The sequence below is a fragment of the Lactuca serriola genome, chromosome 8 (genome assembly GCF_051521515.1).
Source record: "Lactuca serriola cultivar US96UC23 chromosome 8, Lser_US96UC23_V15, whole genome shotgun sequence".
Taxonomy (NCBI): Eukaryota; Viridiplantae; Streptophyta; class Magnoliopsida; order Asterales; family Asteraceae; genus Lactuca; species Lactuca serriola.
In genome coordinates, this window is record NC_136415.1 from 170112421 (window position 1) to 170184509 (window position 72089).

Sequence of the window (72089 nt, forward strand, 5' to 3'; positions counted from 1 at the left end):
CCTTTGTGACTCGTTATTGTCATTACGAGTTCGTGGTGATACCATTCGGGCTCACCAATGCACCGGTAGCGTTCATGGATCTCATGAGCTGGGTTTGCAGGCCGATGCTGGATCAGTCAGTGATTATATTCATAGATGATATTCTGGTCTACTCCAAGACAAAGGAGCAATATGAGGAACATTTTTTAGAGGTGTTGGATATCCTGAGGAGCGAGAGGTTGTATGTAAAATTCTCCAAATACGAGTTCTGGTTGCGCGAGGTGTGGTTCGTGGGGAAATTGTCAACCTGAAGGGTATATTGGTCGACTTAACCAAGATCAAGACCACGATGTGATGGGAGGTTCCGAGGACCCCATCTGAGATTCGGATCTTCCTAGGTCTCACGGGTTATTATCAGAGATTTATCCAGGATTTCTCTCTGACTCGCTTGACGAAGAAGAATGTAACTATTAAGTGGGGGCCTAATCAGCAGTTAGATTTTGAGAGTCTGAGGTAGAGATTGTGTAAGGCCCCGATTCACGTGCTTCCCGTGGGTTTAGATGATTTTGTGGTTTATTGTGACGCCTCTATTTCAGGTTTGGGAGTTGTTATTATCCAGAGGGGTCATGTGATTGCTTACGCTTCGAGGTAGTTGAAGCCTCATGAGGCGAATTATCATACACATGATTTCGAGTTAGGGTGGTGGTTTTTGCTCATAAGGTTTGGAGGAACTATCTATATGGGGTTAGTTGTACTATTTATAGTGACCAACTGATTTCTGAGTACATGTCAAAGCTAGTGGGAGCATAAGTGTCATGCTAATAATCATCATGTTAGTGGGAGCATGATAATTATGATAAAGGTTGCAAGTTAGCAATGTTAATTATAGAAAACAAAAGGTTTCAATTGGGAAAATTTTGTTTTGCTATAATTAAGGGAGAGGAAATTATACTTCATCTCAAATCTAAAAGCTTATATTGAGGTTTTAATCGTATTTAGTCAAGGATATATATATATATATATATATATATATATATATATATATATATATATGAATTTCATGTTGGAATGGCTCAACATAAGGAAATTTTGTATATTGGTCCATTATTTGCGTTCTAAAATTCGATTATGATTACGGCATCCCTTTTCAGAATCTGAATTATGAGAACTTGGCAAATTGAAATGGAAACAGTATAGCAAAAGACTGGTTTAGTCTTTATGTGAGACATCATGAATCGTGTCCCATATGCTGCGGATATAGGATCGATTACATGTGATATATATTCATCCTTTCTAAGTTTTTCCAAATGCCTGGGGCATTAAGAAGGGAAAAGCTCTAGAATTGGATGTGACTAAAAAGGATTAAACAATTGTCGAGGACAATCTAAGGTTTACCAAAGATTGGATGCTCAAGGATAGTTGGAAGTATAGTGATAATTCTGGAATGACCATATTGACATAATCTGTAAGGAGGCTCCTCTTGTTCAGAAGTGATAGTCAAAATGGAATCTGGAAATGTTTCAAAGTTAGAAATTATTCAATCTGTGTAAGATTAGGAAACTTAATGCAAGAAGGGTGTTTCCAAGGAGCTGATCTCCTTTGGAATGCTTTGTAATGTTTTTTGTCAAGTCCTTGTGACTTTGTGTATAATCATTACAAGAGGATCAATGCATATAAGTTTAGAATCTAATAGATTTCAGTAAATGACATGAATTTGGAATTCTTGCATTTGCAGTAAGGAATTGGGACTGTAAAAGGAGGATCATTTGGAGTTATGTTCAATTGATATAATTCACAAAGTAAAGATCATAGACAACCATAGTATGCATACTTGGTGTATGGCATGACTAGTGTTTAGAAAACATAGTATACATGCTTGGAGCATGGGACAACTATTGTTTTAAATTCAAGGATAAAGTTGATAGTTGAAACAGTATACAATGAATAATGTGTAATCATATGGTGACAAATAAAAGGTGTTTTATTTATATTCATAAGTTCTGAGACCATATTGGATTCGATTATTATTGTGTTTCATTTTGCATGTTTTGACTTCCAGAATAAACTAGGTTATTCTTCTGGAATGACTAAGTTATTCAAACCATCCACAGTCAGTCATATGTTGAAAGTAGATATGAATCAATACTGTCATGGGTTGGCTTGTAGAGGTCTAAGGTGTTGGACAAAGGGCTACAACACTCATGAGTGCTCATAAGTTCTGAGTATTGGATTCAAACCGTGCTTATTGGAATCACTTCATGGATTTTATCACGAGTGATCATGAGACGATAATATCTTATATTCTTCAAACCTAGAGATATGAGTTGTTACTATGAGTTGGTTGTACATTGATTGCACGAAAACGCATTCGGTAACTCGGTGTTATAAAACATGCCTTTGTGTATGATTCAACAAATAGTAGAACAAGCCATATGAGTCAAAGTTTATCCATTCCTTTTACCTTCGGGATAAAAGCGATATTTGTGGGCCCCTCGATGATTTGATGATGACAAATGGAAGTGCTTGGCCGGGCCAGGACTGATTTGATTTGTTCAATTAGTCAGTCGTCATAAATTGGAAATCGGGAAACAACAAATGGACAGAGAGAATGATTATAATCCATGTCTCATTCCATATGATATCTAGAATGGAGGAATATATGATCCCTTATCTAATGGACAAGTCATTGACAAAGGTCAGAGTTCATCGGCAAGGTCAGAGTTCGACATAAGCTTTTGAGAGCTACGATTCCCAATCGGTTCTTGAAGTCATACACAATAATAGTTTTAGACTTATCCAAGTGGGAGATTGTTGGATTAATGTCTAAGTCCATAACTATAATTGGTAAGACTTGACCCGACCCGACATGGTCCATTTGGGTTGCATGGCATCATGCATTTGGATAGACTATAATGAGAGAAATAAGACACTTATGGTTATTAATATATTATAAGTTCTAGTATATTAATAATAAGAATAATAAGATTATTTAATTAGTATTGATCAAGAATTAATCTAGGATTAATTAAGGGATCAAAAGAAGACTAATTAAATATATGGGTTGATTGTGTAAATCATCCATACTTATATAGTGGGCTAATACTCCATGGATTATCTAGTTGGGCTAAAACCCATATGATGCTTCATGGATGCTCCATGGTGTATTTGTACCCATGGATCATGGAAATGAAAGGTCATGTCAATTAGGGTTTACATGATTTAACCCTAACTATATATGCATCTTATTCTTGACCAAAATTGGCACTAGTGTGTGTAATAGAAGGGCTAGCCGATTTTCAAGAAGTGTAGAATTCTCTCAAGTTATTCCAAATGTATTTGGTGTTGTGTGAACCATTTGAGGTGTCACACTTGGGGCACTAGGCACTCAAGCTTCATGAAGACATTCTACATAAAAGAGGTATGTATTCTGTCTTGTTATATTCATTGTTTTGTATGCTAGATTAGGATAATACCTTGGAAGTTCATATTTGCATGTATAATAGAGAAAACATAGATCCAAGGTATTTAGGGTTGCATGTACACTTAAGAGTGTTAGAATGCTCATAACCCAACAGTTTATTACTTCACCTTTGTTGAAGTTGATAAAAAAAGGTACAAGTTGAGGGATTGAAAAAGGAGAATTTGAAGGTTGAGTGAATCAGGGGGTAGATTCCTTTATTTGTCAGAGACGGTCAGGGTTTGTTGACTCTATGTGGTAGTTTGGGTTCCGACTACTAGTGGGGTGAGACAGAAAGTTATGGATGAGGCACATAAGTCAAAGTTTTCGATCCATCCGAGGGCCACAAAGATGTATAGGGATCTAAAGTTGATTTATTGGTGGCCCTGTATGAAAAGGGAAATAGCATGGTTTGTTGAGCGGTGCCTGACATGCAAAAAAGTCAAGGCCGGACATCAGAGACCTCACGGCAAGATGCAGTCGTTATCCATTCCCACATGGAAGTGGGAAGAGATTACCATGGATTTCATCACAAAGTTGCCAAGGATGGCATGCGGAGTTGATTTTATATGGCTCGTTGTTGATAGGTTGACCAAGAGTGAACATTTCATACCGATTCCCGAGAGTATATTTGCAGAGAAGTTAGCTGACATCTATATTCGAGAGGTGGTGGTTCGGCATGGAGTGCCAGTTTTAGACTAGGATGTTTGTTTCACTTTTAGGTTTTGGAGGAAGTTTCATGTGAAGTTGGGTACTCAGCTGCATTTTAGTACAACATACCACCCCCGGATCGAAGGCCAGAGCGAGTGGACAATTCAGGCACTCGAAGATATGCTCCGTGCATGTTTGTTAGATTTTGGAGAAAGTTGGGATACTTACCTTCCTCTGGCTGAGTTCTCCTACATCAACATTTATCATACCAGTATTGACCGACCACCTTTTGAGATGTTGTATGGAAGGAGGTGCATGACCCCGGTTTGCTGGGGGGGAGGTCGGGCATCAGGTTATGGGAAGTACTGAGGTGGTACTCAAGACCATTGGGTTGATTCAGCATGTATACGACAGGTTGCGAGTCGTGAAAAGCTGGAAGAAGAGTTATGTAGACCAACGACGTTCGGGTCTTGAGTTTCAGGTGGGGGACTTGGTGCTCCAGAAGGTGTCACCTTGGAAAGGTGTCATCCGATTTCGGAAATGGGGCAAATTGGGCCTCATATTTATTGGACCCTTCAGGATTTCCGCCCGAATGGGCAAGGAAGCATACCAATTGGATTTTCCTAACGAGCTCAACCAGATCCATAACACCTTCCATGTTTCTCAACTTCGAAGTGTAAGGCCGATGAGTTTGTGGTTGTCCCTTTGGATGATATTCAAGTTGATGATCTCTTGAATTATACAGAGATACTTGTGGCGATCTTGGATAGAAAGATGAAGGCATTGCATAACAAACTGGTGTCTTTGGTCAAGGTCCAATGGAAACATCGGAGGGGTTCCAAATGGAATTGGGAGCCTAAGACGGAGATACGAGAGCACTACCCTGATTTATTCATAGCAAAAGATTTCGATGATGAAGTCTAGTTCAAGTGGAGGAGAGTTGTACCATCTTGATTTCTAGGTATTCCATGTTTATCCTTTGTTTGTGAATTATTTTGCAAAGTTAGTCCCTAATGGCATTTTCGTAATATTGAGCCATGCAAGCATATGTTGGGCATACGTTGAGTACGCTGGACGTACGTGGCAAGGCTGCAAACCCTAATTTTTAGGGTTTAGACCCTATTTAAACATCATTGTATCTACATACTCTCCCTTAGCTCTAGCCTCCATTCCCCATTGCCCTCATCTTGAAACCCTAAAGTGTGTGAGTGTATTTTGAAGCTTGGAGGGTCATTTAATGCCAGTTTAGTGCTCTTGGTGGTGAAGGAAGAACCTTGAAGATGTGGTGATTCACTCAAGACTTTGGATCCAACAACTACTCTTCCTTGTGCATCTTTTGGAGGTAGAAATCTCTAATCTCGAAGAATGTTTCATTAAGATCTAGTTCTAGCTTAAAGTTGGCACCCTTTTGTCCTAAATCTTGATCCTTGTAAGTATGGAATACTCCAAGACATTTGAATTGTCCTTTCAGAGGTTTTAGGGTGTGTTAAGTGATAAAAATGTGATATTGAGCATTATTTTCTTCCCATGCACGATCTAGCTTGTCTTAATGAGTTAAGAAGTTTAGGTTTTTAGTTTTAAAAGCCATGCAAGATCATAAATTTGGAAAATTTATGATTAAGGACGTCATTTGAGGGTTATATCTGAATTTTAGACGAAAGAGCTTAAGGATGAAACTCTTAATGGAAAGAATGGGTGGCAGCCGCGTACGTTGGGCGTACCAAAGGGCATGTTGTGCATATGTGGTCAGTCCCTTGATATTGGTCAAATGCGTAGTACGCCCCGTGTACATGTTGAGTACGCCCATCGTACTAGTCGAGTTGACCCGGTTGACTTTTGTAGGATTAGGTGTCTAAGCCTATAACTATAATTGGGATGTACTTGACCTAATAGTTGCATGGTCCTTTTGGGTTGCCTTCACCATAGTAACTGGACAGAATGAGTTTTTGAGAAAGAGGTTATTTAAATGGTTTATTAATATATTATAGGAATAATATATTAATTTAGAAATCATATTATTTAATTAGTATTGATCAGATATTAATTTGTAATTAATTGGGTGATCAAAAGAGACTGATTAAAAGAACGGGGACTGATTATGAAAATAGGTAATAGTTATAGTTTGGGCTAATGGATCCTATTGGTATAGGGTGGACGAAAATCTATGGGAAGCCCATGGAGTTTTCATCCATGGCTTTCCATGTGGGGGAGCATGTGTTGCTTAGGGCCTATGCAAGGGAATTAGGGTTTCCAATGGAAAACCATAGCAACCTCAACTATAAATAGAGCCCCTAGCCTTATGAAATCGGCCACTGCTTCCCTAGAAGAAACCCTTTCCATGTGGGGGACCATGTGTTTCTTAGAGGTGAAACGCTTGAGACACTAAGCTCTTGAAGGTCAAGATCAAGGAAAGGATTGCTTGCTACTACTAGCTAACAAGAAAGGTATTTTTCTAACTTAGTTTAACTGTCAAATTTGTAAATTGTATGTTAGATTAGGTTTCTTGCTTTGGATAATGAATTTGCGTGTATAACTTGAGAAAAACCTAGATCCAAAGCAATAGGGTTGCATGTGCACCATAGGAATGCTGTAATGCTCAAAACCCATCATGGTATCAGAGTTTAAGGTGTTTTTCTGTTATATTTGATGCTATTGTATTTTGCCAAATTTGGAACAAAATCGATTTTGGCTGTCTGACAGCAGAACTCGACGTGTTCTAAGATGGACTCAACGAGTTGGACCAACTCGACGATTCCAAGCCCTGACTCGACGAGTTGATTCGTCTGTTGGCAGATTTTTCGGATTTTTGGCTAAAATTGGATTAGGATCATTACCTTAAATTGTTTTAAATGTTTAAATTCAAACTTTCTGTCATCTAATTAAAAGATAATGGTCAAATTTTAAGATAATGTTCAAAATTATATGATTAGTTTGATTATTTAAAATTTGATCTAGAAGTTTTGAAAAGTTTCAAATTTTGCGCTCAAGTTTTGGAATTTAAAATTTGATTAAAAGTTTTAATTTTGAAATATTAAATTCTAAAACCCCTAGTATTTTAAAAGTTTAAAATACAACCCTTATATTATTATATTATTAAAACATTAATAATTATATATATATATATATATATATATATATATATATATATATATATATATATATATATATATAAGACGAGTCAGTCTTACCGTTAGTAGGCCTAATGCACGAAGCCGATCTATAAGGGGGTATAAGGAAACTACCTATAAAATTGCAGTTGAATGGGTATCCACTTTCACCCACCGCTTCCTTGATTGGTGGAAAGTCGTTAGCCGAACAGGTAGGATTGTATATTAATTCCTCATTAATAAGTATAATGAATATTCTAAAGTAACAAAATGTTTTTATAAATTCCTAATCTTAGTTACTTTAGGAAAATGTGAAAATGATGTTATTCCATGAAATTGCACTTTGCACCTTGCCAAGTCATTAGTGGAGCGTGTGTGGTTAACCGACATACTAACTTGGACTAACAAGGGTGGCAAAGGGTAGCTCGAGAATTATCATAGATCAATGGAGCATGTGTGGTTAATCAACACATTGATTAAGTGGTAAATGACTCGAGAGTGCCAAGATAATTTGCTTCGTTATTCATATACTTGTTGTGATCACCAGTATCCCAGTCACAAACTTGAAGGGCATAATCGAGATTAAACATGTCATTAAAAAGTTCAGTGAATCTCAAAAGAATCTAGGAATTTCATTTAATTTAAAACCTAATTCTTCATTTCATTTTTCATGGTGGAATTGGTAGATCGTCATTTACCTACCTTCAAATAATTTGCAATTGGATTACGGCATCCCTCTTTCGAAATGTGAATTATTGTGTTGGGTACTAGCTTTAATATTTCATTTGGGTGTTATATTAAGGATTCGTTGTCTAATCTAAAATTTGTTCTTTTTCTTTTTCAGATGTTTGGCTCAAACAACGCTTCTGGCTCAAACTCTAACTCCTCAAGCTCCTTCTCTCTCATTAACATTTGTGTGAGGATCACTTTCGATGGATCCAACTTCAACGATTGGATTCGCAACATTTGAATAGCCTTGCGTTATGAAGAGAAGGAATATGTTCTCGACAAGCAACTCAACGAGATCAATGAATCTAAATCTACTCCTGAAAAGATAGCTGAGTATAGGGCTCACGAAAAGGACTACTGAGCTGCAGCACTTCTACGAGGACTACTGACCTTACAAGATGTGCCAAGATTTAATGGAAAAGTATCATCAAAGTGCACGTCAATAAAAGTATGAGATTGTTGCCTCACTAATAACAACCAAGATGAAAGATGGAGAGTCCATCACGAGCCACTTACAAAGGATGAAAATGTATGTGGATCGGTTGCTCAAGTTGAATGTCAATTTTGACGAAGAGCTGGCGATTAATATCATTCTCCACTCTTTACCTCCTTGTTATGATCAGTTCAAGATGATTTATCATATGAACAAGGAGGAAGTCACTTTGAGCAAACTTCAAGGTTAGTTAAGAACTGCTGAAAGTGGACTTAAAGGCAAAGCTATGGAGTCCACCCCTATTGTTGTTGCCTCGGTCCTTGCTAAAGGACATGGAAAAGAGAAGAAGAGGAAAGATCCCTCCAAGAACCAAAAGGGAAAGTCCCATGATGAATCTACTTCAAATGGATTAAAGGAAAAGTCGGTTCTGCCACTCCCTCATCCGATCCCAAAGAAGTAACTTGCTTCTATTGTCACAAAAAGGGCATTGGAAAAGAAGCCGCCCTAAATACTTGCAGGACATCAAGGATAGGAAGATAGAGCCCACTTTCACAGGTATTTTCACTATTCAATCTAATAACCCATCACATGCTAGTTCTTGGGTCCTTGATACGAGATGTGGTTTTCACATTTGTTCTTATTTACAGGGGCTAAAAAGAAGTAGGGATGTGGAGAATGGGAAGATGAACCTGATAATGGGGAATAGGAAATCGTTGCCTGTCTCCAAGATCGAGATTTATTCTTTAGTGCCTAGTAGTGGGTTAGGATTAGAATTAAATGATTGTTGCTACTCGTCAGAGATGATGATGAATATTATTTCTTTTCATGGTTTGTATAGACAAGGTTTTAGATTTGCGTTTAACAATGAAATTGGTTCTATTAATGCTTTCTATAATGGTACTTTTTCTTTTTGAAGCATTGCCTTGTAATAGTGTATATGAAACTGTGATGGTTGTAGACAACTTAGGAAATAATGTGTTGCATATCGATTCGTCTAATGGGTTAGACAGGGTGTGCTTGTGGAATTATCGTCTTAGACATGTTAACAAGAAGCGCATAGCCCGACTCCAAAAGGATGGAGTCTTGGAGTCATTTGACCTAAAGTTAGATGACACATGCAAATCTTGTTTACTTGGAAATATGACTAAATCACATTTCCCTAGTACTTGTGAAAGAGGTGAGGGATTGTTGGATCTCATACACACAGATGTGTGTGGGACCTTCAGATCCATCACAAAGATGTTAACCGCTTCTATGTAAATATTACCAATGATTATAGCAGATATGGGTATATCTATTTAATCAAGCACAAGTCGGAAACCTTTGAAAAGTTCTTAGATTTTAAGCAAGAAATGGAGAATCAATGGGGTAGGAAGATAAAGATGTTTAGGTACGATAGGTATGGTGAATATCTTAGTATCGAGTTCCATGACTATCTTAAGGAATGTGGAATTGTTTCACAATTGACACCACCTAGGACACCGCAGCTAAATGATGTGGCTGAGAGGCGCAATCGAACCTTGTTGGACATGGTTCATTCCATGATGAGTTGAGCTTCATTACCTATCTCATTTTGGGGTATGCCTTAGAGACTGTCACCCATATCCTTAATATAGTCCCAACTAAGAAGGTTGCCAAAACGCCTCACGAGATGTGGACAGGGAAAATTCCCTCGTTGGCACATATCAACGTTTGGGGTTGTGAAGCTTTTGTAAGACGAGAGACTCACGACAAGCTTTAACCTCGAAGTGAGTGGTGTATTTTCATCGGCTATCCAAATAAATCTTTTGGATATGTTTTCTACAGACCTAGTGACAAAGTGGTCTTCGTAGCAAGGAGAGATGTTTTCCACGAAAGAGAACTCATATGCCAAGAGGACAGTGGGAGGCAAATTGATCTTGAAGAGCTTCAAGAATCAAGCGATTAAGGAACCTCTAACACTAGCACTCAACCTGAGGAAGAGATTCTTGTTGAATCGGTTTACGAGTCCTTACCTCTGAGACGTTCCAATAGAGTTAGTGTTCCACCTGTGTTGTATGGTTTCCATATAACAACTGAAGGTGATACGTTTATCAGAAATAGTAGAATGATAAATTTGGATGAACCTAACAACTACAAGGAAGCCATGGTGGGCCCAGAGTCTGCAAAGTGGAAGGAGGCAATGGACAACGAGATTCAGTCCATGTATGTCAATCAAGTTTGGAACTTGGTTGAGAATGTACCAGGTTGTAAGACGGTCGGGTGTAAGTGGATCTTCAAGAAGAAAACCAACATCGATGGGGAATGTGCATACGTTCAAGGCACGACCAGTTGTGAAGGGCTTTAATCAAACCCCGGGGGTTGACTATGATGAGACATTCTCACCAGTGGCAAAGATCAAGTCTATAAGGGTTATGTTGGTCATAGCTGCGTTTCATGATTATGAAATATGGCAGATGGATGTGAAAAATGCTTTCCTTCATGGGAAGTTGGATGAAGATGTTTACATGTGTCAGCCAGAGGGTTTTGTAGATGTGAAGTACCCTAATAGAGTGTGCAAGCTTGAGAAATCCATTTATAGATTAAAGCAAGCATCTCGCAGATGGAATCTTTGTTTCGATGAGAAAGTCAAAGAGTTTGGATTTTCAAGAAGCGAGGATGAGTCCTGTGTGTATTTCAAGGCTAGTGGGAGTATAGTTAGCTTTCTAGTTTTGTATGTTGATGACATACTACTCAGAGGAAACGACATTACGACCTTGTAGGAAGTTAAGTCCTGTCTTGAGAAGAGTTTCGCTATGAAAGATCTTTGGGAAGCTACTTATATTATGGGGATAAGGATCTTGAGAAATAGGGGTAGAAGACTAATAGGACTTGGTTAGAGTAGGACAAGGTGCTGAAACGTTTTATCATGGAGAATTCTAAGAAAGGGGAACCGCCAATCCATAGGAAGACCAAGCTGAGTCAGACTCAGAGTCCGAGTACCGATGCCGAGATAGCATAAATGAGTCGGGTGCCATATTCTTCCGTCATTGGCTCGATCATGTATGCTATGACGTGTACTCGTGCTGATGTGGCTTTTATGTTGAACATGGTTAGTCAATATCAAGGGAACCCGGGTAGAGCTCACTAAAAGCAGTGGAGAACATTCTTAAGTACCTACGAAGGACTAAGGATTATACTTGGTGGGAGTGATGACTTGAGAGTGACAGTGAATAGTGACGCCAACTTTTAGATCGACAGAGATAACTTCCGCTCTTAGTCAGGCTGGGTATTTACCCTAAATGGAGGAGCAGTTACTTGGAAAAGTTCCAAGCATGAGACCGTGGCTGATTCAACGTGTGAATCAGAGTACATAGCAGCGAGAGAAGTGTTGAAGGAGGCAATATGGTTGAAGAACTTCATTGGAGACCTTGGAGTTGTACTAGCCATAAATAAGCCTATGGAAATTTTCTGTGATGACGAAGGAGCGGTTGCCTTAACCAAGGAACCAACGAATCATGGTAGATCCAGACATATCGACATAAAATACCACTTCATCAGACATCGGGTAGAAGAAGGACTCATCGTGTTTAAGAGGGTATCGTCAGAAGAGAATCCTGCAGATCCCTTCACAAAGGGTCTGAGTAGGGTTAAGCACTTACAGCATGCGAGGAGCATTGGTCTGGGGGACAATATTGGTTTTAGTGATTAGATAGATGTTTAGAAACTTGTAATAGATAAATGTAATTGATATTTGATGATTAATTAATGGAGAATTATTTATGAGTAAAGTTTACTATCTTGTGTCAGTTGTTTACTATTGTTTCATTTTTGCATGTTTTACATCCAGAATAATTAGATTGTTCAAATTATCCACAGTCGATCATACTTTGGAAGTAAGTTATGAGGTTACACTATCATGAATTTGTTTGTAGATTGTCTAAGTGTTTAGACATAGCAAAGGTTTGATGCAACATTCATGAGTACTCTTGAAATAAGATTTGAGTATTGGATTAAACCCACGATCATGTGAATCACTAAATGGAATTTATCACGAGTGATTGTAAGATGATAATATCATATAATCTTTAAACCGAGATATATGAGTTGTTGTTTACGAGTTGGTTGTACATTGATAATGTGTAAACACATCAGTAACTTGATGTTATAAAACGTGTTGTTGTGTAAGATTTGATGAGTAAATAGTACAAGCATATGAGTCAAAGTTTATCTATTCCTTTTATCCTAAGAGGGTAAAATCGATATCTTGGGACCCTCGATGATATTGTGTTGACTTATGTGTCGGGCCCGGTCAAGACTAAATTGATGTGTTCAATTAAGTTCTATGTCAAAAAAATCAGAAGTCGGGAAACAAACTGTTGGACATTAAGAATGATTATGTTCCATGTCTTTGTCCACACGATATCTTGAAGAATAGAGGATTATATGATCCATTATCTAAAGGACGCATCATTGACATGGTTAGAGTTCGACATCATCTTTTGAGAGCTACGGTTGCTAATTGGATTTTGAAGTTGCATTGGCAGTTATAGTTATTAGACTTATCTAAGTGGGAGACTGTTGGATTAGTTGTCTACGCCCATAACTATAATTGGGATGTACTTGACCCGATAGTAGTATGGTCCTTTTGGGTTGCCTTCACCATAGCAACTGGACATAATGAGTTTTGGAGAAAGATGTTATTTAAATGGTTTATTAATATATTGTAGGAATAATATATTAATTGAGAAATCATATTATTTAATTACTATTGATCAGAAATTAATTTTGAATTAATTTAGTGATCAAAAGAGACTGATTAAAAGAACGGGATTGATTATGTAAATCAGTAATAGTTATAGTTTGGGCTAATTGATCCTATTGGTATAGGGCGGACGAAAATCTATGGGAAGCCCATAGAGTTTTCGTACAAGGCTTTCCATGTGGGGGACCATGTGTTGCTTAGGGCCTAAGCAAGGGAATTAGGGTTTCCAATTGAAAACCCTGGCAGCCTCGACTATAAATAGAGCCCCTAGCCTCATGAAATCGGCCACTGCTTCCCTAGAAGAAACCATAGCCAATTTTTTTCCTCTTCTCCTCTTCAGTATTTGCTTATGGTGTTTGTGACTCCATTAGAGATGCAACGCTTGAGACACTAAGGTCTTGAAGGACAAGATCAAGTTAATGATTGCTTGTTAGTACCAGCTAACAAGAAAGGTATTCTTCTAACTTAGTATAATTGTCAAATTCAAAAATTGTATGCTAGATTAGGTTTCTTGCTTTGGATAATTAATTTGCATGTATAACTTAAGAAAACCTAGATCCAAAGCAATAGGGTTGCATGTGCACTATAGGAATGTTGTAATGTTCAAAACCTATCAACTTTGACTTTGACTTTGACTAGGAGTTTGACTTAGGGGTATTTTGGGTAGATTGAGCTATAATCTGAGTCTGGGTCACTGTTTTCGTGAAGGTGACCGAGAGAGTCATTTTTCAGAGCAGCGTATTGTTTGGCTTTTTCATCCGACTGTAAGGTGAGTCTTCTTAATGTATCCATGGGTCAAAGGCACCAATGTCGGCCCATTATTGTGTTATTTAGGATGATAACTGTTATATGGCTTATATATGATTGTTGGGTTGGAGTAAACCACATGGTGAGGCCTACTACCATATGTTTGGTTTGATATAGACCCCAGGGTGGGGCCCATTATTGTATGATTGGGTTGAAAGATACCCTAGGGTGGGGCCCATATATGTTGATCGGGTAGAAATACACCCTAGGGGAAGCCCCTGGGGCGGGGCTCGTATATGTATATTGGGTTAGATTATACCCCAGGGTTAAGCCCAATTGTTTAATTGGTATGTGGTAATTTGGGGAACTCACTAAACTTTGTGCTTACAGTTTATGTTTGTAGTTTCTGGTACTTCCGGTTTGAATAGGAAGGGCCCAGTGTGATGGCACAACATCTTCCCTCTTGATTTCAGCAAATTTTGGATACTATTACTTTGATGATTTTGATATTATACATTGTGGATGTTTTGAAACACTTTGATGTGAAATTATTAATTTCAAAACGAAAAGTTTAATCACTATTTGGGTTGTTACAAATGTAATGCTTGCAACTCGAAGAAAATATTCCTAGCTCGACGGACATCTTTTTTTATTTTTTACAATTTATTCTTTTGGTTATTAGTTTTTGTTCATTTATGGTATTATGACAGAGCATTCATGAGATCACCTTTTATAACTCAATATTTTTGTAGTCATAACAACTGATATCACCACCACTATATAATACTAAAGTTGGGTGAACATTTGGATCTTCGGGATGGGAACTATACATGGACTGGGACCGGACTTGGATTGGTTTATTAGATTAGTGCTACTTGTCAGTTTAGTCGGTTCCGGTTAGAAAACCAGTTTGGACCGGAATTTTAAAAGATCAAATCTTTCAACATTTCAACAACTTTTTGAAATTTGCTAAAATTTTAAAACATATATATCTCATTCATTTAAAGTCGGATTTACATGAGACATTTTCCAACATTTCATTTAGAGTTTGTACCAGAGTTTAGGCATTAATTTCATTGATTTTAGTTGTATATTCCATGAGTTACAGTCCCCGAAATCGGGATATCAGTTATTTACCATTTTCAACTTTTCTTTTTCCGTGTTGGTAGTTGAAGCTTTGTTATGCATCCAATATTGGGTGAGAAATTCTACAAAATAATAGATAAAATTGATGAAATCTTTAAGGAAAATTAATTAATAGTTGACTTTGTTGGGAAAATTAATTTTGTGACATTTAACAATCTATTTGATCTAGTTCTTGCTCTTCGTGTAAACCATGTGAGCATTGTGACATTTAACAATGTATTAGTTATGCACATACATGTGAAAATTGTATTTTAAATCTAAAACGAACAATCAAACCCAAAAATATATTCATTTTACGCCTCATAATAGATAAACTAACTTTAGCATAAAAAAACTAACTATTGGTATGGCTTCAATGACTTGTACTATATGCAACTAAACTTATGCCGGTCGATCCTGCACAAGAACCAAAAACCCTAGATTCAAACATGGACTCAGCTAGCCTCAACGGTCTACCTACTTCTACCAAACCGATCTAGTCCAAGACGCGATTCCAATCTAGTCCAACCAATTCGATCCAAATGCTCACCCTAGATTGAAATGGCATGCACAAAGTGCAATCAACCTGATTTACACATGTTACAAAAGTTTTCCAACGTATTACCCAAACACCTACCACTTTGTCCAAAGATCTATGAATGAATACATATTTATCAAATGATGACAACTCACTTGAAAGACATGAGTTGTCATCGAAATGAAAAGTAGATACCATTTCCTCCATCTTTGGAATCTTTAAGAGTTAGGATCTTAGATTTCAAGTCTTTCATCTTGTAAGGTCTAGTATTTTTTGGCTAAAATGTTTAACTTTTTAGTGAAATTATTTATAAAATAAATTAAGTATCTAAAATTCAATAAAATAAAATAATATATTTTAAATTTCAAAGTTAGTTATGTAAAATAATTAAATTAAAATTTTAATTAATTGATTAAGTTAAAGTTGAATTCAATAGATTTAGGATTTTGAATTAAATAATGACACTTAATTTAAAAAAAAAAATTAACTAGAATATAGACTTTATTTTTATTTGTTAAGAATTTTAACATTTAAGGATAAATAGATATCGAGCGACTTGAAATGTTACATAGAAGGTCAACTTAAGCTAAATAGAAAGTTTGAATGTTGAGAAACCAATCTTACAAATTAAGGAAATTAATGTATAACTTTAATATGATTTGATTAATTGTAAATTAGACTAATTATATTAAAATAGTAACCATCTTTGTAATAATGGTAGTTATAGAACTTGTTGTTAAGTCTGAGTCATTTAGGGGCAAATTTGAATGAATAGGAATCTAGGTCCCATTCTTATCAATTTCGAATTAGATTAAATATATGTTTCACGTAATAGTTAAAAAACTAACTGATTAAAAATATCGTTTGGTAAAACTGACTGAAATGCTAGCTGAAAAATATAAAATAATATAGAAGGACATTTAAAATAATATTTTTCTATAATTAATTAATGATTATATTTGGAATTTATTCACTTCTGGCATACACGATTTTTCTTCATGTAATCCAACCAATCTTTCACTTTTACAATATATTTGCTATCATTAAATTCAGTCTCTACATTTCATGTATGTTATACTGTTATCCTTGATTTTATGATCATGATGGTCGAAATATTTGGTGTCAATATCACATTGTAATATTTGTTTAACCAATTTGGCTATATTTTTGGTAAGTTTTTTATTTGAACAAATGAGGAGCTATTTAATAGCTCATGAAGGATGTCGAGGTCATATTTTCTCTGTTATCACCATGTATACAAAAGTTTTGCCTATGATTTTTTGTTTACCGGGGAGGAAGAAAAGACAAACATTTTGGTTTACTAAGGAGAAGAAAAGATAACCACAATTTGCCTTGTGCATTGTTTGAATTAGGAATAAAATTTTCAACTTTCTAAGTCTTTTCTTGAGCTTGAGACCAGTGGCGAATCTAGAACAAAAAACCACGTGGTTCCTTATGTAATGAAACTAAAAAAAATAAAAAGGAAAAAAAAATACTAATGGGGTTGGGTCGGACCGTATGTCTTTAAATAGTTAAACATAACTTCAATATTTATAATAAAGTTTTACATTTAAACTCTACCAGGTTTTATACCTTGAAATATATTCATAATTATATCGTTATCGATATTTTCTAAAACACTTTTTTTTCAATATACGATCTTAAATTATCATTCAAAAATTGAAATATATAAAATATGGGCACGATTCGGTGACGCCTGGTGGAGGGGAGACGGTGGCCGGTGACCTGGCCGAACGGTGGACAATGGGATCGATTGATCGATCAGGCAGGCGAGAACGTGATGAGGCGTCAAACGTTAGGAGATGTCGATCGGTGATCACGTTTCGTGAGTTTTTTAAAAAATAAAATAAATGAATTGGGCTATTGGCTAATGAATAAATTTTAAATGGATTGAAAGTGTGAACTATTTTAAATGGATTAGAATATATAAAATTTAAATTGATATATATATATATATATATATATATATATATATATATATATATATATATATATATATATATCCAAAAGATTACAAGGTCCGTCTTACAAAAATAATAAGGTAAATCTCCAATTTTTTCATATATATCTTACACTAAATATTAATAAAAAATAGGTAACTAAATATTAATATTAAGAAAAATAGGTAGATCTTAGGAGCTACCAACCTATAAAATTTAAATTGATATATATATATATATATATATATATATATATATATATATATATATATATATATATATATATATATATATATATATATATATATATATCCAAAAGATTACAAGGTCCGTCTTACAAAAATAATAAGGTAAATCTCCAATTTTTTCATATATATCTTACACTAAATATTAATAAAAATAGGTAACTAAATATTAATATTAAGAAAAATAGGTAGATCTTAGGAGCTACCAACCTATAAAATTTAAATTGATATATATATATATATATATATATATATATATATATATATATATATATATATATCCAAAAGATTACAAGGTCCGTCTTACAAAAATAATAAGGTAAATCTCCAATTTTTTCATATATATCTTACACTAAATATTAATAAAAATAGGTAACTAAATATTAATATTAAGAAAAATAGGTAGATCCTAGGAGCTACCAACCTTCAACTTAGCTACGCGTGTGCTTGAGACTGTCTTAACATATCAATATCTTAAGGCCCACTAAGGCAGGAAACGAAACCATTATGATTGAATTGTTTTAAAGGCAATAAGATTTTATTGAGAAAGACCAGCAAGAAGCTGGCCAAGGAAATTTGTATAAGCCTGTTTTGAACGTGAAATCCAACTTCAATTAGCCAACAATCCAAATCTAGACAAAATCTAGAAAACCGATGTGTTCGATGTCCAGTTTTTAAGAAAAATCTTTGTTTGTAGGGTTTATTTTATTTATTTATTTATTTATTTATTTTTTGGATTTTAATAAATTGACTTAAATACTATTTCAAAATAAATAAATTATATTCATATTTTTGGTAATTATCTTATACGATTAAATATACATGTAATATCATAAAAATCATTAAGTTTACAAAAAAATTCGATTTTGACACTGCTTTATTTTTTTTGTCTCAGATTGGACACTATGTTTTCAATTTGATACAGTTTTGACCACTTGATCGGTCAATCTGGTTTTATGATTGATGATATATCAAGTTTAATGAAATTGCATGCTAACATGGCATGTTGACAAGTTAAAATTGAAAAAATAATACACAAAAGAAACTGAGTTTTCACGTTTTTCAATTTCAACACAATTTTTTTTTTCAGTTTTGACATTCTATTTTTGTTCCAAATTGAACATCATTTTTTCAATTTTGTTCATTATTGATCATTTTCCATTCGGAACCGTATAAATAATTTTTTTGAGACCATATAATTTTTTTACATTTAAAAACTTTTTTTTTTATAAATCAAAAAGTATATCTATAAGAACCAAAAATCATAAATATATATATACAACGAATGGTCTCTTAGTAATTAAAGTGACTACTATACATTCGTTTTCCTGATATCATATTAGCTTATTTTACTATGCATTCCACACCTTCAAACTCATTTTAAAGTTATGAGTTTTATAAAAAATATGTTTACAATATAACTAATACATATTTATATGTAATCTTATGGTTTGAATGTAAAAATACTTGTAGTTATACAAAAAAAATATGGTTTTTAAATGAAAAAAAAATATTTATACGGTTCAAATGTAAAAAAAAAAAAAAAAAAAAATGAAATATCTGTACACTTTCAAATGGAAAATGGTCGACATTGCATAGAATTGCAAAAAAATGATGTGCGATTTGGAAAAAAAATTAAGTGTCAAAATTGAAAAAATAAAATTAGTGTCAAAATTGAAAAAAATAAAAATAAAAACCTAATGTCTTTTGTGTATTTTCTTTTCATTTTTGACACGTCAGCATGCTACATCATCAAAATCATGTTACGTCAGCAGACAACCGGGTTTACCAGTCAAATTGTCAGAACTGAAACAAACTGGAAATGTAATGTCAAATTTAATACAAAAAATCACGCAGTGTGAAAATCGATTTTTCGTGTAAAGTTGGTGACTTTTGTGGTATTTACCCTAAATATAAATATGTTTTAACAATTATGATGTGCTTATTTGAAATAACCATATCAACGAATTTTATAATTTATTAATCTTTATCTAACAAAATAATATTTAATATATAAATTTAGAAACCAAAATTAATATCATACAATAACGTTGATCTTTTAGAACACTGTTCAATTCCGACAACCATCACCCTTCACCTCGGGCAAATAGACTAAAACTTAGCGTTATGTACATCTAGGTCTTTTGGAAAACGTGACACCCTCGAGGATTTTAAGAAAATGAAATAACTTTTGTTATCACAAAATGTTTTGTTTAACTGGGAATTTCTGCATCTCAATTCTATAAAGCGTAAATAAAATTTTTTAATTGGTTCTGAAAAATGGGGATGTCACAGTTGCCCTCCTTTGCTAGCTAGCACTCATTTGAGCTGGGATTTAGCCATCTCTCAATAATTAGAGTATGTCCTAAAACTCTCGAGGGAACGTCGGCAGGCGATAAACCATCACATGCTTACTTCAGTAAAGGTGCACGCACCACTACCATGGCTAAGCCAATCACGGCTTAGGCAGGGGACAAAGGTACAATCTACCGATCAATGCCTCTGTCCCGATCAAGATTTGACACCCCTGTCCACCCGAGCGGGATCTGTGCCAAGATCCTCACTATAAAAGGCCTCATTCCTTCAAAGGTAAAGGGATCTGAACTCTAATTCTCTAAGCCTCATGGTTTACACATAATCACTCTTCTCTCTCTGAGACTGACTTGACCGTCAGAGCGTTCTCCCAGGACCTCCTCATTGGAGATCGGTTGACGGTCTGTTTACCTGTTGTGATTGCAGACTTCCACTAAAGAACACCCATCGAAACCTTTAATACAAGCCAGAGGTTAAATATCAAATCATTTGCGCCATCTGATTGTTGAGAAAACGATACTAAAAGCTTCAAAACTTAAACACCGATCATGGCTAACGACGGTGAAGGAGTTACCATCAACACGATGTAAAGCCCTATCCGACCAATTCCATCCTTAGACTCAGTCATTACTGAAACAAGTCGGACAACCACCTCTATCATCGCATATGTGTGTTGGGTTTTAAGCACTATAACATCCATTCTGTGTACATACAACCCTAATGCTTTGGATGTAAGTTTTCTCTAATTATACATGCAATTTCATTTTTCCAAAGCATGAAGCCTAACTAGTATACAAATTTGATATTTGAATCACAAAAATGAGTTAGATGATTACATTTTGTTGTATCTTGTAAAAGTTGACCTTTCAAGAGTTTAGCACCTCAAGTGTGATGCCTCAAATGTTTCACAAAACACCACCAACAATTGGATAACAATGAGAGAGAGCTTGGAAGCAACAAATCAACTATACTCTTCTTAGAATATCTTGAGTACCGATTTTAGCTATAGGGGTTACATATATATAGTGTAGAATTCCAAGAGTCACTTGTAAACCCTAATTCTTACACTTACGCTTATGACCCGAAAATTGTCTTGGACCAACACTTCATGGACTATCTCATAAGCTTAGTCCATCACAAATAAATCATGGATCATTAGCCCAAACCATATGTATCAATGATTTACATAATTAGTCCCTGTTAATTTAATTAGCCTCTTTTGATCACTAAATTAATTCCAAATTTATTTCTTGATCAATACTAATTAAATAATATGATTTCTCAATTAATATATTACACTTATAATATATACATAAATCAAAAATAACCTCTTTCTCAAATATCCCTCTTATCAAATTGTTCTGGTGAATGCAACCTAAAATGGACCATGCTTCTATCAGGTCAAGTACATACCAATTATAGTTATGGGCTTAGACACCTAATCCAATAGTCTCCCACTTGGATAAGTCTAATAACTATAATTCCCAATGCAACTACAAAATCCGATTAGCAATCGTAGCTCTTAAAATTTGATGTCGAATTCTGACACGTCCTTTAGATAAAGGATCATATAATCCTCTGTTCTTCAAGATATCATGCGGAAAAATACATGGAACATAGTCATACGTATTGGCCAGCAGTTTGTTTCCCGATTTCTGATTTTTTTTGAAATAGAACTTAATTGAACACATCAATTGAGTCCTGATCGGGCACGACACATAAGTCAAAACAAAATCATCGAGGGGCCCAATATATCGCTTTTAATCCTCTTAGGATAAAAGGAATATATAAAATTCAACTTATATGATTGTACTAATTACTCGTTAAATTATACACAACACGTTTTATAACATCAAGTTACTGATACGTTTTTGTACTATAAATGCACAACCAACTCGTAATCAACAACTCATATATCTTGGTTTCAAGACTATACGATATTATCGTTTCATAATCACTCGTGGTAAATTCCGTGAAGTGATTAATGTGAGTGTGGGTTTAATCCAATACTCAAATCTTATTTTAGGAGCACTCATGAATGTTGTAGCAAACTTTTGTTATGTCTAAACACTTTAGACATTCTACAAGCCAATTTATGACAGTCTTGTCTCAATACCTACTTCCAAAGTATGATCGACTGTGGATGGTCTGAATAATCTTATTATTCTGGAAATCAAAATATGCAAAATGAAACAATAGTAAGCGATTGATACAAGATAGTAACTTTACTCATAAATAAAACTCATTTTATTCAATCATCAAATGTCAATTATATTTTGTCTATTACGAGTTTATAAATAGCTATCTAATCATTAAAACTAATATCATCCTTCAGCCCAATACTCCTAGCATGGTGTAAGTGCTTATCCCTACTCAGTCCCTTCCTAAGGGGATCTTCTAGGTTCTCCTCTGACGATACCCTCTTTACTACGAGGAGTCCTTCTTCTATTCAATGTCTTATGAAGTGATATTTTCTGTCGATGTGCCTGGATCCGCCATGATCCCTTGGTTCCTTAGTTAAGGCGACTGCACTCTCGTTATCATAGAAAATCTCCATAGGCTCCTTTACAGTTGGTAGAACTCCAAGGTCTCCGATGTAGTTCTTTAGACATATCGCCTCCTTCGACGCTTTGTTTGCTGCTATGTACTTTGATCTGCACGTTGAATCAACTACAGTCTCCTGTTTGGAACTTTTTCCATGTTACTGCTCCTCCATTTAGGGTAAATACCCAGCCCGACTGAGAGCGGAAATTATCTCTTTCGGTCTGAAAGTCGGCGTCACTATACCCTATCACTCTTAAGTCATCACTCCCACTGAGGGTAAGGACCCAGTCCTTAGTCCTCTGCAGGTACTTAAGAATGTTCTGTACCACAGTCCAGTGAGCTCTACCAGAAAGCTAATTATACTCCCACTAGCCTTGACATACATACAGGACTCATCCTCGTTTCTCGAAAAACAAAATTTTTGACTTTCTCATCGAAACAAAGATTCCATCTGAGAGATGCTTGTTTCAATCCATAAATGGATTTCTCAAGCTTACACACTCTATTAGGGTACTTCGCATCGACAAAACCCTCTAACTAACTAATGTAAACATCTTCAGCCAACTTTCCATTTAGGAAAGCGGCTTTGACATCCACCTGCCATATTTTTTTAATCATGAAGTGCATCTATGGCTAGCATAACCCTTATAGACTTGATTTTGGCCACTGGTGAGAAGGTCTCATCATAGTCAACTCCATGAGTTTAAGTAAATCCCTTCACAACTAATCATGCATCATATGTGTGTACTTTCCTATCCATGTCGGTCTTTTTCTTGAGGATCCATTTACACCCGACCGTCTTACAACCCAGTATATTTTCAACCAAGTTCCAAACTTGATTGTCATACATGGATTGAATCTTGTTGCCCATCGCCTCTTTCCATTTTGCAAACTCGGGGCTTGCCATGGCTTCCTTGTAGTTGTTAGGTTTATCCAAATTTACCAGTGTGTTGTCACTGATAAACGTATCACCTTCAGCCATTATATGAAAAACATATAACATAGGTGGAACACTAACTCTAGTGGAACGTCTCAGAGGTACGGACTCGTCAACTAGTTCAACAAGAGTTTCTTCCTCTGGTTGAGTGCTAGTGTTTGAGGTTCCTTCATCACTTAACTCTTGAAGCTCTTCAAGGTCAATTTGCCTCCTATTGTCCTCTTGGCATATGACTTCTCTTTCACGGAAAACCCATCTCCTTGCAACGAAGACAAAATTGTCACTCGATATATAGAAGAGATATCCAAAGGATTTTTGTGGGTTACCGATGAAAATACAACGCTCACTGCAAGTTTCGAGCTTATTGTGAGTCTCTCGTCTTACAAAATCCTCGCAACCCCAAACCTTGATATGTGCTAACGAGGGAACCTTCCATGTCCACATCTCGTGAGGTGTTTTGGCAACCTTCCTAGTTGGGACTAGATTAAGGATATAGGTGAAAGTCTCTAAGGCATACCCCATAATGAGATAGGTAACAAAGCTCGACACATCATGGAACGAACCATGTCCAACAAGGTTCGATTACGTCTCTCAGCCACACCATTCAGTTGCGGTGTCCTAGGTGGATTCAGTTATGAAACAATTCCACATTCCTTAAGATAGTCATGGAAATCAATACTAAGATACTCACCACCTCGATTGGATCGGAACATCTTTATCTTCCTGCCTAGCTGATTCTCTACTTCTTGTTTAAACTCTTTGAACTTTTCAAAGGTTTCTGACTTGAGATTGATTAAGTAGATATACTTATATCTGTTGTAATCATCGGTAAAAGTCACATAGAAGCGGTTAGCATCCCTTGTGGCGGATCTGAAATGTCCACACACATCGGTGTGTATGAGATCCAACAAACCCTCACCTCTTTCACTAGTACTAGTGAAGGGTGACTTAGTCATCTTTCCAAGTAGACAAAATTCGCATGTATCATCTGACTTTAAGTTAAATGACTCCAACACTACATCCTTTTGGAGTTGGGCTATGCACTTCTTGTTGACATGTCCAAGACGACAATACCAAAAGCATTCCTTGTCCAAACCTTTGGGCAAATCAATATGCAATACATTATTTCCTAGGTTGTCTACAACCATCACAATTTCATATACACCATGACAAGGAAATGCTTCAAAATAAATTTTACCATTATAAAAAGCATTAAAAGAACTAATGTCATTATTAAATAAAATCTAAAACCTTGTTTATACAAACCATGAAAGGAAATAACGTTTTTCGCTATATCGGACGAGTAGCAACAATTATTCAAATCTAATTATAACCAAATACTAAGCAATAAAGAATAAACTCCAATCTTGGTGATATGAGACACTTTCCTATTCCCCATGATCAAGTTAATCTTCCCGTACTCCACATCCCTACTTCTTTTTAGACCCTACAAATCAGAATAAATATGAAAACCACATCCTGTATCCAGAACCCAAGAATTAGCATGCGATGAGTTATTAGAGCGAACAGTATAAATACCTGTGAAGGTGGGATTTATCTTCCCATCCTTGATGTCCTGCAAGTATTTGTGGCAGCTTTGTTTCCAGTGCCCTTTGTCATGAAAGTAGAAGCACTCTGCTTCTTTTGGACAGGAAGAGGAAGCAACAGAACCACGTTTGGACCCACTAGAATAGGATCCATCACGAGACTTTCCCTTGTGATTCTTTGAAGGAGCTTTCCTTTTCTTCCCTTTACCATGTCCAATTTCCAAGACAGGGGCAACAGTAGTGGTAGGAGTGGGAACAACATATTTGCCTTTCAAACTACTTTTAGCAGTTCTCAATAGGCCTTAATGCTTGCTTAGAGTGACCTCTTCCTTGTTCATATGATAAGTCATACAGAACTGATCATAACAAGAAGGCAAAGAATGTAGGATAATGTCAATTGCCAACTCTTCATCAAAGTTGACATTCAACTTCAGCAAGTGTTAGTTTCGAAATTGTTGTAATGTGTTAAAGTGTATTTTAGAAGTTTCGAATAGTATGTTATCTATTCACTAAGGCATTTATGTTTTGAAGTCTAGATGCTTAGTCCTTATTATTTTTTGTATGCTTTACTTTTCTCCTATAAATAGGAGTTGTTACTTAGAGATAGATAAGAGTTTTGTAGTATGTCTTGTCTAGATTCTCTTTCTAATCGTGAAGCATAATATGAGCTGAAACCAGATCTTATTTACTCTCTGTGTTCTAAATTCTTGTTACCCTGATATTCATTTTCATTTCTCAATTCAATACATCATCAATTGGTATCAGAGCAGGAATCATATCTCTGCGATCTGATTTTCATGCTAAATCAAAAGGTATTTAAATCAATTATGAATTCAAAAAATTCCGCGCCTTTTGTTTTGAAAATTGCTCTTGATCTACAGTTGTGATTCTATTCTGCAACTGATTTGTTGAGTCGAGTGTTCTGCTTAAAATTTCTGATTGTTTCAACTATTTGTTTCCAAAATCTCTGAAGTTTTACTGATGGATAATTTTACCAGGAATTCATTGACTTCTTATTCTCATTTGCTAGGATCTTCAACGAAGATTCCTATGCTTATCCCTGAATATTATGATCAGTGGGATGATCGTATGGAAGACTACTTGAACGGGCTTGATGAGGTGCTTTGGTCATGTATTACTGGAAATGGTATTCCTCCACAAAATGTTCAACAAATTGAATCTTCATCTGGTACTCCAAGTGTTAATGATCAATCTTATAGACTGAAGAAGAATGAGAAAAGATGTATGAGAGAATTGTGTGGTGCATTGCCTGCCGTGGTTTACAACTATGCAAAAAGTTTTAAAAGTGCAAACGACATCTGGATCACACTCAAAGAAAAGTTTCAAAGGAGTGAGAAGACTAAGATCAATTATGTGAAACACTTTTTGATTAAATTGAAAGAATTCAAACAAAAGGATGGTGAATCGATTGAAGGATACTATGATTGATTGAACGAATTGATCTACAAGTGCAATCGCCATGGGATTACTCGAACAACCATGGAATTCAATTTGACCTTCATCATGGGTTTGCATCAAGAATGGAGGAATGTGACATTAATGGTGAAGACTCAGCAAAGCTTCAACACATCAACGTTAAATGACTTGTATAATCTGCTAAAAAATCATGAAGGAGAAGTAAATGAAATTAAAGAGGAAGCGAAAATGAGCCTTGGAGGACCATTAGCATTGATGTCACAAGTTAATGAGAATGAATCTGTTGAAAAGGAAGATTCTGATAATGAAGGATTGTTGATAAACTCTGCGATGAAGCTATTGCATTTTACTCGAATAATAGGGTAAATAAGTTCTTCAAGAAACCATTTAGCTCAAAGTCGAAAACTGGTGATGGAAAAAGGAAAGTTCATTACAAAAGCTGGAGGAGAAGAGAAAAAGAAAAGTGAGAAGTGTGATGTAAAAAAAGAAGAGGTGAAAGTTGAAAAGAAGCTTAAAGGAGACTCTGGAATCGGTTGTCACTATTGTCATGGTGCAAACCACATGGCAAGCGAGGATGATGATGAAGGGACTTACCAAATTTGGTCGTCGGGTTCAGATGAAATGCGTAATCCTACACATGGTGCTATGTATGCGAAGTTTGAGGAGGAAAATGACGAAGTGGTGACTGGTTGCTGTTTTATGACCAAAGGAGGATACAAATCACCAATGACGACAAAGATACGTTCTATTCTTCAATCTTTCAATATTCCTTTAAATGCTTATGATTCCGAGTTAATTGCTTTTGATGATATTGTTGCTTATTTCGATACTTTGGTTATCTCTGCTAGTAATGAGGCTAAAAAATAACCACTCAGTTACTAGAAGTTCAAAAGTAGATAGACTCCAAGAAATTAAAAGTAGAATATCTAGAGTTATAGATTACGAATATGATGTGTGATAGAGATTCGTTAAGTAGTGAAGTAAAAATGTTGTTAGTAGAACACAAAATCTATTGTAATTCTACTAAATGAATTTTTGCTAAATTGACTGCTTTGCATCATTCATCTGACATAAGAAAGGACCAACATAAGAACTTATTACCTTTTCTAGCTTTCGAAAGAGAAAAGGTTGATAACATTTCTTATGATTATGAGAAAACCATTGCTGAATTTGATAGAATTCCTGATGAGGTATGCTTATGGAATTGTCAAAATTGATAAATATATTGATGCAGATGAATTAGTTGATATTGTGAATGATATTTCGACCAAAAATGAACAAATTAAAATTTTGAAAAGAACCGTGAATTCGACATCTGATTTTGCTGATATCGAAGATAATTCTAATAATATTAGCGAAATTAGTGATATTGAGGATGTTGATTGTTCTTAGTTGTCTATCGTTAATGTTACATCTAAGACTAAAGTAAAGGAAAAGTGTAATGAAACGTTGGTTAAGATTGAAACTGACAAACCCTCAAATTTGAAAGTTTGTGATTTCGATCATTTGAGTGTCAGAGATAGTCAAACTCATAGCAGTGATGACGAAAATGATGATGATGTTTCACAAAAACCAACACAAGCAAACAAAGGTTCGAAAGAAACAGAAATTCCACGAATTGTTGTTGATCAGGTGTATGGAGATACAGAAAAATTCGACAAAGTAATGACTGAAAAGGGTGCTCATTATCTCGAAACTAATACAGTGGTGTATCCTAACTTCAAATGTACAGATGATGTCATCTTTCCAAATCAAAATTTGTGACAACAGGAAATGTCGATAACATCAAACCTGAATTTAACAAAATGATTGAAGAAGATAATAAAAATGCATCTGATTAAAGGATTCTTTGCAAATCAAAGAACTATCGAAAATAATCTCACAAAGAACGCTTACACTTTTCAACGACAAAAACCTCAAAGAAATGGGTTGAAAAACAAAAGGTTTCCAAAGAAATTCAAAAACAAGTTGTAACAATTGGTAAAAATAGGAACGATCGTGCGATGCTATGTTTTGATTATTAAGCAATATGAGTATTTTATTAAGAATGGTTGAAGGAATTTAACCTCTTTTATTTAAATAAGTTATTGTGAAATATAAAACAAGTAACTATTGATAAATTTCGTTATGATGTATGACTACGAACCATCACCGGTTTGTGAAATTAGCATATAACATCATTTAAACGCAACAAACTTAATTTTTGTATCAACATGTATCTAGTTGATAATTAAGTTAGGTTCTATGTAAAACATGTGCTTAATAGTTGTGGAGGATCTAAATTTGACAAATATACGAACCAAAGTGACAAAACGTGTTTAACGATATGGTTAACCGGTTAAATGTCACGAAATTATACATTGGTCAATAAATTTTATATTTAAATAAATTAAAATATAAAATGAATTATTATAAGGTTTAATTAGAATGTATTTAAGTGTTTTTGAATAAAAAGAATAAAACATAAACATTAAAGTTCAAATACACAAAAACTACATTGTTATTTTATACTAAGTATACATGTATGTATTTGTATATATGTATTATTATCTAGTGAATGACTAGTTATGGGTCATGAATTAAAGTGATTTCATGTAAGTTTTATGATGTCTAAATCAATTAAGATAAGAGAATTGGTGGAGATAAGTGCCAACTTAACTAATAAGTGCTTAATCACTTAAGACATTTTACTAAGAATGCTTATTAATCCCTCTTCTAATTTTCGAGATTAAGACCTTCCCTCTCCTTAACTAAAACTCCTAACTAACTAAATAACTAGTAGTTAGTTAGTTAACTAACTCTATCTCTAAGCAACCACCCAAGCAAGTGGCTAGACAAGATCACATCACTTAAACTCACATCCCATCACAAGCTAGTCTAGGTTTTGTCCCCTTATCCTCTTCCACTCTTTCCTCCTTCATAATCACGAAATTTCATCTTCATTTTACCCTCATTTGACCAGCTAATACTCCAGGGAATTACTCTCAACCTTCATCTCATTTTCAAGCACAAAAACTTCCTTCCAAAGCCATCAAAACCATGAACTAAAGGGCTGCTGTCCCTTTTGTGTTTCAGCCACCATTTCACCCATCTAAACCTTCCTTTTGCTTCACATTTTTACCACCAAATACCCCTAGAAGTTACTTGTTATGATACTCAAAATTATTGATTCAAAACAGTGAGCAAACTACCCTTTTTCTTGCTCTTTTGCTGTGAAATTTCGTGACAGCAACATAACCAAAAGAGTGGCTGTTTTGGAGCATCAAACCAACAACCAAAAGTTCATCTTCAACCTTCCATTCTTCAAGTATTCACATAAGGTGAGTCCATACCCCTACATTTTCATGTTTTCTTCAAGTTTTAAGGGGGGGGGGGGGAATACAAGTTAGAACACTAAACATAACTTAAATTTAAATGACAGCTTTCTACAGAAAAGTTGAGTCCTGTTCACGGACTGTTTTGACCATCTTAAACTTAATATCTTTCAAAACTGTACAATATGCAAATATTTCACGTTTATACCTTTCTAATGACTACTCGCACGCGTTCATACGATTTTTCTACAATTTATGGCGATTTTTATAAAACTGTCTGTCATTTCAGAAGTGATTTCGGACCAGTCTGTGAAGATGTTCATTTTCACACTAGTTTGAGACCACTAAAAATCATAATAAAAATTAGGAACAAATTAGACTCATTTTATAAACTCTCAGAGGTGACGGATTCACTTTTTGTGTAACACCATAAATTTGAAGACAAAATTTTCATTTTAAATAATCATTTTATTCTTAGAACACTTGTTAATAATCTCATTCATAATCAAATTACAAAACATAGCTCTATTTTCACTTGCATAGAAAACCAGGATCCTCCAAAATATGACTCTTGCTCTGGTGTGTACAATCAAGCCGGTGCCGTACCGTGATACTGAAAGAAACCTGAAAACAACATAACACAAAACACTGTAAGCACGAAGCTTAGTGAGTTCCCCAAAATACCACACACATAACACATATAAGCCACTCGAGGCTATAACTCTATGGGTCCGTGCACCCAAACTCTGTGAACCCTCAGGTTCTAACTCTGTGAACCTTCCGGTTCTAACTCTAGGAACCCTTCGGTTCCAACTCTGCAAACATGCACATCATAAATCACATAGAAATAATGCAGTACAACACATAACATACATAGCATACAAATACTCTGTCACATAACTCTGGTTACCTACTCAAGGTAAAGTATAGTGAGAAGACTCACCTGGCAAGCAAAAAGCAGATATCTCCATACTCGGATCTCGAATTCGCCACCGCCTAACACGTAAGGCAAAACTCTCATGACTATAACTCTCGAGACTAGAATCAATCCTCTCAATGCACCCTCTTAAGGGTAAAAGACTATTTTACCCCTCTCTTGGCCCAAAGGCCACATCGCTGACCAAACCCTAAAAGTCAACGGTCAACCCTTGGTCAAAATCAAAGTCCTCAGTCAAAGTCAACCCCTGACTGACCCTACTCGCCGAGTCAACTCTATGACTCGCCGAGTTTCTATAATCAGAACTTCACTTAATCCGCGACCTAACTCGCCGAGTCACTCCGAGACTCGCCGAGTCCAACAACTCTGAGTCCACTCGCACACAACTCACCGAGTCATCCCTTGACTCACCGATTCTCGACTCCACTAGGGAATATCGGGACTCTTCGACAAGACTCGTCGAGTCCAAGAACAGACTCGCCGAGTCCAAGACTATCATCAACCTACTCGCCGAGTTGTTCATACAACTCGCCGAGTTCCAGGCCATCTTCATCCAACTCGTCGAGTACACCCATGTGACTCGCCGAGTACCACCGGTATGAATCCATTCAGAAGCATTCCAGGCCATGCAATTGCTCCAAAACATAGATCTAGCCTCCTACCACTCATCCATCACGTAAAGTGGCAAACTTTACGTGAATCCAAAGAGATCTAGGCCATTTGCACATTGGGCTAGGGTTTGGGACATGAAAGCTTCACTAAACACTCCAACACAGGGACTTTCATGCTCTCTGATTCTTCTCCCTTCCAGATCTGAGGTAGCAACCTCAGATCTAACCTCTAGACTTCCCATTACATCCATAGACAAGTTCCCACAAACCCCAAAATGAAGAAACACATAATAACAGCCCAAGAACGAGATATTACCTCCAAGAGATGCGCCAACTGCAATGTAATTCGAATCCAAGCAAAGCCCCTTGCTCCAAGCCTTCAATCTCCCAAAATTCCTTCAACAATTACTTCTCCAAGCTCCAATCCACTCAACAATGGTGCTGCTCCGCGATTTAGGGTTTTCTGGGGCTCAAGGGGTGATAAGGAGGCTGGGCGGAAAACATAATGTTCTTTATATAGGGCTCAACCCCGAGAATTAGGGTTTTATCCAATCAGAGCCTACTCGCTGAGTCCTCCTCACTGACTCGCCGAGTCGGCTACTTAGCACGCGACCCAGTCGCGACTCTACTCGCCGAGTCCATCCATGGACTCGCCGAGTCACTCTTTCACAACTTACTCTTTTAGCCCTTCAACTCTACTCTTGATATTTCGGGATGTTACAATTCTCCCCCACTTAAATTAGGCTTCGTCCTCGAAGCCTATGGCAACTCAACTCCAAAATACTCCCACGACGCGCCACCTGGCCCTAACTGGACCAGGTTCCTCAAAGCATAACCATCGAACTCGAACTCACTTCCTCTTTCCTTGTGGTGTCCTGACCACCGTCTCAAACCGGGCACCGGCTGTACCCTCTGATAATCACACTCAACAATTGAGAATTACCCGAGATGTATCACTGCTCCAAATCTCAACAACCTCTCGACCCATAAGGGCTAGAAAGCCATGAACCATCGGATCCCCGATCCTAATCCCACTTTATCCATTCCGTGCTGACATAAAGACCCACTCTTCAATCTCAGAGCAACTCCCACGAGTTCTCCTCTTGCAATCACATATGCATGCTGAACTTGCCCAGTACCCTCGGGTTGGGAAAAACCCGAAGAACTGATGACATCCTCCAACATCCCCCCAGGATGAACCACTAGTACATATCCAATACCCTGATCAGAATCAAGCTGGGAGTCCCCGACTCCCTCCCTGCATTCATCCTGAGACTCTTGGCCCTACTCTCGCGGAACCCCTTCCGCGTCCTCATTAGACATCCCAACATGATGTCATTCCATACCACTGTCACAAACACAATGTTCAACCACCATACTCCAAATCATCCACTCTCACTACTACTTTCACTTCCGTGAACCAACACTCCCCCCGGGGGTTACATACCTTTCTCTTCCCTTACCCAGGGAAACCACTAGCCAACCTTGCCACTACTCCATGTATCACACATGCTATGGATCTGCTCGCAAGGGCCCTCGGGTCCATGCGCTACCTTTCCCCAACAAATGAGGGTCCGACACCTCCTCCCATACAACAGCTCAAAGGGTGGCATACAAATGCACTAATGATGGCTGTTGATATAGGATAACTCAACCAAAGATAAATACGTGCCGCAACTCCCTCCGAGATCTAATACACATGCCCGAAGCATGTCTTCGAGCGTCTGAATCGCTCGTTCGCTCTGAAGTGTCCTCAGACATCATCATGATCCAAATAACCCACTAACTTCCTCCCCGTGACCACTATCCCAGCCCAGGGACGCGCAAGTCACAAAATTCTCTTTTCCTCATGCGAGAAAATACAATCCAACCGAGGATCGCCTAAACTTTGATATCTGGTTTCTGCTGTGCATATCCCTTGCGCATCTCACCGCATCTCCCGACAGAGACGGTGACCCCAGTCTCGCCCCCGGTTCAACACCCAGGCTCTAGAACTCAATACTAGGGATACTCAAGCCCAAAACTCTTCCACATCATACACTGATCGGAGATCATTCCATCATCACATTCTCTTGCCATCTAGTGAGTACTACGGCTCCCCGCAGTATCACAACACCCTCTAGCTAGTGAGTACTACCGCTCCCCGCAGTATCACAACACCCTCTAACTAGTGAGTACTACGGCTCCCCGCAGTATCACAACACTCTCTGACTAGTGAGTACTACGGCTCCCCGCAGTATCACAACACTCTCTGACTAGTGAGTACTACGGCTCCCCGCAGTATCACAACACTCTCTGACTAGTGAGTACTACGGCTCCCCGCAGTATCACAACACCCTCTGACTCCACTAGCTCATGCTCCACAGACTATCACAGGCAGCTACCCATACTCGGCTCGAATACACATTCCAGACTCTGGAAGCAATCGACATATCAAAATGCCCACCCTTGCGAAGTTCCATTCTCTTAATAATCTCCCTGGATGCCCATACTCGAAGGGCTCCCACTAGATCCGTAGATACCTAATACACCACAAATCGTTTCAACTCAAGATTTACGAGTAACTCTGAAATAAAGGTATCATACCCGGATACCTCAGAATATCCCAACAAAACATCACAAGATCCTGCCACAACCACTGATTCCCTTACTCCCAATACCATACACTCACGACAATACATTTCCTTTGAATCCCATAATAATTTCTGATATCACACGATGCGCAACTTCAGTGCATCCAAACACTCAATTGGAATACAAGGAAGGCGCTAACCCTTCAGAACACACTGATGATCCTCCGAAACCCTTTCCACTACCACTCAAAATTCAAGCAAGAATACACATCCTAGCCCGGGAATTGGCTACTCGATAATCGGCTACCCATATCTCAACCCAAAAGTTCTCAACTGCCCATACCATCATTACGAGCCTTCCACTCGAGACGACTCTGACCACCATCAGATTCCTGATCATTGACCACCCGCCGTGGAGACACCCATCCTTCTCTTAGACATATATCACATGCATTATCTCGCCCTGCACCTTCCTTAATCACCCATGACCCTGATCTCATGAATTCAAGCCGCAGGTTCTGCATCCAACCCCTAACCGCTCTTGCACCAATCTCTGGTTCTCTCAATAAACCACCCAGTTCTCCCCCACTTAGGGTTCGAACCATCACTATCTGACACATCAACAACCTCACGAACTATTTCCACCAGCAATAACGCACCTGCCCCTGGAAAGTGCTACGCAACACCCGATAATCCCCTTTAAGGAAATTAATCGATCTCATAACTCTGATCCTCAGATGAACTCCTCAAGAACTTTTCACCACGACTGCCTCTAGTCGTTCCAAATCTCGTACCAATCAAGTACCAAACAACTCAACTGCTCAATAACATCCCTGGCTCATAGACCGAACCACAAAATCATCGTACCCCTCACCTCAACTCATCAAACGTCGCTCCAACACCGGGATCATCCCAAGAACAGGGACCCACTCCCATTTTCAACACCCAACATAGATAGAAAACTCTCTACACTGCTAAACTCGACTGAACTCCCCACTGATACCACTATAATACATCCTACTATACTCAAATAGGTGTAGTGTGGTCCTCGACTATCTCAGTCCCAACTGACTATCTGCTCATGACAAATCACTGCCTCGCGGCACACATGCTACCTGATACTCTGGAAGAAATCATCATCAATAACGACCTGCAGGGTTTACCCCCAAACCCAAAACTAAAACATCAGGCCTTTAGTGTTCCGCACACGAACATAAATAGCACCACTCACATAGAAGGTGACCTCTCCTCTATCGACTGATTGCTCAACTCAGACCGAAATTCTCCTCTCCCTCTAACTCCTTACCAAAATACTCTGATAGGCTCTCGACTTCCCTCTCGAGGGACGCCTCTCCAAATTCAATCATGGCCTACAGGCCTAAAACCCATAGCGTCCAATCTCTACCTCATCAATCGTGACCGGATAACCAGAGAATCACAAGCATCATTCACTACGAACCATGGTACTCATCCCATGACATCTCTTCTCAATATGCTCCGGTGTATGGTACCCGAACCATAGCATCACTCCTCCATCTGCTCCGATGTATGATACTCGAACCATAACATCACTCCTCAATCTGTTCTGATGTATGGTACTCAACCATATCATCACTCCTCAATCTGCTCTGATGTATGGTACTCAACCATAACATCACTCTTCAATCCGCTCCAATGTATGGTACTCGAACCATAACATCACTCCTCAATCTGCTCTGATGTATGGTACTCGAACCATACATCACTCCTTAATACGCTCATTAGAATCTTCAGAATACTCCCTGTATCAAGTATGGGTCCTCTGCTTTCAGTAGTACGGGCCTATACTACCTGCCACATCTACCCATACTTTCCACACGGACTATCCCGGGGCTCCTAAGTAGCTGCTCGACCTTCTCGTTCACCAATTCCATCGCGCGCTCGCTCCCCAGCGAAATTCTCTACCCTGCCAGTGCACTCATCTGGCTAAGGTTACTCCCTAGGCTCTTCTCAGATTCCCACACTTCTCTGCCATCAGCTGCTGAAGAGCTCCTAATGATGCCAGCCATCTACCTCCTGAATATCGTCATATTCGCTTGGTAGCTGACTCCCATCATCGAGAGTTCCACAAAGCACGAAGCAAGCAGCATTCGAGCATCGAAGAATATATATGACTCACTCTGGGTGATAACTCCGCTTGCTCTGCTCATCCTCGGAAGTACCACCGAACTCTGCAACTCTTCCCCTCGCGGGCTCTAACTATTCTTTCTCCAAGTACTACAGTACTTCATCTAGGTCAATGCCTCCTTCTGTCTCAACATGCAACTCTTCTACTACTTCACCTACACCAGAAAACGTGTCCTCGGGGGTGCATACTTCAGCCATCTCATCAACAATCCATTGATGAACATGAACACCAACATGATCCATGTACACAGAAATTACACAACTAGAATCATACCCTACTTCGATAAACTACTGGTAGTCTTTCTCAGTTGCTATTATCCTCAGTCCTTTAGGGAACTCGATATCGGGCATGCAAAAGTACACATCAACACATGTCTCGTTTGCGAATCTCTGAATGAACACTAGAAATTCGTTTTTGTCCATTCCAGCAAAATCCACATCCTCAAACCTTTGCTCCACTCCATCTGAGTAACTGATCACTGGATACCTCATAAACAAACCAACAAAAAGAATATATATCTTCATGTACACGGCCATAGAAAAAATCCAGGTTTGATTTTTGGATGAACAGTAGAAGAAAAAGAAGATATTGGTAGATGAAACCGATTAAATACGAAAATTACTTGGAGAGGAAGGGTTGGTGTCATTTATTGATACACTAACACGTGGCATATGATTTAGTTTAATGACTTGGCTTTCTTTTAATGACATGTCCAAGAAATAATGTTGATTGGGATTGGGGTCACCGGGTGAACCCTTCACTTTATAAAAAATAGCCTAATTAGCCGGTTAAATGTTAGTTTATGCCCTTCTAAAGCCAAAAAATAAAATAAGGGACCTTTTAAACAAAAACTTGTAAGTTAGTGGGGCTACAGTGACATTTTCCCTTTATATATATATATATATATATATATATATATATATATATATATACAAGTATTAAACTTTTAATATTATAATAGTATAAAGTTGAATTTTAAACTTTTAAAATTCTGGGCTTTGGAATTTTAATGTTTCATAAATGAGACTTTACAAATTCCAAAACTAGAGGGCAAGTTTTGAAACTCTTCAAACTCTCTTGAATTCCATAACTTAAGGTGTTAATGTTTCATGAATGAGACTTTTCATATTCCATAACTTGAGGAGAAGTTATGAAACTCTTCAAGAACCATTTAGATCAAATTTAACTAATAAAATTATCATATAATTTATTATTTACCAAATTGACCTGATTTAACTCACATATCAAGGCAATTCAAATCAAATAATACAAATAATCAACTTATTATCTTCAAATTTGATAATTGTCTTTTAATTAGATGAGGATAATCATCACCTATCAAAAAAACGAATTTTATGATACAAAACCGTTTGTGGTAATGATCCTGATCCAGTTCTGGCCAAAAAAACTTAAAAAAACTGCAAACAGGGGATCCTACTCGTGGAGTTCATGGCATGGACTCAATGAGTTCATCTCATATGATCCAACTCGTCGAGTTCCCTTATGGTACTCTACGAGTCTAGCAGTCAGTGGCTAGAAATGACCTTTTTTCAGATTTAAAAATCAACCAATTGCATCAATATAATAGAAAGCACCCTAGTCTTTGATACCACTGTTGGATTTTGAGCACTATAACATCCCTATGGTGCATGTACAACCCTAATGCTTTGGATCTAAGTGTGATGCCTCAAATGTTTCACAAAACACCACGAACAATTGGATGACAATGAGAAAGAGGTTGGAAGCACCAAATCAGCTATACTCTTCTTAGAATTCCAAGAGTCACTTGTAAACCCTAATTCTTACACTTAGGCTTAGAATCCAACAATTGATTTGGACCAACACTTCATGGATTATCTCATAATCTTAGTCCATCACAAATAAATCATGGATCATTAGCCCAAACCATATGTATCACTGATTTACATAATTAGTCCCTGTTAATTTAATTAGCCTCTTTTGATCACTAAATTAATTCCAAACTAATTCTTGAACAATACTAATTAAATAATATGATTTCTCAATTAATATATTATACTTATAATATATTAATAAATCACAAATAACATCTTTCTCAAATATCCATCCTGTCAAATTGTTCTGGTGAATGCAACCCAAAATGGACCATGCTACTATCGGGTCAAGTAAATACCATTAAAAGGTAGGGGCTTAGAAACCTAATCCAAAAATGTGCCCATATCAAGAATGCCGATAAATCAGTTCTAGGTACCTACACTCACACCGAAAAGCGAACAACAATCAACACAGACTAGCTTCGCTCCAAACATGACAGAAATACCAACCTCTTTACTCTTCGGTAACACGCCACCATTAACACTGTCACAGATAGGAATGTATCCTTATATGCAAGCTCAGGAAATGCCAAACTTCTAACCAATCTACTCAACACTGATGACATGACCATCCATGGCTACCCCATTCACCAACATCCCAAACATCCTATAAGCAATGACCACATCAGCACACCAGTCTGGTACGTTTGTCTCATATTCTAACATGCCGTTTTACACCGTTTACGCATAAACATTTCCTACATTCACAAGCATGTTACACGACACACATCAACCAAACTTCCCCACATTCCAACGCACAACCTTCCCTCAAAACCAAGGAAACAACCATGCAACCCCATTACACCAACATATATCACCATTCATGCAAGAACTACATGAATATAACATGCTTACTACACCCAAAGTCCCACACTTAAAAGTATACAATGGAACAACTTGCCCAGATAGCCACATTGACGCATATGAATGGCACATGCAGTTTCTAAAACTAGACAAATGATTTTGGTGCACCCATTTTCCCACCATCCTAGACGGAAACATAGGGGCCTGGTTCAAAAGCCTAACACCAAAGAACCTTCAAAGTTTTGCAGAGTTGAAAGAACTACTCCTCACCAACTTCATGCAACTAAGAAAATATAGGGGGGACGTAAGAGAAATAATTGGCTACAAATAACATGAGAGAGAATTGATATGATACTACTTCAAACACTTTAAAGAAGTCATGCTAGAAGTTCCAAGGCAGAGCGACCATCTTGTCACGGGAGCCTTCACACACGGGCTCCTTCTTGGAACTCTATCGAAAAATTTTCTTGGACGTATACCAACCACAAGGCAAGAAATGAACGACATGGTCCAGAATTACTTATGACAGGAAGAAGGAACAATAGCTAAAGTAGCATACTTTAGTGCAACAACCTCTCCATAGGGAAGGCCAAGAGACAATCATAACGACAACCAATCTGAACGGGGATATAAAGGGAGAAGAGGATTTTTGCACATGACCTATCATCCATACCAGAGGGATGACAGGCGACACAGACGCCCATACATACTAGCCATCACTGATAAGCCAAAAGGAACCCACAAATTTCTAGATAAACCGTCGGACCGATCCAAATGTTGTGAGTTCTACAAGCAACCATGTCACAACACAGCCGACTGCATCATCCTAAAGAAAGAACTAGACGAATGAATTTGTCAAGCAAAACTCAATGAGATAGCCATAACCCTAAGAGAATCAAACAACTCCAGCAAGCCAACTATAAGACCGATCAAGGAAGAACCAAAAATGTTGAAAAAGGACCAAAGATACTTTCCATTCGTGCCCAACGAAAAACGAAAGCGCCAAAAGCAACTATATCAGCCACAACAAATACAAAGATACAATTTTCACCACATGATCAAGTTCCTCCTTATTGGGGAGGAGATGTCCCATTGACAATACAAGCCTGGATAAGAAACATGACAGTCCATAAGTTGTGTGTAGACAGAGGAAGTGTCGCAAACTTCATGCTCGAACATTGTTTTAGAGGACTACCTCCCTAATAGAGGGAAGGGCTAGAACCATCAACAGGCATATTGATAGGATTCGTAGGGCATAGTGTTATGTCATTAGGTGCAATCCACCTACCCTTCACCCTAGCAGACGAGCATAACACAAAAGGAATAAGGTGATACTACACTCCGTAATTGTCCGGGGAGCATCCATACACAACATTATACTTGGAAGAACAACAATGCTCAAATTTACAGATTTCGCTTCAACTGTCTACGGTTTAATTAAATTCCACACGAACACGGGGGTAGCAACCGTCAAAGCCATCATAAGGAAGACCCACAAAGGTAATCAAATCATGACACCTAAGAAATCACAAGAAAAGAAAAGGGACCAAGAGAAGAAGAATAAAATCAAAAGAGGTAATACATGACAAGTATCCAGACCAGAAAATCAGCATCGGCTCCACATTTCCCACCTAGAGAAGAGAAAAAACTACTCAGCTTGCTACGACAATACAAGCACATCTTCACATGGAAACCAATAGACATGGTTGGGATAAGCCGAGAAATAATAGAAAACAATATGAATATCAGACCTGGCAACACGGTAGTAAAACAAAAAAGGAGGGGACAAGTTGGAGATATGAACAAAGCGATAAACGTGAAAGTAGACAAACTCGTCCAAATAGGCATTCTTAGGGAGACCACCTTTCCTTTCTCGATTGCCAACCTAGTTATGGTCCGAAAGCATGAAGACAACTAGAAGATGTGCATAGACTACATAGAACTCAATGAAGATTTCCCAAAGGATTACTACCCACAACCTAAGATATACCAAAAAGTGTAATCGCTAGAAGGTTTCAAATGGAAATGTTCCCTAGACGCATACAAAGGATACCACCAGATATGGATGCGGAAAGAAGACAACGAGAAAACAACATTCTACATGGATCACGGTACCTTCTGCTATCAAAAAATGTCTTTTGGACTCAAGAACGTGGGGGCCACTTACCAATAATTAGTCGATAATATTTTACAAAATCAAATCGGAAGAAACATTGAAGTATTTGTTGACGACATAGTCATCAAAAGTAAGAATGACACAGATTTGTTACGAGATGTTGAGGAAACCCTCAAAATGCTAGAGAAATCACAAATGAAGATAAATGCAACCAAGTGTATGTTCGGGGAAAAAGAAGGGAAATTCCTAGGGTATTACATCACAAGAGAAGGAATACATCCAAACCCAAACAATGTAAAGGGCATTATGGAAACCAATCCCCCAAGAAACCTAAAAGAGATGCACTGAGTGAATGGAAAAATAACTACACTCAGATGCTTTATCTCAAATCAGATGAGAAATCCATGTCATTTTTTCAAACGCTAAAGGGAAGCGTCGATAAAAGCAATTTATGATGGACAGAGGAAGCAGAGCAAGCATTAGAACATCTATAGACAGCCCTTCAAAAGCTCCCAAGGCTAGCCACCCCAATACTTTGAGAGACATTATCTATATACCTAACCATCTCCCAAGAAACCATTAGCGCGGTCCAAACATCCGAAATATAACAGAAACAATTGCCAGTTTACTTTGTCAGCAAAGCCTTACATGGACCAAAATTAAACTATCCAATATTAGAGAAACTAGTATTATCACCAGTTCATGCAACCAAAAGATTACGAAGATACTTCCAGGTACACCACATCAAGGTCCTCACCACACAACCTATTCACCAAATCCTATCCAAGCCAGAAAAATATGGTTGGTTAGATAAATAGGCAATCAAACTCAACGAACAGGACATCGAGTATAGACGAAGATCGAGTATTAATGCACAAGTCCTGAAAGGTTTCTAAGTGGAATTTCCCATAACAGAGAGACCACAACATAATATAGAAGAGGGAGTCACACAAACACACCTTCAACAAGGGAAAGAGATGTGATGGGCTTTATATACCGATAGAGCCTCCAACAAGGATGTAACGCCCCGATTCCCGAGTATCAAATTATAGTTATAAGTTCTCATGATTTCAAGATCTAGTCGACGAGTTGGTTGCTTGACTCGCCGAGTAGCAGCGGGTTGGTCCATGTGTTTAAGTGACACACTCGACGAGTCCAAGAAAGGACTTGACGAGTAGGATCTGGAGGATAAACCCTAATTCTGGGATTTTCCACCCTATTTAAAGGTCCTTAACTTTCCTCCTCAGCCTCCCTTGTCACCTTCACATCTAGAGAAAACCCTAATAGCTAGCTAGTCTCTATTCTTGAGTGTGTGAGACCAAAAGAGAGTGTAGTGGAGCATTTCTTGAGGAGTTAAGAGCTTGGAAGGAAGAGCCTGTAGATCCAGCCTTTCTAGTGTTGTGGCATCAAGGTTGAGGTATAAAGCTTCCACCATTACACTTTATTGTTTAGATCTCCCCTTTGTGAAAGAAAATGGTTTCAGATCTTGACTCCCCTAGGATTTATGGACAGAAAGTCTCCATCTTTATCAAGCTTTGGCCCTCCTTCATGTCCAAAACATTATCCTAATGCTAGTTATGAGTGTTTTAGTTCCATAGTGCCTTGTATGTGCATAAAGTTAGCAACTTTACGTGATAGCAACACCCTAGGAGCCTAGATCTACAATTTGGAGCCTTAGCATGGCTTAAAAGGCATCTGTATGGATGAAGGATTGAAGGGACTTGACGAGTCACATGGTCAAATCGGCGAGTCTGATGAAGATTGTCGTGGGCTCGGCGACTCTGATGAGTGACTCGGTGTGTCGGCTAGGGTTTTCCCAGCCTTTGGACATGTATGAGCTAGTCGAGTTGCAAAGGAGGCTCGTCAAGTCAGCCAAGGAGTTTACGACCGCAAACCTTAGGAACCCGACGAGTCACTCTAGTGACTAGGCTAGTTGGTGAGTTATGAAAGGAACTCGACGAGTAGTTGGGCGTACTCAACGTGTTGAGGTCAACATGGACTGCTGACCTTGACCGTTAACTTTGACTTTGACCAAGGGTTGACCAGTCTGACTTTTGAGGGTAATTGGTAATCGGGTATTTATGAAAATGGATTGTTGATGGTTATAGGTGTTGGAGTTTGGGGCAGTGCTTCGGGAGCATGATTTCGTGGTTCAGTTCATCAGTTGTGAGGTGAGTTATCCTTACTATATCAACAGGGTCTAAGGCACCAAGGTCGGCCCTATATCGGAGTTGTATCTGGGTATTTGCTTGATATGTTATTGATCTGCTAGATCTGCATCCTGGTATTTAGGATGGTACTATGTTAGTGACCTAGTTTAGGTCAGTATCCTAGTATATAGGATGATGCTATGTTAGTGATCGGTTAGGTCGGTATCCTGGATATAGGATGGTTGTTGTGTTAGCTATCTGTTAGATCGGTATGATTATCTGTTATATACATGCTAGCATATGATATTTATGTGAACATGATTGTTTGATTGGTATGGGGGTTGGGTTGAGGTAGGTCCTGCTTTGTGTTGTAGGCCAACATACCCAGGGCGGACCGGATAGACTGCAGGCCCAGGAGGGCACCTAGTCTGGCCGAAGACCCAACGAGCAGTGAGGATAGGTTGAAGGCCCCAAGAGGGCGGTCCAGATGTGTCGAGGCTTGGAGAGTGGGACAGATAGACTGAAGGCCCGATGCGTGCGGTCCAGTCATATTGTAGACTCAGAGAGTGGACCAAGTGAACTGAAGGCCCAATGTGGGCAGACTAGTCACACTGTAGACTCGAGATGCATGGCTGTTTTGCTGCTTATATGTTTATATGATTTGGTTATCTGTATGGCATTGGTATTTTGGGGATAAATCACTAAGCTTTCGAGTTTACAGTTTTATTTTATTGTTTCAGGTTCAGCGGATAGCTGCGGAAAGGCGAATGCGTGACCGTACACTTCCTCGATCGATGATTATGATTTCTGGGAACTTTGATATTTAAGTTATTTTGAAAACTAATTGTACTAATTGAATGGTTTCAAATGATTTTAAAAGTTTTAAATTAGCTCGAATTTTATGGGTGTTACAAAGGAAGGATCAGGAGCAAGGCTGGTATTAAAAAGGCCAACAGGCGAAGAAGTCACCTACGCATTACGATTTGACTTCCAAACATCCAAAAACGACACAAAATATTAAGCCTTGCTGATAGGAATGCGTCTAGCAAAAGTGATGAAGGCATAGGCAGTAGAAGCACTAAGTAACTCCATGTTGGAAACGAACCAAATCAATAGATTTTATGAAGTGCAATATGGAAGAACGCATAAATACAGGAAAGTTGTGAAGCACTTAGACAAAACCTTTAAACATTTCACACTCAAACAAGTACCGAGATCTAAGAAAAAATGAGCAGACATGCTAAGCAAATTGGCATCGTCATCCTTCGACCACCTAACTAAAAAGTGTTGTTTGAGGTCCTCCAAGAAAGAATGATTGACAGCCAAGAAATCGTTGTCCTTGGGGCCCAACCAGCCAAATTGGATGACATCGTACTTCGAATATCTACTGAATGGTGTCCTCCCAGACGATGGAACAGAAGGAAGAAAGATAAAAATCAAATCACCTCAATACACCATTCGGGACGGAACACTGTACAAAAAGAGCTACTTGTCCCTATGGCTAAAATGTATGACACAACAAGAAGGCATGACCATATTGCAAGAAACACATGCAGGAGAAGCAGGCGCACACGAAGGAGCCCGAGCGCTATCCAGAAAAATCTTCCAACTTTGAATCTACGAGCCGAAAATTTATAAAGACGACACAAAGATCATAAAATGACGTAAAGAATGCCAAACATTTGCGCCAATACAGAACATACCGGTTGCACCATTAACGAGCATGTCTAGTCCATGGCCATTCAATAAATTAGGAATAGACATCGTAGGGCCCTTCCCAGAAGCCCCAGGGAAGGTCAAATTCTTGGTCATAACCATCGATTACTTGAAAAAGTGGATAAAACCAGAGCCAGTGGCATCCATAAATCGTCATAGCATGATTAAATTCATGTGGAAGAACATTCTCACCTGTTCCGGAATGCCAAGGACACTCGTCATTGACAACGACTTACAGTTCTCCGTAAACCGTTTCAGACAATGGTGCGAGGAATACATCATACAACAACGGTTCACTTCCGTGGCCCATCCCCATGCTAATGGGAAAACAGAGGTGTCCAACAGGACCCTAGTGGCCGGAATCAAAAAACGATTGGGCAAGAAAAAAGGGAATTGGGTAGACGAAGTGCCCACAATATTATGGGCATACAGAACAACTACTCGTGTCAAAACCCAGGAAATACCCTTCAACCTCGCTTACGGCACAAAAGTTGTTCTACTGCAAGAACCACTCATAGAAATCCATGAGTAGAATTCTTCAACAATGATAGAAATGGCGAAGACCTCTGAATCAACCTCGGCCTAATAAAAGAAAAGCGCGAAACGACAGCACTTTGCCAAGCGGAATACAAGGAAAATATCGAAGGATACTACAACGAGGTCAGAGAGAGAATAATTAGCCATCTTGGATTGGGTGTCAGGCGGAAACGTATTTTTGGCAAAGTCAACTGCAAATTCAAACAAAGAGAGGTGAAAATCATCTGTCAAAGACCAAGAAAGGGAAAACATTACACCACTAGAACCCCCCAACTTCACTAATACTGAGCATTGGAGACTTGACATGCCCAAAACGCAAATGACGATAACCCTCCTCCACACCAACACTTTCAGCCCCAACTTCCAAATGCTCCGAAGTATGTGAAACAAAAACCGGCTCAGACCTAGCAACATTCTCCTCTGCAATAGTTTTTTCCACATTACCATCATTAGGAATATCAATCACCTCATTCTAAATAAGAGCGACAAGATAGCTTCCTCCAACTAACTTTTGTCGATGTAAACATCGCACGGGTACCAGAACATTAACATTTTGCTCACACGCATTCTGCCAGGTTGCCTTATGCTTATTCATCAAAGGAATAACTCCTTCCTTACTATCTGCCACAAACTTATCCTCTCCCAACTTGTTCCCATAAGACTCAACACCGATATACACACTCACATGATCAATAGACACTGATCTAGAAGACTCTATGGCACCACGATGACGCTTAACATCCTAGATAGCAGAAGCACGCGCAATAAAAGCCTCATTCTTAAATGGAAATGATGACAACAACTTATCAATAAGATTCACTTCTTAAAATCGGAGACTACCCACCCACTTCTTCTCCAACACATCCATGAAGTCAACTTTTTATCCACCCCTGAATAACCAAAACTAGTCATTTCCACTTTCCTCTCTAAAAAAAGGGAAGAGGAGGAATGAGAGAAAGAATATACAAGAAGATGAATAGTAAACGCAAAATGACAAACAATAAGTATGAAAATTGAAGAAACCTCGGGAAATAACATAGAACTCGGGCATCTTTCTCTGACACCTCCATGACGTGCTCATTTCGATTCCGGCAAGCACATACTCTGGAAAATCATCACCAACAATATGAAAACAGCGGATAACTCTAGCCATCTGCTCCTTATATGAGTATAAGGTGAAAGACTAATCAGAGATGGAGGTTGAATGACGCTCCATAGGACCCACACGGTCAACATTAACCCAATAATATTGATCCGTATAATTCTTGGGGGAATTATTTTGAGCGATCACCAAAACATGACTATGTTTTCAAATGGCGAAGGTATAACTCTCACTGGAGGAAGCAGCAGCAAATCGGAAAAAATGGCAACTAAGCATACCTTTTTTGCTATATATAAGACTAGGGAGACTTGATAATGTGCCTTTAGGCATGCTAGAAATACCAAATGGATGAGCCACATGGCCAAGCCCGCCAGCCTCCTTTGCTAGCCAGCACTCATTACGGCCCGGATTAAGCGATCTCTCAATAATCAGATTCTGACTTGGAACTCTTGCAGGAAAGTCAGCAGTCGACAAACCATCACCTGCTAACTTCAGTACTAGTGCACACACCTCTACCATGGCTAAGCCAATTAGGGTGTAGGCAAGGGACAAAGGTATGATCTTCCAATCAACGCCTCTGTCTCGATCAGGGTCTATCACCTTGTCCCCACGAGCAGCATCTGTGCCCATATCCTCACTATAAAATGTCTCATGCCTTCAATGGTAAAGGGATCTAGATTCTAATCCTCTAAGCCTCACGCTTTACACATAATTACTCCTCTCTGTCTCTGTCTCTGTCTGTCTCTCTCTCTCTCTGAGATTGACTTGACCATCGAAGCTTTCTCTCGGGACCACTTCTCGGAGATCGGGTGATGGCCTATTTAGTTGTTGTGATTGCAGACTTCCATTGAAGAGCAATCATCAAACCTAGATTAACCTTAAGTACCGTTTGGTAGAAGAACTAGGTGGAACAGAACTGGACAAGACTGGATTGAACATGACTGGACTGGACAAGACAAATAATTTGTATAACGTTTGATAAGATTGAACGGAACTGAACAAGTTGTCTGAAACTGTTTGTTAACAATAGAACTGGACAAAACAAGATGTAAAAATGATCATACTACCCTTACACAAAAAATATTCATAATAACTCTATTTAACATACACAACTTCAAAATAATCATTTTAGTAAAAAAAGTTATTTGAAATTCTCATTAAAACAAGCTCTAATACCACATAATCAAATTTTCTTCAATATTTACAAAGTTCTAAATCAAAATGGTTTCCAAAATCCTTATTTTTAAACAAAAGAAAGAACAAATTACTGAAATTGTCCCTGTGGTTTGGTTAAAATTGCATGTTTGATCCTTAACTTTTATTTTGCACGCAGACCATCCCTATAGTTTATTTTTGTTACGATTTTCGTCCCTACTAGACATAAAAAGACTATTAAACCCTTAATAGTTTTTATTTATATTTAAAAAACTCTTAAAGATTATTAAAAGTATTTTATAAATTATTAAAAAGGTTGGGCTCCACACGTCCCCACCAGGCCACCACCCCTAGTCCATGCATTCCCCTCTATAACTTGAAGTTATCGATCGTAGTTCAAGGCTTCAAGATATACCTTTATCCATCTGAAATCCACCTTAAATCAACGATCTTCACCCCAACTCCCCATCGGAGCCTTCTCCTCCCTAAAGTCGCGGCCGCTGTCACACCGCTGAACCAGACGGCGGAAACATCTGGGGGCTCATGTGACTAACAATTGAATTATCATCAGAATGAATATACATGAAACATCACACATTCATCACCAACATTACATATAACAACTAGCATTGTTCACATCAAGTACATTGTTATAAGTTACATAGTTTCAAGTATTACAAGTACGATAAGTGATGTTACACAAAATAAATCCATACATTCTTGTAAATCCTTCATGCTTAACCATTACCTGAGAATACAAGTTATTTTGAAAACGGTCAACATATATAATGTTGGTGAGTTCATAAGTATGGTTGAATAAAAGACTTTGTATCTTTCGTAAAAACCTAGAAAATCCGATATTTTTTGTAAATTATAAATGTCTAGGTTCTTGTATCGTTAAATAAGTCGTTTTGCGTTGACCCAATCTGTAACAGCCCGGATTCCCCAGGTATTATTCATTCTTATATTTTGGTGATTTGTGAGGAGACTCGGTGAGTTGGAGCCCAAACTCGCCGAGTATGATCGCGGCTATGGGCACGGGTTCGCGTCTGGACTTGGCGAGTCCAAAAGTGGACTCGGCGAGTACACGTTGTTTAATGAAACCCTAATTCCCCGGGTTTGGAGCATATTTAAGGGCACTTATAGCCTCCCATTGCGGCTACCAGTCCCTTGAGAGAACCCTAAGAGAGCTAAATCATTTTGGGAGAGAGGAAGTCACTTTTGGGCCTTTGTATTCCTTGTTTAGCAAGAAGAAGGTGGCAAGAGCAAGGAGGAGGTGAGATTCCAGCAGATTCAGAGTCCAGAGGCTTCATTTTGAGGTAATAGTTCGAACCTCCTTCAGTTTTAGGGTTGATCTTTAGAGTTAGGGTTTTCTAACCCCCATTGGAGAGTGATTATGTGAAGCAAATGGTCCCTCTTCGACTTTGTGCCTTGGATCTGGACTCAAAGAGGTCCAGAGACCTTAACCCTTGGAGCTTTTTTGGTTATTATGGAGTTATTGGACCTAGGTTGTCATTTTTGGGACCAAATCTCCTTTTGATGCCTTGTGGGGTTATACAAGCATCAAGTTTCGACCTTTACGTGAGATTCATGCTTGGGAAGGCCAGATCTATGGTTTGGGGAAGCAGATCTAACCTGAGAAGGTCAATAGAGTTTGTGCATGGCATGAACTTGCCGAGTTGTTCTTGAGACTCGGCGAGTAGGGTTGGGGTTTCTCGTAAATTGTCCAGCGAGTAGACTCACCGGGTTGGGGGATGACCCAGTGAGTCAGGGAGAGTCAATAGGGGCTGAGTCAAGCCGGAACTCGCCGAGTTGTTCTTGAGACTCGGCGAGTTGAGTCGTGGTGGCCCCGCGATTCATGCCAGGTGGAACTCGTCGAGTTAGGGAAGTACTCGACGTGTCAAGAGAGGATCCGAGGGAGTCAGTGAACACGTATAGACTCGCCGATTCTGGTCAAAGTTGACCATTGACCAGAGTTGACCAGTGTTGACTTGATAGGGTTAGTCAACCTTACTTGTGAAAGTGTTAATTAGAGATATATTGTGTTATAGGAGGATTATAGCTCGGGGGATCGAGCGCGAGTTATTTCCGGGATTTGCGAGTTATCGAGATACGCAAGGTGAGTCTTCTCACTATACTTTACCTTGAGTAGGTAATCAGAGTTATGTGACAGAGTATTTGTATGCTATATGTATGTTAAGTGTTGTACTGCATTATTTCTATGTGATTTATGCTGTGCATGTTTATAAAGTTGGAACCGGAAGGTTCATAGAGATAGAAACAGAGGGTTCACAGAGTAGGGTCCACAGACCCATAGAGTTATAGCCTCGAGTGGCTAATATACGTTATGTGTGGTATTTTGGGGAACTCACTAAGCTTCGTGCTTACAGTGTTTGGTGTTATTTGTTTCAGGTACTAGTGATGACCGTGGGAAGGCGCCGGCTTGATCAGTACACACACACGCGCGCGATTTTTATGTTATGAGATCTTGGGATTTTTATCGGACATGGATTGAGTTTCAAACATTGATGTTTTTATGAATATTAAATGAATTATGTTTTTATAAAATGCGAAAATTTGTTTTGAAATTACGGTGTTACAAGCTAGTATCAGAGCCTTGGTTTGAGGGATTCGAGTATACCTTCGGGCGTATTTGAACTCAAACTGAGGAGTTGAGAAATATTTTCAAAAAGAGTAAAAGATTTTGGAAAAACGCAGAGCAGAGTTGTGTGTACGATCAGTCCGCGCCCGAACGGTGATTTCCCAAAATACCCTCATGTTATGTGATATTGATATTGATAGGATGTATTCTCGTGCTAGAGTAGGCTAGGTACTCCTATTAGGACTAGAGTGGCCTGATTTGTGATGCCTTAGCCTAGGGAGAGGTGAGCTGCTATGAGATGCTTGAGAGTGAGTAAGTAGCAGCGAGGGGATTATGAGAGATTTGTTAGAGAGTGGATTATGCATAATAGAGTACTTGGAACTTGGGATCCGAAGAAGAGGAATTGGGGTGTATTCTAATACGGTGCGGATAATAGTATATGGCCCGTACTACGGAAAGCACCGGGGCGGTGTACAGCCCAAGTAAGAATCTTTGGAATGCCAAGGGTCAAGGAGGAATGGGTTGTCGAGTGTGAGTATGCTCGAATGGATTCTAATTTATCGTATGTTGTATTTCAGAGGTAGATCATGGTGAGGACACGTCTTATGCTTGAGAGCAGTGGGGCCAGTGATGAGGAGATCCACCGGATCATCCATGAGGAGGTGGCTGCGGCCATCAGGGTAGAGATACCAGAGATGCGTTGCTGTTCTATTAAGACCATGTTGATTGAGACTTTCAACGAGCGTTATGCTGCTCTTTATGAGGCTGCTGTTGCAGCAGCCACCGCAGCTATTGCTGCCGCGAGGCCGCAGGGTGGTGATGCGTTGCTGTTCCGAGAGATCAGCAACACAAAACCGCCGGGGTTTGATGGGACCCAGGACCCGGTGGCGGCTATGAGATGGATTTATGACATAGAGGGGTGTTTCTTCACTTGCTCATCTCCTGAGCATTTGAGAGTTCGGTTCGCGCTGAACCGCTTCGCTTAGGAGCGAAGGACTGGTGGAAGTTTGTGACGGCGCACTTTACGCCTGCTGAGCTTGCGGCAGTGACCTGGGAGAGGTTCACTACCTTGTTCCGAGATGAGTACCTTCTCTAGGTGGAGAGGGAGCATTTGGCCCAGGAGTTTCTGACCCTCAAGCAGGGTACTGAGTCTGTTATGGTGATTACCAGGATGTTCCACGAGAGGGCGATGTTCTGCCCTGAGCACGTGTCCACTGAGTAGGCACGTATGAGCCGATATTTGAGTATTTTGAGGCGAGACATTCGGGAGTTCATGGCGAACTCCTCGTACCATACATTTGCCGAGCTTCAGGCAAATGCCCGGAACAGGGAGATTGAGCTAGAGACTCAGGCCAGGGAGGAGGCGGAGTCTCAGGGGAGGGATCAACAACCGACACAGTCCCAGCTGGCAGCCAAGTGGGCCAAGCCCGCTGATCCCAAATCGGGGAGCCAGAAGGGCCACACTTGTGGAAAGTGCGGCAAGGGTCATGATGGAGTATGTAGAGTTGGATCTTGCTACAAGTGTGGCAAGGAGGGGCATATGGCCAAGGACTGCCCCAAGGGGTTTGTAGTGTGTTTTCACTGCAACCAGACCAGACACCGGAAGGCGGAGTGTCCGCAGTTGCGGGGATCAGCTCAGGGAGCACCTCAGCAATCTGCCCCTGCCGCCATCAGAGCTACCGAGAGTCGGCTAGTGAAGGCCGAGGCACCGAGGGCACGAGGGAGAGCCTTTCAATTGACCGCGGAGGAGGTCCGCACAGCGCCCGATGTCGTGGCTCGTATGTATTCTTTCGTGTATTTATTTTGATGTTGAGATATTATGCTTATATTATGTTATGCGTAGGTACTTTTCTTGTGAATTCTGTACCTGCCTTGATGTTATTTGACTTGGGTGCGAGTCGGTCTTTTGTATCTTTGGCTTTTAGTCAGCATATCAGTGTTAGTCGTGAGGCGTTGAGTCGGCCTCTGAGAGTTTCCATAGCTGACGAGAGGGTGATATATGCCACGGAGGTTCTCCGGGGGTGCGTGTTCGAGATTTTCGGTGTTGAGTTCCCGATTGATTTGGTTCTTATTGCGATGGGTGATGTTTGTGTCATTGTTGGCATGGACTGGTTGAGCAGATTCGGTGCCGTTATCGACTACGAGCGACAGCTGGTGACCATACAAGACCCTAGTGGGGGAGTTCTTACGGTGTACGACGAGGGTACACGTTCTGGGTCAGTGTTTTGTTCGGCCGCTAGGGTGAGGCAGTGTCTTCAGCAGGGCTGTAAGGGTTTTGTGGCGTATGTAATGGATACGCGAGTGGATTCCGAAAGGCCGAGGTCAGTTGAGGAGGTTCCGATAGTGCGTGAGTTCCCGGATTTATTTCAAGAGGAGTTGCCGGGTGTGCCTCCTGTGAGGCAAGTGGAGTTCAGTATCGATTTGGTTCCGGGGGCCGCGCCTATCGCTAAGGTGCCTTATCGCCTTGCACCTCTAGAGATGCAAGAACTATCCTCGCAGCTTCAGGAGCTGCTGGGAAAGGGGTTTATTTGGCCGAGCAGCTCGCCGTGGGGAGCGCCTATCTTGTTTGTCAAGAAGAAGGATGGTTCACATCGGATGTGCATTGATTACCGGGAGTTGAACAATCTGACGGTCAAGAACCGTTACCCGTTGCCGAGGATCGACGATTTGTTCGATCAGTTACAAGGAGCATCTTGGTTCTCCAAGATCGATTTGAGGTCTGGATATCATCAGGTGAGGGTGCGAGATGAGGACATTCAGAAGACAGCGTTCAGGACGCGTTACGGGCATTACGAGTTTGTGGTGATGCCTTTCGGGCTCACCAATGCCCCGACAGTGTTCATGGATCTCATGAACCGAGTGTGCAGGCCGATGCTGGATCGGTCAGTGATTGTATTCATCGATGACATTTTGGTATATTCGAGATCTAGAGAGCAGCATGAGGAGCATTTGAGGGAGATCCTCGGAGTTCTAAGACCGGAGAGGCTTTATGCCAAATTCTCCAAGTGTGATTTCTGGTTGCGAGAGGTCCAGTTCCTGGGTCATCTCGTTAACCAGAAAGGGATATTGGTCGACCCGGCCAAAGTTGAGGCGGTGATGGGTTGGGAGGTGCCGAGGTCACCCTCCAAGATCAGGAGTTTCCTAGGGTTGGCAGGTTATTATCGGAGATTTATCGAGGATTTCTCTAAGATTGCAGTGCCACTCACAAGGTTGACCCGGAAGGGTGTTGCTTTTTCATGGGGCCCCGAGCAGCAGGCCTCCTTTGAGACGCTTCGCCAAAGGTTATGCGAAGCCCCGGTGTTAGCCCTCCCAGAGGGGATGGAGGACTTTGTGGTATACTGTGATGCATCGATCTTGGGGTTGGGAGCGGTGCTGATGCAAAGAGGGCATGTGATAGCATACACATCGAGGCAGCTGAAACCTCATGAGACGAGGTATCCCACCCATGATCTAGAGTTGGGGGCAGTGGTGTTCGCCCTCAAGATTTGACGTCACTATCTATATGGGGTTCGGTGTACGATATACACGGACCATAAGAGCCTGAAGTATTTGATGGATCAGCCCAACCTAAATATGCGGCAGAGGAGGTGGTTGGATGTGGTCAAGGATTATGATTGTGAGATTCTGTACCATCCGGGCAAGGCTAATGTGGTAGCTGACGCCCTGAGTCGCAGAGCGGAGAGCGCCCCATTGCGAGGTGTATGTTTGCGATTGACCGTGATGGCTCTGGTGTTGGACACCATTCGTGGAGCACAGGCTGAGGCCGTGAGATCGGAGAACCATAAGAGGGAGCAAGTTGTTGGGTTGGTATCGGAGTTTGTTACCGATGGTCGGGGGCTTATGACTTTTCAGGGGCGTATATGGGTACCGTTTGTGGGAGGGGCGCGTACCATTTTAATGGAAGAGGCTCATCGGTCGAAATTCTCGATCCATCCTGGGGCCACTAAGATGTATTTGGACTTGAGGAGGGAGTATTGGTGGCCCTGTATGAAGAGGGATGTTGCGTGGTTTGTTGAGAGGTGCTTAACCTGCCGTAGGGTTAAGGCCGAGCACCAGAGACTGCATGGTAAGTTGCAGGCGTTGGAGGTTCCCGAATGGAAGTGGGAACAGATCACCATGGATTTTATCACCAAATTGCCAAGGACTGCTAGGGGAGTCGATGCAATTTGGGTGATTGTGGACAGGTTGACGAAGAGCGCCCACTTCCTTGCTATTAGTGAGAGCTCCTCCGCAGAGAAGTTAGCAGAGATGTACGTGAGGGAAGTGGTATCTCGGCATGGGGTGCCGATCTCGATTGTCTCAGACCGGGATGTACGTTTCACTTCCAGATTCTGGAAGAAGTTTCATGAGGAGTTGGGTACTAGGTTGGATTTTAGTACCACATATCACCCCCAGACAGACGGACAGAGTGAGCGGACGATTCAGACGCTCGAAAACATGCTCCGGGCATGTGTGTTGGATTTCGGGGGGAATTGGGATACGTACTTGCCCTTGGCAGAGTTTTCCTACAACAACAGCCATCATTCGAGCATTGGTATGCCGCCCTTTGAGCTGTTGTATGGGAGGAGGTGTCGGACCCCCATTTGCTGGGGAGAGGTCGGACAGCGTGTGATGGGTAGTATAGAGATCGTGCTTCAGACGACGGAGCAGATCCAGCAGGTCAGACAAAGGTTGTTGACCTCTCAGAGTCGTCAGAAGAGTTATGCGGACAGACGCCGGTCCGAGCTTGAGTTTCAGGTAGGCGACTTTGTGCTCCTGAAGGTCTCTCCTTGGAAAGGAGTGATTCGATTCAGGAAGAGGGGCAAATTGGGGCCCCGATATATTGGTCCATTCCAGGTGGTCGCAAGGGTAGGAAGGGTAGCTTATCGTTTGGAATTTCCAGCAGAGTTGGGACAGATTCACGACACTTTCCACGTGTCGCAATTGCGGAAGTGTATAGCCGATGAGTTGGCAGTGGTTCCATTAGAGGATATTCAGGTGGATGCGAGCCTGAATTATGCTGAGTGACCAGTGGCAATCAGAGATCGGAAAATCAAGGTTCTGAGGAACAAGGAGGTACCCTTGGTTTTGGTTCAGTGGCAGCATCGGAAGGGGTCCGAGATGACTTGGGAGCCGGAGCGTGAGATGTGTGAGCAGCATCCGGAGTTATTTGCAGAGCGAGACTTCGAGGGCGAAGTCTAGTTCTAGTGGGGGAGAATTGTAACAGCCCGGATTCCTCAGGTATTATTCATTCTTATATTTTGGTGATTTGTGAGGAGACTCGGCGAGTTGGAGCCCAAACTCGCCGAGTATGATCGCGGCTATGGGCACGGGTTCGCGTCTGCACTCGGCGAGTCCATGCTGTTTAATGAAACCCAAATTCCCCGGGTTTGGAGCCTATTTAAGGGCACTTGTAGCCTCCCATTGCGGCTACCAGTCCCTTGAGAGAATCCTAAGAGAGCTAAATCGTTTTGGGAGAGTGGAAGTCACTTTTGGGCCTTTGTATTCCTTGTTTAGAAAGAAGAAGGTGGCAAGAGCAAGGAGGAGGTGAGATTCCAGCAGATTCAGAGTCCAGAGGCTTCATTTTGAGGTAATAGTTCGAACCTCCTTCAGTTTTAGGGTTGATCTTTAGAGTTAGGGTTTTCTAACCCCCGTTAGAGAGTGATTATGTGAAGCAAATGGTCCCTCTTCGAGTTTGTGCCTTGGATCTGGACTCAAAGAGGTCCAGAGACCTTAACCCTTGGAGCTTTTTGGGTTATTATGGAGTTATTGGACCTAGGTTGTCATTTTTGGGACCAAATCTCCTTTTGATGCCTTGTGGGGGTTATACAAGCATCAAGTTTCGAACTTTACGTGACATTCATGCTTGGGAAGGCCAGATCTATGGTTTGGGGAAGCAGATCTGACCTCAGAAAGTCAATAGAGTTTGTTCATGGCATGAACTTGCCGAGTTGTTCTTGAGACTCGGCGAGTAGGGTTGGGGTTTCACGTAAATTGTTCAGCGAGTAGACTCGTCGGGTTGGGGGATGACCCAGTGAGTCAGGGAGAGTCAATAGGGGGATGAGTGAAGCCGGAACTCGCCGAGTTGTTCTTGAGACTCGGCAAGTTGAGTCGTGGTGGCCCCGCGATTCATGCCAGGTGGAACTCGTCGAGTTAGGGAAGTACTCGACGTGTCAAGAGAGGATCCGAGGGAGTCAGTGAACGCGTATAGACTCGCCGAGTCGCTCTAGTGCACTCGCCGAGTCCGGTCAAAGTTGACCGTTGACCATTGACCAGAGTTGACCAGTGTTGACTTGATAGGGTTAGTCAACCTTACTTGTGAAAGTGTTAATTAGAGATATATTGTGTTATAGGAGGATTATAGCTCGGGGGATCGAGCGCGAGTGATTTTCGGGATTTGCGAGTTATCGAGATACGCGAGGTGAGTCTTCTCACTATACTTTACCTTGAGTAGGTAATCAGAGTTATGTGACAGAGTATTTGTATGCTATATGTATGTTATGTGTTGTACTGCATTATTTCTATGTGATTTATGCTGTGCATGTTTATAAAGTTGGAACCGGAAGGTTCACAGAGATAGAACCAGAGGGTTCACAGAGTAGCGTCCACGGACCCACAGAGTTATAGCCTCGAGTGGCTAATATGTGTTATGTGTGGTATTTTGGGAACTCACTAAGCTTTGTGCTTACAGTGTTTTGTGTTATTTGTTTCAGGTACTAGTGATAACCGTGGGAAGGCGCCGGCTTGATCAGTACACACACACGGGATTTTTATGTTATGAGATCTTGGGATTTTTATAGGACATGGATTGAGTTTCAAACATTGATGTTTTTATGAATATTAAATGAATTATGTTTTTATAAAATGCGAAAAATTGTTTTGAAATTACGGTGTTACACAATCGAAGAGTTAATCTTCGTTATAACCATGCATGATAATGACTAGGTTTCCCGTCTTGGCATTTTTCCAAATGCTGGTATTGCTCAAGATTTTGTTGCCCTAGACTGGCCTAGTCTAGCTGTAGCGAACAGCTAAGGCATGGGGGGTCACCCCGTATAGATCTATACACAAATTCCTGCTTTCCCTCCAGGAAACTCTGCTTATAACTACAGGCTACGATTGTACACTCAGAGGTGCCAGCCGACATGTCTCACTAGATTCTCAACCCTTTTGTACTATGTTTAATGTTTACGTATATATGGTATGTTTTCATATTCGAAAGGTACATATACAAGTATACGTAGTTTAATGATTACACAAGGTATAGTTACGATCTACTAGCTTGTGAATTTCATTTCAAGCCCAATTAGCATGTAAATGGACCACAAAGGCCCAATAACATGTAAGAGGGTAATTTAGGCCTAATAGACGTGTAAATGGGCCACAAAAGCCCAATAAACATGTAATCCATAACTTAGGTCCAATTTAACATGTAAGTGGGTCGTTAAACCCAAATAAACATGGCATGGAAAACATTGGGCTCAATATACACTTAAATGGGCCCTGAGGGCCCAATAGCAAAATAACATGAATATGAGGCCCAATAATCCTCTAATTTTTAATTAAGGCCCAAAGTTTTGGCAAAATGACACTTTAGTCTATAATTTATAAAAATTTGAAATTTTGTCCCAAATGTTTAGAAATTCACAGATTTAATCTAAAATTTTATATTTTGACATTTATGGCCTAGTTTTGCAGAAAATTACATTTTTAGCTTCTTGTTTGTAAAAGTTGTCCCTATCGGCACTATTTTTTATAAAAGTTACTATTTTGGTCCAATTTATGAATAAATGTTATTCTTACCCCAAATTTGGTTTATTTTACATTTATGATTCAAACTTTGGCCAAATTATATTTTAATCCCCAAAAACCTCATTTTTTCACAAATTTTGGGCCCAAAACCGTGAGGCCCATTAAGCTAAAATTTACATTTTTGGCCCTTTGGAAAGCATGTTTATCATAAAAAATCTCTTTTTATACAAGTAGGACGTATTTGGTCCCTATAAAAACATAAATGTCACTTTTTGCCCTTATCTTTTGTTTTCTTGACAATTTTCGACCCTTAACAAGGTTTTTGTTGAAAACTTTTATATCTTAAACATGTAATCACTTTTGACTTGATAATGTGATGTACAAAGTGTCTTAGTTCATAGATCTTTTCTCAATATTACTTAAAATTTCGAGATTGATAACATCTAGCACATTTTCACAAAATAAACTAAGAATTCACACAAGACATGCAAATAACACATAAATCTACACATTTTACTTGTATTCTCCCCCAAAAATCATATGAAAACTAAAAACAAGGGGTATGAACGCACCTTTGCTTGATGTTTCGGTTTTTGAAGAAGAAGTGGAAGATATTTTTGGTCTTAGCATACCTTTGTTGTGGATCTTAAGTTTATGAAGCTTCTAAGGTGTGATTATGGAATAAAACTATGTAAGAAGGAGTTGTTCATGTTAAGATGAAAGAAAATAATTGTGTTTGACAATACTTACCAAATATTGGAATGACTTGATGAAGATCCTTAGAACTCTAGCAACTTTTCGAGATCTTGGAGGAAGGAGGAGAAGGATGCTTGAGAGTGATTGAGGAAGTGTTTGAAAGAGTGTGTGTATGTGTGTGTGTGTGTGTGTGTTTTTGGCTCTCGGCCGAGTTATCAAGAGAAAAGGGGAGAGGGTTGGTGAGGTGACTTGCACGATAATAGAATTTCCTAGCTAAAATGCTAGTTGTGACAGCCTCCATCAACCATCATGTGAACAGCTCCTCCGGATGATTGTAACCCTAATCCCTCTTAAACCTACAACTGTAAAGATGTTGGAAACTTGTAACCCTAACGCCTCCAGAAACCTCCATTTGTAAAGCCACCAAAAACATGTAACTCCATTGTTCTTCTTCGTATTCGCACGTTCCATCTAACCCCGTTTCTTCTTGTTCCGCTAACCTCATTGATTTCAACTGGAAAAATAGTCTTCCATTGATTTCATTATCTGAAAAAATGGTCTTTGATTTCTGGGATATCAGGTGAGGTATTTCATTTTCGGATTAATCCCAACGTGTTTAATCTGACGACATCATCGATTTCAAATACAACAAAATTTGAGTCTATTTGTTTTTCGATTTGATTTCTGGGATTTCATCATCGATTTTATGTTAGGTTTGGTTTTAATTTCACTTTGGTTAGGTTTTGATTTCAAAATTTGTTCTTTGTTTGATTTTGATTTATGGGTTTTGATCCTTGCTTTGGTTTTGATTTGGTCGAGGTAGTGATCAATTATGGTTGCAGGAAGTGAATGATAGTTATTATCGGAGGTGAACATGGTGGTTGTTGGATGTAAATGGGGTGTCACCTAATGAAATTGATGATGTGGGTAGACTGAATAGGCAGGTGGTGGTGTTGTCAGAATAGGTGGGTGGTGGTGTTGTTATCAGAGGTGATGGGTGAGGGGTTGGCAGGTGGTGGCTAGCGGTCATCGGTGGTGTTTTCAGGTAGTTGGTGGGTTTTTTATGGTAGTAGGTGGTGGTGATGGTGGGACCTATTATATTAATACATATTATAATAATAAATAAATAATATCAAAAAAAATAAAAAAGGGAAAATAAATATCAAGGATATTATAGTCTTTTTATGTTTATGAGGGACCAACAACGTAACAAAATCAAACAATAAGGATGGTCCGAGTGCAAAATAAAAGTGAGGGACCAAACGCGCAATTTTAACCAAACCATAGGGACAATTTAGTATTTTTTTCTAAAAAAATAACAAACTTCAATTGTCATCTTCTAATATAGTCTTTGCAAAAAGTGGTATGGTAGCTGCGTCCAAGCTATTCCACATCGGTAACAAATCCAGGTTTTTTGTAAACTTCAAACAAACTCGCATTATTTCTGAAGAAGACAACTCTATGGTCTTCAACTCTTCATGTATAGTTTTTAACTCTGTGAGGTCATTCGTTGAATACGTAATAGCCCGATTCATTTCTTGCATTTCCTCGGATACGGTAGCTAACCCCATTTGAATTACACGTGTTACTTCTTTAGATGTCGTTTTTCTTTTTCTATTTTGCGCCGAGTCTTTGGGATTTGGATTGGAGGAAGTTGCAGTGTTTTGAGGATTAGAATTAGATGATGGAAAATTTTCTTCGTCTTTGTTATCAACATTTTGATTTTCTGTTACATCATCCGCTGATTCATCCATACCGCCTGTAGCTCGATCTTTACCAAAAACATTTGCTAGTCGCTCGTGTGCAGGAAACGGTTTGTTTGCGACATAGTTTTTATTTGGACGTTTCTAGTAAAACAAACAAAGTTACATGTAAAACCATATATTTAATACTTAATATGCATAAAAATAATATATATATATATATATATATATATATATATATATATATATATATATATATATATATATATATATAATCACTAACCTTTAGATATTCCTCTAATATCTCAGCAGAATCAACTACTACACTTTTACGAGCAACATCCCAACCAAACCCACTTTTATTTTGCATATCATATGTAGCAAAAAATTTATCCTTTAAACGTTTGATTTTGTTTTACACGTGCTTTGTTGTTATATTAATACCAATGACTTTTTCCCGTAACTTTTGAATGACTTGATCATAGGTTCCAGGCCTAAAACTTCCATTATCACCTCTGCCACCAATGACAACAATGACTTGAAGGATGGTAATCAATGCATCATCTTCTTCTTGAGTCCTTTGACGCATGTCTGCCATGATTTGTTATATGCTTTTGTCGTATTATACATAACAAAGGTAAATATATAGAAATGGAAAATATTAAAACAAATCATCCACTAAGCAAGTTAAAATTAATAAAAACATGCACACAAAATCAAAGTTGTTCACATCCATAACAATTACAAATAACAAACTTAAAAATAAAAGTTCTAAAATTAAAAAAAAAATCTACTAAGATCTAGTTGACATCCAAGACTCAAACATTTCTTGTGCTAAATCATCTCTCCATTGAGTCCATTCATTACTTGACTCAACAAAATCCACAATTTGAAAATGATTTGGTTGTTCTTCCCCGATAGGCATATCTTTAAAAGTGCTAGACGCGTTTTCCTCCGAATCAAGAGTCATGTGTGTCCTAATAAAATTATGCAAAAAAGCACATGCCATGACTATTCTCCCTTGAATTCTTATTGGATAAAATGAAGGACTTCTTAATATATCCCAACGTCTCTTTAGTCCACCAAAACACCTCTCGATAACATTCCTTGCTTGAGAGTGTTTCATGTTAAAGTATTCCTCCTTATTTGTAGGTGCACGTGTATTACCTTCCCATTCCCGTAAATGATACCTAATACCTCTATATGGTGCCAAAAACCTTTCACCATTAATATATCCTCCATCAACCAAATAATAGTTACCTATAATAAATAAAATAAAATGTATAAATATGTAATTATGTTTACTTGAAATATTTATTAATTATTGTATAAATAAAATGTACCAATTGGAATCCTCAAACCATTATGTCTAGTAATTGCATCCCTCAAAACCCTTGAATCAGTAGCCAAACCTTCCCATCCAACTAAGACATACACATAATTCATGTCATTATTATAGACAAATAACACGTTCATTGCTATATTACCCTTTCTTGTTCGGTACCTTGGCTTACCTGAGTCAAGGACATTAACTTCAATATATGTTCCATCATTTGCTCCTAGACATCCCTATAAATAAAATACTAACTTGTTCTTAGTTCAAACCTTATATTAAATTGTAATATATCATAATAATGCTATAAGGATTTCCTGGAACCTTTTCCATCGATTGTTTGTACAATCATTTTCAACAGGCATTGGGTTAACAAACATTATCTCTTGCAAATGCATCAAAGCACCCAAAACTCGATGAACATAACAACTTACCATTTCCCCTGACCGATAGAATCTAACTTGAATACATATGTTTTTTTGTGGTGTGCTAATATGTTTAAGAGTATAACAACTTGATCATTAATGGTCGCTAAACCGTCGTTTAATAATCCACCACGAGTTTTTAGTAACTCACATAAACGTGCAAATGCATTTCTATCCATACGTAACTCATGATACAATTTTCATCACTTTCACGTGTGATACGTTGTATTTTTGTTGACCTTTTCGAAATTGTGTCTAATCTACTTTCTAATGTACTTTCACTTAGATCTCTCCTTTGAGCTTCTTTTTCCTCACGTTCAATTAACCAAAGTCTAATTATAGCTAGGTACATCAACATTAGAATATAACTCTCCAATAATTTCACAAATAAGTGCAAATGAATGTGATCCATATCTACAAAGTTTATAAAAAAAAGTAAAAAAAAACAACATATGCTTGACTATAATGAGAAGCATACACTTAAGGGGGTTGGTACAATCAACTAACAACTAACAGATATTAAAAACTTAGTGACAACTACAAACATGTAACTATAAGCACTCATGGGCATTTTCGTCCATAATCGAGTATCTAAAACATGCATCTGATAAAAACAATATAAACTTGATATGAACAAACTTCTAGAACCAAATTATTCTAAATTCCATAACTATTAACACAAAAACAAAGAATTTTAAAATTATTATGTAAATATGTACACCAGGAGGCAGCAAACCTATATTTGGCTTACATGTTATCAAAATGTATTAGGCTAAGCATTGACTTTGGTAAATCTACACGGGTATACCAGTCATTTATTAGAAATGAGTTGAGGATGAAAAAAATGATGTCGGTAACTATGTTCATGCAGGGGTATAATGATCAATGTAAATTCAAGGGTTATAATGGTCAATGTAATGTAATTTTTATTTTAAATCTTTGAAGAACGATGATGGAAATGATATTATGGTACTAGATTTTTTTTATTCGTTAATTTTTTTTTAGTTTGTAGGTTAAAAACTATTTGTGTGGGTACAAGCAATATTAGAAAGGTAATTGAGTAAGACAGATTATTGGAATGTGGCATTATGTGGCATTGAATCTTGATGCTTTATACACAGATTGTTAGATAATTGGGAGCATGGGTTTGGTGAAGATATGATTCATGGATATACATGGTTAGTATTGATCATTTATCAAAAATTAGAAGTATGACAACCAAATGACGCCTGCAACTACGTTTATTCGGGCCCTCGTGTGCAATTGATTTTGAATAATGTTCAAGAATAAACTCATATGTATCACATTAACAGAAAATTGGGTTTAGAAAGAAACGGATGTAAAGTTGGGTTTAGAAAGATTAGACCCAAGTATGTATAACTACATACATAAAATCTTGAAATCAATTGATACAAATATGTAAAAATAGATAATAAAAAAAATACAAAGCAACTGATAACTAATAACATATTGATGCAGGTGAATAAAAAGAGAAATAGAATTGAAATCAATCAGGTAAGTAGTAGAGAAAGAAACAGGTAATTAGAGAAAGAAACATCGCACCTTTGAAATCGAATTCCTTGAAGATGAGGTATCATGAAATTGATAAGACACAATATTACTTGGTTGATTATACGAAGAAGATAATCGACCACTAGTGTGTGTATGGCGAGAAAGATGAGATGAGGCTACGAGAAAGATGGAGACGAGGCTGCAAAAGCGCTCCTAATAAGCGTATTTCGGTCCAAGGAATAGAAGATAACAATGTGTGCCACCTAGTTGGGTGGGACTATTTTTTATATGAATAGTCACATTGGGCTTGGTCAAAAAAAATTGTTCCAGTTCTACTTGCGCCAAACACCTTCTGAAAAATTATAGTTTTCTTTTGTTCCACTTAGTCCCCCCCCCCCCACCACCACACCAAACAAGGCCTTAATGTCTTTCTTAAATCGTCTAAATTATTTTTTCTTAACCGAATTCTTGATAAAATATATGTAATTGTATAAATAGTTATTATTTCTATTTTATCTATATATATATATATATATATATATATATATATATATATATATATATATATATATATAAATTCAATAGAAAAACATTATTAATCAACCAATTCAAAGCATTGGAATTTAAAGAATCAAAGGCAAAAAGAAGGGTTGTAGACTTTTACAATGGATAAACATGCACCGGATTATAACAAAAACTCACTTGTTTTTTTTAGTTTAATTTTTTTAGGCCTTGTTTTTTATCAAAAAAAACCGAATATACCATTGTTCATGATTTTGCTTCCTCTTTCTATAGAGATCTATATTGATATATAAAAAATGATTTTTTTTAAACAACAAACATTCTATATAAACTCTTACATTTAAGAAGGATATCATAAGAAAATGAAAAGAATAAATTTTAGTAGGCGCAATTTTTTTAGAACGTATTAGCAGTGATGGAGTCATTAAAAGAGCTCTACAAGTCAAGTTTGTTGATGAATGTATCATTTTTTACTCATAGTTTGATCATATTGTATTTTTCCCATGGTGATGTGCAATTAGAGTTGTGGTTTTCAATTTTCGAAGTTACATTTGAGAACATCATCATTAACCTATTCGTTTTTATCTCTTCGTTTTTGTTGTGTTTTTTTTTCTTAGATTTTTGTTTCATTTTATATTTACATTTGGACATGGATAAGAGGTTGTTTGAACCATATATTGTAGTTGAATAAAGCAATACATGTTAAGTATATTGATATGCTCTATAATTTGTATCATAAAAGCTTAATTTCAAGTTCATCGTTATAGCAAGTTGTGCAAATCTTATATGAAGTGGCCTAAAATGAGAAGTTTACAATCATAAAAATTTTCTTTCATAATTAGTTTAATTTTATTAATATTTTTTTATTGTATGCCTTAAAAGGCAACAAACATGCCATAATGAGTTTTTATATCAACTTCGTATAAATATAATTATTTCAAAATTAATAATAGTGATATAATTATTTTAATAACATGTATGCACATCTCTCTCTCTCTCTCTCTATGTGTGTGTGGGTGTGTGTGAGTGTGTCTGTGTTTATATACATATATATATATATATATATATATATATATATATATATATATATATATATATATATATATATATATATGGGGCTAGGATTAAATGTGAATCGTAACTATTATGTAAATGTATGACCATTTTTGGTCAATTAGATTAAAAGAATGAGTGGTTATGATGCAAAATGGCAGGATGGTAATTAATTAGAAAAAAAATTAATTCTTTTTAATATTTAAACCTCCAATACGAGCAAATTGGACATTTTGTTCTATTACAAATTTGGAAATAACATATATAAAGGGATACAAACCAAAAAATTTGGAAAAAATTCAAATTAAAATACAAAATCGTAATTAACATTTTTGAAAACTAACATTTCAAATCCAAGTTAAAATTTCGCTTGTCTGCATCACGTTCTTCAAACAACAACTTCAATTATCTGTATCATTCTTCAAGAATTGGTTCCAGATTAGCTTTTTTCATTAAGAATCAGTTTCTATTCTGCATTCCATTGTTATGCATTTCATTCAAGAATTAGTTTCCAATATACATTCCAATCTTCTGCATGAACAAAAAAAATTGAAAATATTATTAGGAGCACTATCAGAATATGTAAAAATATGAAAAGGATTTTAAAACTTTATGCATATTCTGAAAGAATTTAAGCATATTTTTTAAGAATGAGATAAAACACACTGAATCTTAGGAAAACATGCTTTCTATTAAACTTGAAACATTAAAGTTCTAGTACAGAAAAAACACATCTTATATTCTTTAAGCATATAGCTCATTTAAATTTTATCATTTTAAACTTGCTTATGTAATCAAACTAGTATAAAGAAAAAACCATTACAATCAAATTACATCATCAACAGATATTGTATTTGGTTTATTTACAAACATTACAAGTATAAAAGTTGTGTTTCCTATTTCTCATGCACCGTTCTATAAGACTTCATACTAAATGCTTTAAGAAGGGAATATTTATCTCTAAACTAATTTAAGAATGAGACTAGATTATATATGTTTTATTCTTAAAGAATATAATTGCCTCATTCTTAATGAATACGACCATTTTGTTTTAAAAGAATTTGACAAGTTCAATACATTGCCTTTTAAATTTTATATGTTAATCAAACACAAACTTAACTGCTTCAATATACTATTTTTTAAATTTAATGTATTAATCAAACACATAGGAACAAAAACCCCAACATTGCTTCACCAAAAAATATTATAATTCAGCTGTTTCACAACAAAATTTCATTGTGAAGATCAATCGGTTGTAAAAAATAAACTCATGTTGCACTAATATATCTAAAACTCCAAGAATTTTGTTTATATTTACGAATTTGGCATCTAATATTACACTATCTTTAATTTTTCAAGAAAGTTAACATTCAATCACTAATTGCAAAAGCCATGATCATGACTTTTAGTGTATAATTCTTGAAGAATAAAAGAATATCTAACCTGATGGGGAGCTTCAAAGTCATCATCGTTTCATGTTAATAGAAAATCAACAGTATTATTAATCTTCGATTTGAAATCCGTACATAACTTAGAACTCGATCTCCGAACCCTCATTATTTTTTTCTACACCTTCAAATTCCTGATTTGAGACGTTGGAACAATGCTCCTGTTTTTTAGTGTGAGAATAAATCGACAATTCCTTGACATATAATGGTTGATGGTTCTTTGGCAATGGTTGTAGAGCGGCCGACAAGTGCGCTGGTAATCGAAGATGGTCGACCAACGCCTGATGATGAAATCTCCGGTGATAAAGAAGCGGACCAAAATCCATTTCAACTTTCTGTCTCGATGGAATGAGTTTTTAGTTTCTAAAGGGGAGGTTCCAATTGTGGACCTTTGTTGCTAGATATGAGGGTTCAACGCCTCCTGTTACCGGAGGGGAGTGTAGATGGAGGAGGAAATATTGGGGAAAAAAAGGATTGGATAAATACTGGTAGTAGAATTAGGGAAATTGTTAAGGAATTAATTAGTTTACCATAATTAAATATGGTTAAAGTTACTTTTATACCCTTTTCAAATGATTGGTTGAGATTTAGCCATACATTCACACAATACTTAAGGTTTATATATGAACCTAACTATATATATATATATATATATATATATATATATATATATATATATATATATATATATATATATATATATATATTTCGATTATGCTCAACGTGGAAAATTTACTTAAATCAAATTCATTTGACATTTTCACAACAACAAAAGAGTTTTCTAATTTGTGTATATTTATGATTTCAAATATAAAGTTATTAATCACTACAACTCAAAAGTTTTTCTAACTTATGGTTAGTAAATGGTAGTAATTTTTTATTTTCCTCTGATTTATATACATTGTATCCGTATTAGTAATATATTATTAAGTTTTCTCACAAACAATCACGTGTTTTAAGATATATTTAATTAAAATGTGAAGAGTTGAAAAAAAAAGTGTTTTGCAGCATCATGGTTATTGGTATGTAGATTTTTTTTAGAAAAATAAGTATTCTTTCTTAATTAGTTTAATGTTATTAATAATTTTTTGTTGTATGCCTTAAAGGAATCAAACATGCTATAACGATTTTTTATATCAACTTCATATAAATGTAATTATTTCAAAGTTAATAATAGTGATATGATTATTTTAATAGTGTGTATGTACGTATGTGTCTGTATGTCTGTGTGTGTGTGCATATATATATATATATATATATATATATATATATATATATATATATATATATATATATATATCTGTGTGTGTATGTGTGTCTTCTATATATTTTTTGTAAGCTTTATCAGTATTTAATAATGTAACGACCTAAAAATCCAGGGTAAAAAATTCATGTTTCATTATAGTAAAACACAAATGTTACTTAATCCAACCACTCAAAAACATTGCTTAATTAAAACATTTATTAAAGTTACATCCCAAAATGACATAATACGGAAAACATGGGTGTGTGCGTTGCGATCAAGCTGGGCCCTTCCTTTCCAAACCAATGATACCTGAAACCAAAAACAAAACTGTAAGCACAAAGCTTAGCGAGTTCCCATTAACATACCCCAGATAATCCACAAAACCAAATGCACCATATCTATCACATAAGCCATGCATATAAATATATAAGGATGTCATGGACTCCCTACAGGGTCTTACTCCAGGATATCGAGGGCTCCCGCAGGGTCTTACACCTATGTGCCATGGGCACTCCCATGGTCTTACTTGGAATGTCATGTGATCCCTGACATGGTCTAATATCCACGTGTCATGGTCTACCCCATGGTCTTTACCTGGAATGCCATGGGCTCCCCACATGGTCTGATATCCAAGTGTCATGGGCTCCACCATGGTCTTTACCTGGAATGTCATGGGCTCCCCCACATGGTCTGATATCTAAGTACCACGGGCTCCCCCTGGGGTCTTCCATGCAAGTATCGCAAAGACAACTAGCATAACACATATCACATAAACAACTAGCATACCACACATCACATACATAATAGGCATATCAATAATTATTCCACAATAATCATCACAACTAACTAAATGGGTCGTCCTTGGTGCCTTCGACCTATTGGTATGGTGAGGAGACTCACCTCACATTGCCGAAGTTCCGCGAATAAAACTCTAGTTGCTGGATGAGAGACTCCCGAACTGTCCATATCAAAACAACACCGAATTAACCATTTGGGTTTCAATGCATAACGATAAATCCACACTTAGGGTAAAAGGACCATTTTACCCCTAACATAGCTTGGTTCAAAACCAAGGCCCAAACTTACACTTTGAAGGCCCAAAAGCCAAATAATCAACCAAAGCACAAGATATGGCCCAATTTTCCAAATTGGGCCCAAACCTCTACATGGTCTTACCTTAAGGCCCAACCATTTATTCTAGTCCAAACACTTTCCATTCCGATGGTCCAATATCTCATAATCATCAAAGCCTAATTATAGCCCACTTATTGCCCAATTTTCCAAATTGGGCCCAAGCCTTTCCAATGGGCATTATCCTAAAGCACAATAATTTCCTTAGTCCATAAACATGTTTCCATTTGGTCCATCAATAAGCCAATCACCAAAGCCCAAAAGAAGGCCAAACTTGAAGCCCAAACATAATTAGGTGATGAGAATTAAATTCTAGATCGATTAGATCTTTCACAGGTATGATTATGAAAATCAAACAAGACAAATACAATAAGTGAATGAACACAAAATGGAATCAAATGTATGCTTATGGTTCAATAAAGTTATGCCTCAGCAGAGCTCGATGAAGAACTTCCGTTGTAGAGGCGAGCTAGGGTTTACAAAAACTCAGAGAGAAAAATTATAAAAGCGTTAACATCTAAGACTGCATGCATGCAGCTTATATACTAAACCCTAGAACAAAAACATGCACGGTTGGATATGCCCAATATCGGCAATCAAAACTGGGCTAAGGACCGAGCCCATGACGCAATCTAATAATCCCAACAATCTCCCCCTTTGCGTCAAATGAGGCGAGAGATTATTTCTTCTGTGTTGGCTTCATTGTCTTTATTACTTTGAACAGACGAGGAATTATTGCAAGAAGTGTCTGCCGAAACTGGATATACCACCTCAGCATGTCAGTGAACAACTTCTTCTCAGCTGCACTGTTCTGATCACACCTCTGAATGATCTCCAAGATATGCTCCAAGCAAGACGTTGAGAAGAGGTGTTTGTCAACAAGATCGAACACGCATTTCTGACCTTCGCCTCTGATGAACATAACAGTGTAGTACTTTGAATCTATCTTCCCCTTGACCATAGTGTTGACATTGCCTGCTCTACCCATAGTATTGATCGTGGTTCGCTTGTGAATGGAAGAGGCGTTCTCCTGGTCCATCTTCGCTACCTCGTGAATGTAGCATACACGCATTCACTTGACATGATCAATTATTGGCTGGTACTCCTAAGGATTTGATACAAGAATGTTGTTTAGGAGTATCCAGTCATGGAAATTAAGGTTCAGTAGATCAGCAAGGGTGAAGTTGTGAACTGAGCCTTCGGTTCCTCGAGTCACTTTGAATTTGACATTAATAAACTTCCCCGCTGAGTAGGGCTTCAACACCTTGACAATAGTAATCTTCTTCTAACTCCAGGTCAAGTACTGGGGTTGAGCAAACTCCAAGTAGAACTCTAGCAGATACCTATCTACCTTCGGGTCTGGGGAAGGAATAGCAGCAGTTGAATTGAAGCAATGGAAGATAAATGCCATTCGAGTGATTGGTATTTCGAACTGTGCATCCTTGGAGTTCTCGAGCCCAAAGGACATTACTGGCTCAAGCCAAAGAATGCTTGGCTCATCGATTGCGCATCTTTGAAGCGAATCTATAGTCCAGACAAGAAACATGGACTTTTTCTTCTCTAGGAGCTCCGCCTCCTTTCGCTTCTGCTCGAGCTCAACTTTTTGTTTCTTGTAGTTTTCTTCAATTTACTTTTCAAAGGGCTTTACCTTCTGAAAGGGGTTCTTAGGATTCTCTGCATAAACATCATCCTCATTGTCTGTGTCATCTTCACCAATCTTCTTCTTCATTTTCTCCTTGTTACTGACCGAAGCTTCATTACCCTTCGGTTCAGTAGATGGTTTTGGTCCAGAAGGATTTTGAGTTGTTACCTTCTCTCCCCCTTGTTTCGGCTGGACACCAGTCACTGGAACACCCTTGATACGACTAAGGATGTCCAATGCTGGTCTGAGCTTGTCAGCCAGATGATGCCTGATAGTTATGGTGATGATAGGATCGTGAGCCTCAAGGAGATGAAGGAGGATGGAGTGAACATCAGCAGCAGAACTCCGAATGACCTCTCTTTCTGACTTTAGGTCGTTGACCTCAGCAGTAGTAGTACGCAGCTTGTAATTTTGCATTTTCAGCTGGGAGGTTCTCCTGTCTAGCTCATCCATGATACGATTCTCTACAGCTAATTCTGCCTCAAGTTGAGTTAGACGATCATTAACATTAGCATGTAGAGACTCGTTGGCAGCTTCAATCGCTTGGCGTGCAGCTTCAAGGTTGGAACGTTCAGACTGAAGGGACTGTTGAAGGTTCTCCACCGAACCATTGACGGTTTGAGCATTCTTCTTAGCAGCAACCTACAAGGAATCGAGAAACAGGTGAGCTTCAGAAACTAGTTTATCGACTTTTGCGGTCGCATCCTTGCACTTCTTAGTACAAGCATCAACAGCAAGTGAGGCTTGTTGACACTGTGAAGTAAAGGCTTCAATGGATTTAGTTGCAGCAGAGAGTGAGGCACTGTGTTCTGTAACAACAGATGAGAACAAGGCCATTAAAGCAGCTTCAGAGTAACCTCCGGAGGAAGAGGATGAGAGCAGTTGATCAAGCTTTTCATTCACTGCCTTGAGATGACGCTTTGTAACAGGCTCATCATCATCAAAGTCACTCTGCACACAGTAAGGACTGAAATACGTGGAATCAAATTCCAAGTCCTCACCGCCTAGAATAGGGGTTGTTTCTGTGGATTGAGTGGGAGATAAGGGTTTGGTAGTGGCTGGAGGTTCGGTTGTGATAGGTGGTTCGGTTGTTACTGGTGGAGTGGGAGCAGTGGAGTGAGTTCCCGTGGTAGTAGTGGTAGTAGTAGTGTCTGTAAATATGGGAGTAGGGATGGGAATTGTAGTGAATGGTTGAGTGGTTGGAATGGGAAATATGGGAGGGATAGATGCTGGGATGGTTACAGGTAGAGGTGAAGGTGGGTGAGAGCGAACTGGAATTTCTAGGGTAGGGGAGCGAGGCGGAGTATCACCTCGGCCCGAAGCCTCATCATTAGAGCTTTCGCTCTCAGATTCTGAAGGAGGAGCACTCTTAGGTTTAGGAGGAACATATTCTGAATCTGAATCACTTGAATATTGTAAGATAAGCCTCCTAGCGGGCTTCTTCTGCTTCTTAGGATGAGCCTATGATGTAGAAGCCTTATCAGACTTTTGCTTCTTGGGGGTTTGCGCCTTGGTTGGTTTGGAAACAGGTGCCTCC